Genomic DNA, 72,089 nt, shown 5'->3' on the forward strand with positions numbered 1-72,089 from the left:
TCTCAAACAATACATCAGTCCCACACTGCAGACCCATGACTATCTCAAACAATACATCAGTCCCACACTGCAGACCCATGACTATTTCAAACAATACATCAGTCCCACACTGCAGACCCATGACTATCTCAAACAATACATCAGTCCCACAGTGCAGACCCATGACTATCTCAAACAATACATCAGTCCCACACTGCAGATGGTGGCAAATTCAAAACAGCTAAGTCCATCCCCTGTGAGAAAACTACCTTTTCAAAATAATCCAGCCTGACTAGAGACACAAAGAGAAACAAAACACTCAATAACCTAGTAAAAGACAATGATGGCAGTACATCTTCACAATGGTCCCATGTAATCTAATAATTCACATACCTTCTCTTGCTTCCCTATCCCACTGATGTATCTTGCTGTATCCCATTAGATTAAATATCCATCCATTCATCCATTCAAATATTCATGCATTGAAATCCACGTGATCTGTAAATAACACAATATTCCATTTTCCATGACTCTTCTCTCCAAACACTAACCACATCACACATGCAGAAAAGCAAGAATGAGACCTTCCTTTTTGACCTGTTTGTGACTATATGGGACGTTGGCACATTAGAGTTAGTCAGTCAGAGTAATCGCTGTAAGTCGGACTAGTGGTGCTGGTGGCCCTGCGGCCTTAGGGAGAGATGTTCCTAGCGGTACCAGGGAGCCCAAGGCCATAACAGTGGCCTTACAGTACTGAAACCCCCCCTGAGCTGCCACAGGATAATGGGATCAGGGAAATCATCTATTACTATGTTTCTATGTAGACTTGTCAAGTAATGTACTCAGGTCTAGAGAATTCCAATCATAGGCTATGAAGAACGCATCATGAGCAATACTAGCAAAAGGGTCTTGTCTTATACTCAAAATAAATAACTAACAACCCAAACTTGACCATAGGTAATACTTATAACTACAAAATAAAACTCTTTAAACATGTATTAACTTTTGGACACACAGAATATAAAAAGTATGGTTTATACATGTATATATTTAGACAACAACAAAACATTTTTCCAACATGTGAACTTCAGCCCATCCGATGGAAGATTCCTTATAATAATTCACACTCCGATACCTCCGATCAAGTCAGAGAAGTCATTCTAGAACCATCTTCTATTGTTACTGATCAAAGACTGAATTTGCATTCAACAGACATCCCAATAACACATAATGAATGGATAGTGCGGAGGAATGTCTTGTCTTCTTCAGTCAAACAACATCTTCCACAGCCGGTGTGAGAGAGTGAGTGGTGTGATTCACACAGTGGTCTGGCTATAGACTAAAGGCTTAAACAGGTCTGGACTATAGAGTACGTGAGGCACATGGTAAAGACTAGAACCACTCCACTGTGTGGCTCTGAGGCAGAACGGCACATCGTGGAGGGAGGCTTGACTTCGGACTTCACCACTGGTGGTGACACTATGGTCCCTTGAATCTGGAGGGGAAACAAAAAGAGGGACAAATGTACAACTATGAAATACAGTGAGGAAGATTACTATTTAAAACACATTCAATCATATATTATACAGTTTTAAACGAATAAGTGACCAACATTTATATAAATCAATATCCCAGAAGAATGAAAGGACACAGATTCATTGGTTCCCTAGTCAGTGACTAATTGAAAGCACTACATCAACTCCAGCCCTGACTGAACACTCACCGACCACTCGTCCTGCCCCCACTTGGAGCAGCGCACATTCATGGGCAGCTGTAGAACCATCTGGTTGAAGGACTTCCCTCTGTTCTTCGACCACCTGTACTTGTCCATGGCCTCTGTGAAGGAGAGGCTGCTGTACTTCTTTGGGCTCTTGATCATGAAAGGCCAGGTCCTATGACAGAAGAAGAATATACAGTAAGTGAAAGGTAGAATGTAAAATGAAGAATGTAAAAGGTAGAATATTTACCATACACATGCTGATGCACAATATATCAGCCACTGTATGCAAGTTCAGTGCATTGTAAAGTATTCAGACCCCTTCACTTTTCCCACATTTTGTTACGTTACAGATTTATTCTCAAATTGATTCAATAATTTTAAAAAACGAATCTACACAAAATACCCTATAACGGCGAGGCGAAAACAGGATATTTTTTTTTACAGTTGTTAAAAATAAAAAACAGAAATACCTTATTTACATAAGTATTCAGACTCTTTGCTATGAGACTCGAAATTGATCTCAGGTGCATCCTGTTCCATTGATCATCCTTGAGATTTTTCTACATCTTGATTGGAGCCCACCTGTGGTAAATTCAATTGATTGGACATGGCACCTACAGATTGGACATGGCACCAATTGATTGGACATGGCACCTACAGTACCTGTCTACAGTATATAAGGTCCCACAGTTGACAAAACCAAGCCAAGAGGTCGAAGGAATTGTCCGTAGAGCTCAGAGACAGGATTGTGTCGAGGCAAGGGCACCAATCTGGGGAAGGGCACCAAAATATTTCTGCAGCATTGAAGGTCCCCAAGAACACAGTAGCCTCCATCATTCTTAAATGGAAGAACCAATACTCTTCCACCAAGACTCTTCCTAGAGTTCCTCCTAGAGTTCCTCTGTGGAGATGGGAGAACTTTCCAGAAGGACAATCATCTCTGCAGCACTCCACCAATCAGGCCGTTATGGTAAAGTGGCCAGACATAAGCCACTCCCCAGTAAAAGGCACATGACGAACCTAAACACACAGCCAAGACAAGGCAGGAGTGGCTTCGGGACAAGTCTCTGAATGTCCTTGAGTGGCCCGGCCAGAGACCGGACTTCTATCCGATCGAACATCTCTGGAGAGATCTGAAAATAGCTGTTCAGCGACGCTCCCCATCCAACCTGACAGAGATTGAGAGGATCTGCAGAGAATAATATGAGAAACTCCCCAAATACAGGTGTGCCAAGCTTGTAGTGTCATACCCAAGAAGACTCAAGGCTGTAATCGCTACCAAAGGTGTTTCAACAAAGTACTGAGTAACGGGTCTGAATACTTATATAAATGTGATATTTCAATTCAGATTTTTAAAAATAAATATGCAAACATTTCTAAAAACCTGTTTTTGTTTTGTCATTATGGGTTATTGTGTGTAGATTGAGGAGGGGAAAAAATAATAGAATCATTATTAGAATAAGGCTGTAATGTAACAAAATGTGGAAAAAGTGAAGGGGTCTGAATACTTTCCGAATACACTCTACATTGTTAAACATTTTTACAATTTATGGTCAGAAGGAAAAACAGCAGCTGCTAACTAAATCCTTCCAAAAGCATTTCCATGAGGAAGACATTAGGGAAAGTGGGACTGCTGTTTCCTGCTAAGGCCTGTTTTTGTTTATAGATGGTTGGTGTTCCTCTTCATGACAAGGCTTCTTGGAATAAAAGGAGTGTAGCCATGCATTAATAGCAGGAACAGAAAACGCACTCCAGCAGACCAACCAATCAAATAGACTCACTTACAGGCCTTTTTTACAAACTCTTCTCAGGTCTAAGGTCTCGCTTACACAACTTACCACTCAGGGGCATATGGACAGGAAACACCATGGACACATTACCATTACCTGCAGTAGCATCAGTTAAGGAATAGGTTGCACTATGTTTATTTAATTTACTGACATACTGACAATGAACTGACTTGTAGGTCATCTAATGATTACATGAAGTAGATTGATGTTATGTTTCAGGATTTCACATCTACTTTTGATGCCATTGTCATTTTATTTGCATAAAAGCAAAGGTGTAAAAACTTAATGGTAAAATGATTTGTTTCACTAAGCATGCTATCATCCAGATTTCATGCAAGTAAAGTCATACAGTATAAAAAACAGGACAGATGTGATAGAAACAGGTTTCTGTACAATTTGATAAATACCTACAGGTACTATGTTAATTCGACAGTGGTGGGTGTCGGTAAAATGTATTATGCGAGAAATAGCAGTGGAAACGCCTGTAAGCGCAAATACTGATATAATAACCATCACATGAAAGCAAACTTGGAGTCACGTGATGATATCAACGATTTCTATAAGATGATATGGTATGTGATCCTCCAACTACGACTCAGGAAACCACACAGTTTATTAGGCTCCAGATGAAGTGGGTGTTGAAAGTGCACGCTAAGAGCTTGATGCTCCCTTCCAATAAATACCGAGGGTCTTATCTGGTGACATGATGATCGATGCTTGACTGCTGTTTGACAAATACAAAAATTCTCCTGCATCCATAATAAGGTCATAATGTAGACTAGCCTACCCTCAGTTTGTATGTGAGCTGTTGCCTAGAGTGCAGGTGCTAAAACCAGACGAGGCACATTTGCTATTTAACGCAACAGTTTTTGTGACAAAAATATCAGTTGACCTTTAGATTTTTTATTCGGTAATGAAAACTTAAGCAAACATGTACATTTTGTGTGCACTGTCATCATGCACAGATTTTTCTCTACAACACGTTAGTTTGGTGGAAACACCACTAGGGGGAAAATGCGCATATTTTCTTTATTCAGATTTGAGAATATTCCTATGAAAAATTGTCACCAATTGAATGGGAATCTAGCTACAGAGACAAATATTGTGCATTTTCTAATTTAAATGGATGAACAGTATGTTATTTTGAACAAAATGAATGGAATGCAAGAGCAAAAACATATTAAGGAAAACAATAAACTTTTGATTTGTATATCTTGCTGTCAAAGTCCAGCATGCTAACTGGTAAAACAAAACAGAACCATCTAAAACAGGAAAAAGAGTACCACTGTGCTCAACTTCAGATGTGCTCCACATGTTGACCCCACTGGGCTAGTGTGACTATGAGCTCTTTGGGACGATACCCCATATTCCTCAGTCCTTTCCTCCTTCCTATGACATGCAATCTCTTTGTACCATAAACCTCTTCCAGTCGTTCCCCTATTCTCTCTCCCAGGCCTGGGGGGACGTATTTAATCTCTCTCTATATCATGCAGTAACTCATTTGGAACATAACTTCTCCATGATAATGCATTGTGTATGACCTTTGACATTTGTAAGGTGCTCCAGGCAGAGAAAACACTTCACATAAAAATGATCTTCCCCAATTGGTATTACAGGTTCCAACTTGAACAGCTACATGGGTATTGCAGTCACAGTACAGAGCCTCTTACTTACGTGACAGGCACCTGGATCTCTTTGACTCCGATGAACTTAAGCTGCCCGATGATCTCAGGGAGGCTCTCACACCTGGCCAGATTCACTCTGGGATAGTAGAGCAGGTAGGACAGACACATCTCATCCCTGGTGGTCAAACCACCCTGAGAGAATAGCCAGAGGGAAAATCATCTATAAATCAAGTGGTTAAGAGCATTGGGCCAGTAACCAAAACATCACTGGTTCGAATCCCCAAGCCGGCAAGGTAGAACATTCTGCCGTTTTGCCCTTGAGCAAGGCAGATAACCCCCAACATCAACTACTCCCTGGGTGCCGATGATGTCGATTAAGGCAGCCCCCACACCTCTCTGATTCAGAGGGGTTGGGTTAAATGCGGAAGACACATTTCGGTTCAATGCATTCAGTTGTGCAACTAACTAGATAACCCCCTTTCCCTATTCTGTATACTAAATACCAATACAACAGGTACATTAAAGGTTACATAGCCTTTTGCGGGCCCTTTAGCCTTTTGCGGGCCCTTTAGCCTTTTGCGGGCCCTAAGTGAGATTTGGTTGTCCTCCCCCCACCTCGCAGGCATTTTAGTGGCCTCCCTCTTGGCAGAGGATTGAACATTTTGCAGTTTTAATGCCATTTTCCAACAATTCTACAAAATGTTATATGGGGTGGAGAGAAAATGTTGCTGTTCTAAAGAAACTTTTCTGATATTGTACAACATTTTGCCTTGGCTTATGCCATGTTCATACAACATCTGGATGACTAACAAAATCAATGGGGGCCCCTGGAGGTCAGGGCCCCTGGGCATGTGCCCTTCCTAATTCAGCGATGAAGGTTTAGATAGCTGGCTAGACTTATAATCCTTGCAGTCTTATAAAATGTTAGCTGATATGGGATAATTGAGTGACTGTCAGTGACATGACAAGAGAAAATCTGCTGATGCACAACCAAATGACAAAATTGCACATTGTGTATTCTAGTATGCTATCTCTCAACAATAAATTGAGACCTTGACTCAGTTCCTAAAATGTTGTTTACAATAGCATTTACAAAATGATGGTGGGGGGCCGCTGGGGTCCTACGCACAGCGTGTAATCTGCACCACTGCCTTTACTCTACTTTACTGTTATCAAATTACACTTCTATTCTATTCTATTTAGCCCCACAACAACATGGATATCTAACAATCATGAACAATCATGAACTTCAACAAACACTAAGATTTGGCACCAGGGTCCTTGTAAACCACTAAGAAATCATGAAAATCTGTTTCTGAAAACATGTGACTGATATAGATTAAGTACCACTTCAGGCTGTATTATGTCTAACACGAAGCTGACACAATAACAGTGCCTTGTGGTGACAAAGTTGTAACAGAATACAATTCTGTTTTATATTGTTCCAGAATAACAATTGGTTGGCATGTTTACTCCTGAACAGTAGAGAGTAACTCTAGAAGAGAAGGAGCCACGTTTTACGACTGTAAGTCATCAGTCGTTTGATGTCTCTGTAAAAAACAATGCCAGTAGCTGCAAACAACTATATAACCAAGATCCCATCTGTGGTCCTGGGGGGTATCTGCAGACAGATTGTTCAGCCAAGAACAGACAGCCTGTAACACATACAGTACTGAGCCCTGAAAAAGTATTTGTTCAGCCAAGAACAGACAGCCTGTAACACATACAGTACTGTGCCCTGAAAAAGTATTTGTTCAGCCAAGAACAGACAGCCTGTAACACATACAGTACTGAGCCCTGAAAAAGTATTTGTTCAGCCAAGAACAGACAGCCTGTAACACATACAGTACTGTGCCCTGAAAAAGTATTTGTTCAGCCAAGAACAGACAGCCTGTAACACATACAGTACTGAGCCCTGAAAAAGTATTTGTTCAGCCAAGAACAGACAGCCTGTAACACATACAGTACTGTGCCCTGAAAAAGTATTTGTTCAGCCAAGAACAGACAGCCTGTAACACATACAGTACTGAGCCCTGAAAAAGGATTTGTTCAGCCAACAACAGACAGCCTGTAACACATACAGTACTGTGCCCTGAAAAAGTATTTGTTCAGCCAACAACAGACAGCCTGTAACACATACAGTACTGTGCCCTGAAAAAGTATTTGCCCCCTTTCTAATTTTCTCTACTTTTGCACATTTTTGATACTGAATGTTATCAGATCTTCAACCAAATCCTAATATTAGATAAAGGGAACCTGAGTGAACAAATAACACAACAATTACATGCATATTTCATTTATTTAATAAACAAAGTTATGCAACACCCAATGCCCCTTTGTGAAAAAGTAATTGCCCCATTACACTCTATAACTGGTTGTGCCACCTTTAGCTACAATGACTGCAACCAAATGCTTCCTGTAGTTGTTGATCCGTCTCTCACGTATCTGTGGAGGAATATTTGGCCCACCTTTGCATGCAGAACTGCTTAAACTCAGTGACATTTGTGGGTTTTCAAGCATGAACTGTTCATTTCAAGTCCTGCCACAACATCTCAAATGGGATTAGGTCTGGACTTGGACTAGGCCATTCCAAAACTTAAAATGTGTTGCTTTTTAGCCATTTTCATGTAGATTTGATTGTGTGTTTTGGATCATTGTCTTGCTGCATGACCCAGCAGCACTTCAGCTTCAGCTCACAGACGGATTGCCTGACATTCTCCTGTAGAATTCTCTGATACAGAGCAGAATTCACGGTTCCTTCTATTAAGGTAAGTCGTCCAGTCAGCAAAGCATCCCCGAACCATCACACTACCACCACCATGCTTGACCGTTGGTATAAGGTTCTTACTGTGGAATGTAGTGTTTGGTTTGACTTTTGTCCATAGAACATTCTTCCAAGAGTCTTGATGATCATCCAGGTGCTTCCTTCCAAGTGCTTTTTTGGATGAGATAGGTTCCATTATGCCTGGCAAAAACCAAACACTGCATTCCACAGTAAGAACCTCATACCAATGGTCAAGCATGGTGGTGGTAGTATGATGGTTTTGGGATGCTTTGCTGCCTCAGGAACCAGGTCAACTTATCTTAATAGAAGGAACCATGAATTATGCTCTGTATCAGAGAATTCTACAGGAGACTGTCAGGCCATGTGTGGTTATGCAGAAGACAATGATCCAAAACACAAAATCACATGAAAATGGCTAAAAAGCAACAAAATCAAAGTTTTGTAATAGCTTAGTCAAAGTCCAGAACTAATCCCAATTGAGACTTGAAATGAGCAGTTCATGCTTGAAAACCCACAAATGTCACTGAGTTTAAGAAGTTCTGCATGCAAAGGTGGGCCAAATATTCCTCCACAGTGATGTGAGAGACTGATCAACAACTACAGGTAACATTTGGTTGCTGTCATTGCAGCTGAATGTGGCACAACTAGTTATTGGGTGTAATGGGGCAATTACCTTTTCACACAGGGGCATTGGGTGTTGCATAACTTTGTTAATTAAATAAATGAAATAAGTATGTATATGTTGTGTTATTTGTTCACTCAGGTTCCCTTAATCTAATAGTCGGTTTTGGTTGAAGATCTGATAACAGTCAGTATCAAAAATATGCAAAAGTAAGAGAAAATCAGAAAGGAGGCAAATACTTTTTGACGGCACTTTATGTCTGAAAGTATCAACCAAGAGGTTCATGCAGGGGAAACACAACTCATTTCTATACCGGTAAGTACAGAACACTAAATTCCATTCCATTTAAGTATACTAATTCTACTGATCTATTCATTTGTAATTGTGTAATAGGAATGATGACATCCTTCTGTGTAATTTTTCTTCAAAGGTAAGAATGGTTCAAAAACAATATGGGCTTTGTGTCCATCTTATGTTACATCTGAAGTCAAAGCAATAACCCCATAGCTCTACCCTGAAGGGTTGTGTAATGTTGTCACGAACATGATGATTTTTGTTCCGTACTGCAATCAACCAAATCATCAAATCATAGAAACACAGAGACGGATTTGAAACATAAGCTCAAATAGGCTCCGTCTGAGGAACAATAGAACACATGTAAAAAATGAGGTGATCTCTGTAAACTCTAAACATAAAACAGATCATTAGGAAGAAGCCACATCTTAAGGATGAGCTGGATTCACCATGTCAGAGCTGACAGCTCAGTTTCAAAGGCCCCATAAAAGCAAAAGGAAGAAAATAATAGAGAAAGGTGGCAAAATAAGTATTCATTTATCCATGTGGATTCTGAGTAGTGCATTCTTACCCAGGTCATGTTTTGTCTGTCTTTTGTGGTGTACTTGCATTCTGTGATCAAATTGTCACCCTGAAAAGAAAGATTAAAATCAAGGCTCTTCTGTGGTTGTGAATTTAGAACCTGTCACACCCTGACCTTAGTTATCTTTGTTTTCTTTTTTATTTGGTTAGGTCAGGGCGTGACAAGGGTGGTGTGTTTGGTTTTTGTATTGTCTAGGGGTTTTTATAGTCTAGGGGTTTATATGTCTATGGTTGCCTGGATTGGTTCTCAATCAGAGGCAGCTGTTTATCGTTGTCTCTGATTGGGAACCATATTTAGGTAGCCATATTCCTTGGTTTATCTGTGGGTTATTGTCTATGTGTAGTTGCCTGTTTCAGAACTCGTGGTATATAGCGTTACGTTCGTTTTGTTTACGTGTTCTTCGTTATTAAAAGAAGAATGTATTCAAATCACGTGGTGCCTTGGTCTCCTCACTATGACGAACGTGACAGAACCCCACATCAAACAAAAGTACATAATTACAATAACACTAAAGCAGTAATATACAGTACAAGGAGGTGTGATTTCCTGTGGTTTTAGCATGGCTATGCTGCGGTCGACGGTACGAGGCAACAGCCAAAAGATGAACCTCTAATTATGTCCTTTATCTATGTAGGTGGATCAAAGTCATGCAATCATCAATCATTACTGTTCATCACAGGGAGAGGGGAACATGCTTCAACCTGCATGGCAAGCTCAAGCGGTAAATTTATAATCCCATATTTCCTACACTATATAAAGGTAGACTCAGCAAAATTATGTTGCCACGAGCAGCACCACAGATATTGCGGTGAGCGAGATGCAAGAATTCTCTCTCACGGTCACACACAGTGCCTGCGCATATGCATGTGTTCGCTTCACGTTGTTAGAGCGTGGTAGGTACGGGACGAAAACAGTGGAGAAGTTTATCCTTACTCTTCAACGCTCTTAGTTGTTGTGGAAATTGACCCACTATGCTGTTTACTTTGTGCACCTACATCATATCACTGAGTCTACCTTTAATGTGTCAGCTAAACAGTATTTCAGAGTACCAACAGGTAACAGCAGCCTCTCGTCCTTCAGCAGCTGGAACTCCTGGAAGTTGAAGTCAAACTCCTCATCATGTGACAGGGGCTGCAGCTCGTCCTGGCCCCGGAAGTGTCTGGTTCTGATGGCGCGGCCAGCTAGGTGAGCATGCATCAGAACAGCAAACACCCTAACTCCGCTGGGCATCTCCTGGCCTAGGGACTGATGGAGGAGCAAATAGATATTCTCTCACAGATGCAGAAAGTGCTTTTTAGTTTTATTGCACTTTTGGATGATCACTATTTTGTGCACGTAGCAAGACTAAAATGGAGGCTTGTCACTGTTGGTGGTATAGCATAACAGTAATTTAACAGTGGATGTTTGACTCCTGTTGTTCCCTAGTGAAATGGGAATGTCAGGCATCGCTCCAGTTTGAAAGACTCCGCCATAGCTGGCTTTCTTACCTCCTGCAAACACTCGCGGGTACAGTGTCCCTCTGAGATGTACTCCTGCATGCCTGGAGGCAGCATGTGGTACAGACTCACCCACACACCTGTCTCTATCACTCCTGCGTCATACTGACGCAACTCTGGGGTGTAGAACAGACGCAGGCCAGAGCTGTCCACCACTCCTGACAATGAAACAGTAACATTACAATGAACAGGGTAACTGACTGTTGAACTGTAAAGTGCTGTAGATATCACTTGACCACACAAGTGTGAATGGGTGAAACGGGAAAATTACAATAGAGTCAAGGCAGACAAGTCACATTCATAGTTAGTAATGCAACATGACGTGTCCTTGTGGGTGTACTATACCTTGTTGAAAGGCTGGGTTGTCATAGTGGACCTCCATCAGGACATAGACAGGGTCTATTGGTGTGCCAATGGACAGCCCAACATGGGGTGGATAGGTGAACCCCTGTAAGGGTAGATTGAGAGGCATACTGAACATGTTAATAAGGAAGCTTACATGATCACTCTGATACATGGAAATACAAGTGGCTAATGAAAAGTTTTATAACACTGAATTAAAAATGACTACAAATTTAAACCAATTGCCCACCTCGCCACCAATGGCCCAGGCGAAGACTATCGTCTCACACGTGAGAAAGGAGTCAGGCATATTTGGATGGTAACATTCATGGCCAGCCTTGAGCTCACTCTCATTCAAGGTGCTATCACATTGATACAACAAAATGTGATGAACCAGGTTTTCATGGCCCCTTTGAATCAAAGGCTCAATCTGTAAACAAAAAGAAGAAAGTAGTAAATGTTACTGTATTCTAACCCCAGTTGGCTTCTTTTGAATTGCCTACACTTGCCTTAACATTTACTGCAGTGGGCTAAATCAGGGTCACACAGATTATTTACATTTACATTTACATTTACATTTAAGTCATTTAGCAGACATTTCTTGGTAGTCTTAAAACAAATCTACTTTGAAACAAAAGAATACACACATGGTTATGGGCTTTAAAAAAAGAAGACACCTGTACCATGTCAGATATTAGTATTTTGAAATGTATTCCATTTTGAATGTGCATCCCAATATTACACTTGATATACATCACAGAAGACTGAAATATAACAAAACCGCTTGACATTGAAACACCACATTTTTGCAGTTTATTAATTATAAAATAATGACATTTTTTTTCACAACATTCCACCCATGAGGCCACTAGAAGTCTATTTAGTCATTTGACTGCAGGAAAGGGTTAGACCTCAATTATATTGCTCTCAACAGTAGGTTTCACACAAGAGGGGAAAACAGGATTGGGTAGGCCCTGCTCACTTCAGGATGAAAGTAGTGAAAAGTAAATGTAAAGAAATACGTTTTTCCTCAATGGGCCTGGGGGCCTCTAGGTTGGACTTAGAATCTGGGAAAAGCAGCTTGCTGCCTGCTGGGCAAACCTTGACATCATACTGTGAGGCCTCCTTTAAAACCAACAGGACACAAGACCAAAGCTTGGCCCATGAACACCGTATTAATATTTAGACATTCTTCCTACTTTTTCTCAAATATATTTATTCATGGTGGAAGCAGCCGTGGTAGTCTAAGTTTGAGGTTGAGATTGTGCCATGAGAGAGGAAGGATAGCGCCTCTCTTGTTAGACGATTTGGTACACTGTGTAACAAACTCTGCCTTCATAGAACACTTTATATGCCACTTTCTCTGAATAAAGAACTTCATTGAATAGAATACATCTATCAAACTAAAATAAGCATGTCATGTAGACAGTTTTCAGGAAGTCTTGAAAGTCATAGAGTCATCTAAACAGGAGGTGAGGTTGCGGTGCCCAAGATAATAGAGTTGTGGAGTGAGGTGGTGAAAGACCAAATCCCCCAGAGGGACGAAGGAGGTGGAACAGAGGGTAGGGACAGAAACCGTGACTGAGAAAATATCATGGGAATGGGCTCTTTTTGAAGTGTCAAGATAGGATTATTGGTATAACGTGCACAGGGAAAATGAGATGGGCCTTTTAAACTTCTGTATAAATGCCATAAAACCCCAAAAGAACAATAGTAGCGTCTCTTTATAGACCACAGATGAATTGGAGGAGACAGTCCCATTCATATCACGCATAATAACAGATGTCTTACATACTGCCTCTCACTCACTGACTCACACATCATGCACACGCACATGAAAACATCTGGGATGGAAAAATAACAATGTTTTATCCCAACAGTCCGACTCCCACGTGGCATTTGGATACTGAAATGATTTCCAATTTACTCTACTAATTCTATAAAAGGCAACACTTTAATCATCTTACAATATTTCGTCACGCAAAGAGCTCCCTCCAAAATAAGAGTTCACAACAATATGTGGGATATCACAACAGTCTGTGTTATGTATAGTGGAATCACAGATCCTCTGAGCCCTGCAGCTGTTAATAAGGGTAGGATTTTCCAGACCTTTTTTTAATAAGGGTAGGATTTTCCAGACCTTTTCTGAAACCTTTACACAACTCCTCTGACAAATTGAATAAGGACAGTGGAGCATATTTTTCTGATAGAATGGTTCTGGTGTTTCTCATTCTATGATCTAATTGTCATCATCAGAGTGGCAGAATGCAGAACAGAAGAGCCAGATTAATGTATAGTACAGTAAGCTGTGTGCTGGAGGGGGAGTAAGAGAAAAGAGAGCTAGCTAGCTATATTTATATCTTTCTGGCTCTGGTTCACTTAATGACTGAAGACTTTGTTTTGAGCTCAAGGATTCTAAAGTCAGAGGTCATAGCCATGGCAACTTTAAAAGCAACTCTCATGTTTTCTACTTGGCAGAAAAGTCCTACTGTAAGTGATCTGACCAATGATAACATGATACAGTACAGAACTACTATTCCTTACTATGTTAATATAACTAAGGCCCTTTAGTAAAACATCAACATCTAGTTTAAAAAAAGCACATTTGGTCTTTATGACAAATCCCACTAAGGATTAGAACAAGACATGGATAAGGAATGTGTCATCGTACCATTCTTTTGAATCTAAATTGTATGTGCTACCTCCTTTAATCAAGTGTGTTTTAAAGCTTTTTGGTTTCATACTAGTTCAACTATGTTTGGAATATATAATTTATATAATGGCTCATTTAATACACAATAGCAATTTGGAGCAGCAAACAAGCAGCAGGTGTGCCTCAGAAGTGGGAGAAATATCTACAGATTTCTCTACGGAACACACTACAGATGACTGCAATGAAAGAGGAACCCACTTCAGACGACAGCAATGAAAGAGGGAGGCAGGCAGACAAATAAAAACTCAGAAATTATCCAGGTGAGATGCCTTTAAAAAAAGGTAAACAAGATGACTGCATGCTGACTGAACTATAGGCTACTCCTTCCTCAAGGGAAAGCCTGAGGTCGATTTGCTATCATTTTTCTGCTGTGTTGTTAATATAGCTCAATGAATTCCAAGTGTGTACTTACTCTAATGATATGGTGCTTCTTCTGAACCTCCTGCATCTTAAATATCTGACACCAGTAGGTAGTGTCCTTGAATGGCACTGGCACCTATCTTGAGAGGAACAAACAGACAGAGAGACTGATACTGTATTTACTCTCCATAAAATTGGGACTGATCATAAATCTCACACAGTGCAAATGCAGTCTCAGAGTACAAAAGGTCCTGTGAAGTAATAAAAGGTAGAAGTGGTATCAAGTTTGTTTAAGAGATGGATAGTGGGTGAGAGAAGTAACCTTTTCTTCTCCAGCTGTCACACTTACGTTTATGTTTTGCAAGTGGAAAAAGTCCATCTCAGAGGAAATATTAGCTTTACTTCCTGGGTCGAGTAGCCGCATACTCTTCCTCCCCCTGTTCACTCCATGATACATCGGTCCTGACGGTCCCACATCCTCACTGTGGTAGGCCCATATCACCCTCACTGTGCTTTCCTGGGCAGACAATACACATACACATCTTCTATCTAGAAGTGAGTTTCGATTTTAAAAATGTGGTAAGAAGTACTATAACACACCGGGCATGAACTGACATTTAAACTAAAACGTTCACACAAGCACACATTCAAACACGCAAACATCAACCTCCACATTTCCCATTGATAAAACATTTCCACCACCCACGTACCGTGATGTCCTTGTCACTTGTGTCACAGGTCAGGAGGTGCCTGCTGAAAGCCAGGACTGTGTGTGTACTGTTCTCGCTGCCATACTGCAGCCTGTAGTTCTGCTGCACATCTCTGTGCACTTTTCTGTTGGCGTCTGCAAAGTAATCCTGTTGAAAGCATGCCGGATATAATACAACTGTCCTGTCTGCAATAACACTGTCCTGAACGAGGGGACAAGAGAGCCTTCAATGTAAAAATACATTCATAGATGTAAATCACAAAACTTTGGGAGAACCAGTGTTCCAATGACACAATTGAAAGAGCACGGTAGATAATTACATTACTTTGCTTAATTACTGATCTATTACTGTATTATTACATTAGCTAGGATGACGACTAGCTAAATGACTATTACCACAGGACTATGCTGCATTTGTGGTTAACCAACTGCCTTGAGCCCCGTTTATACCTGGTACCAACATGCTTCCGTTGTCCTGATCTTCTCCACACTCTGATTGTACCCACATCATTAGACAGGTGTAGATGATTAAAATACGCATTGTGATCAGATCTTCCTGACCACCTCCGGAGGTAGTCAGGCACGCTTTGTGGACAAACGCATGTGGACAGTGAAACCATTTAAATCATCATTATCCTACACTTTAAAATCATTGACAAGGTGGCCAATTGACTTATGCCATACTTTTGTGTGTGTAATATATAGTGTATATATTTGCAAACGGAAGAATCTAAAAAGCTAGTTTTCCTATTAAAGCTTCAGAAAATGTGTCTTATGCTCCGTATCTGAAATATAAATGACTGTCTATCAATATAAGTCTTAAAATAAATACAAATTATTTTGAAAGAATAGCTGTGAAATGATTTGCATACAAGGATGGACCAGGAAATCTGGTCACAATGCAGACACAGTGGACGGGTAACAGACACATTTTAATACCATGTGTAGACACATTTCAGAAAACGTGGGCACAATCAGAATGCGGACAAGATCAGGACACAGGACACTTTAGCACCAGGTATATACAGGGCTTTGTTGTGGCAAGTGTCTGGCTGTTATGTCTTTGTCGGTATCACTGCCAAGCATTGCTTGTAAATACATGACAACAAACAACAACATTGGCACAAAACTACAGCTGCTGTCTCCTCATAGACCCTGACCCTCTGGTAACACAATAAGAGGGACTGTGTTAGATTGTGTGGCATCATTGCCAGATCCCAGAGGCACAGTGAGCTTCCTGTGATGTGTAGCAATATCCAGACCCTTTACCCTGTTGGCTGTGCCCCACAAAAGTTTACCATAAGGCAGTGGGTCGGACTAACAGTAACAGGTATGGCCAATAGCTTGTTACACCGAACCAATAACCATAAATTCAATTTGGAAACTCTCAATTATTATTTAATCTACTTTTAGATCCAAAGCCATGTATTTAGGAATACATGTCTCATCTAAATACATGGCTCTGGATAATACTATTTCATCAGGTAAACACCCCAAATATACCCAAGTGCCCTGTGAAAATAGCTAAACATAAATGTAATATAAATCATAATTTTCATATAGCTGCACAATTGAAATATGTATGTAATGTTAAATTACAGTGAAAGTAGCCCACCTCTCATGTGATAAAACTGCAAGGATACCGTGCGTCACTTTCATTCTATAAAACCCAGGTGAGTAACATACCTGTAGATACGGTGTCCCATCCGTGACTCCACCAATGACAATGTCGGACGACGCCATGGCACCGTTGGGAGATAGACCAAATCCTATATATCCTCTAGTTTCCACTTCTATTTCAAAAGTAATAGTTCTCCGGTCAAACCTCCACTTTAGATTATACTTCCCATGAGGGTCCAAAATAGTTGAATGACTAAATCCACTCCCGTGTGTCAAAGTTGCGTAAAACCAAAAAGTTGTGAAGAAAACTATAACACTACTATATTTCGCGGGTAACATCGTGAACATTGACGAAAAAACGACTACAAACAAAATAATAGAATGTCGTTGTTTAGACACAAATTACGTTTCTTTAGAAGTGTTTGGTTTGCAAATTGTACGCGGGCGACCAAGCACGCACACTCATCTGCGAGGAAGCAGCTTCTCTCATCCTCTCACTAGAACTGTCGAAACTTGTGCTGGCCCCTTTGATCTTCATAGAGACACGTCCCACACTGCTACTCCTGTGGTCAGGCCTTACCATACAGGTGGCTGTGACTTTAGGCAGATAAAAAATAAGAGTATTAAAGTGACGCTAGATGTTTTGTATAATTTTTGCCAGTCGTTTTTAAACAGCATACAGAAGGCCTGGTTCTCATATTTCACCCTGTCAAATTTGGTTTGAAAATGTAAACATCTTTCTTAAATTGAACTTTTCCTAAATGTATCTGTGCCATCCAGTCTGTACATGCAGCCTCATCTGTCAAGAGATCAACTGCAGGGAGAAAAACTGGCAAAACTTCCAGGAACTGCTCCTCCTCCAGAAACACACATACATGCAAGATGAGGTGAGGAAATCAAATCACCCACTGCATAAAATGGTAAATGTCTTGGAATATGCTCATTTTCACTAAAATCCTTGTTCAACAAGAAAAATGCAATTAAGCATTTGAGATTGAGTACACAAATCAGGGTTTTATTGATTCAGCTCATTTATCATGTTTCAGGAGTATATTGTACAGTAAAGCTTCCTCCCTCAGAAAAACTGGACAAGACCAAGATTCAAAAAGAAAAAGTATATATTAAAAAAAATAGTAAACTTTTGATATGTAACATTTCCATTGAAAACACAAAGCAGATACGCTACACAACTTTCTAAAGTACGACCAAATCACACTGAATTAAAGAAGAATGATGATTAGTAGGCAAAGGTCAGAATGGGGGAAAAAGGGAAGCCAGCAATTAAGAGCTCATTGCATCTAGTGCTGCACTGCTTTTTATTGAAGAAAGTGAAAACGGAAAGAGCTGTATAAAACAGATAACATTTGAGGCAGCAAAAACATTCACAGTTCCACAATAATTGTATAACCCTTACTGTGCCTTCAAAGTATTCAAACCCCTCGACTTTTCCCACCTTGTGTTACAGCCTGAAATCTAACATGTATTACATTTTAAAATGAAATGTCTTGAGTCAATAAGTATTCATCCCCATTCTTATGGGGAGCCTAACAATTCACATACTAAGTTGCATGGACTCTGTGTGCAATAATAGTGTTTAACATTTTTGAATCTCATCTCTGTTTCCCCACACATACAGATAATTGTAAGTTCCCTCAGACGAGCAGTGAATTTCATATAATATAATAATAATAATATCAAACACAGATTCAACCGCAAAGACCAGGGGGGTTTTCCAATGTCTCACAAAGGGCACCTATCAAATCAAATTTTATTTGTCACATACGTGTTAAGCAGATGTTATTGCGGGTGTAGCAAAAAGCCTTTATAGAACTTCGGTAACGTTTTACTCAAATTTGCTCAGTTAAAGTCCCCAGCTACAATAAATGCAGCCTCAGGATATGTGGTTTCGAGTTTGCATAAAGTCCAATGAAGTTCTTTGTCATGGTGTTGGCTTGAGGAGGAATATACACGGCTGTGACTATAACCGAAGAGAATTCTCTTGGGAGGTAATACGGTCAGCATTTGATGGAGAGGTATTCTAGGTCAGGTCAACAAAATGACTTGAGTTCCTGTACGTTATCACAATAACACCATGAGTAGTTAATCATGAAACATACACCCTCGCCCTTCTTCCTGGAGAGATATACATTCCCGTCTGCGTGATGAACTGAGAACCCAACTGGCTGAATGGACTCAGTTTATCCCAAGAGCCATGTTACCGTGAAACAGAGTATGTTACAATCCCTGATGTCTCTCTGGAAGGAAATCCTTGCCCTGAGCTCGTCAACCTTAATATCCAGAGACTGAACATTAGCGGGTAATATACTCGGAAGAGGTGAGTGGTGTGCACGCCTCCTGAGTTGGACTAAAAGTCCACTCTGACTTTTTGGTAGATGGGTAAAAATAAAAAGCAGACATTGAATATCTCTGAGCATGGTGATGTTATTATACTTTGGGATGGTGTTGCAATACACCCAGTCACTACAAAGATACAGGTGTCAGAGAGGAAAGAAACCACTCAGAGATTTCACCATGGAGCCAATGGTGACTTTAAAACTGTTATAGAGTTTAATGGCTGTGGTAGGAGAAAACTGAAGACGGATCAACAACATTGTAGTTGCTCCAAAATACTAACCTCGATGAAGGAAGCCTGTACAGAATACAAATATTCCATGTTTGCAATAAGGAACTAAAGTAAAACTGCAGAAAACGTTGCATCATGTTATGCTCATCATCGGCAAGGAATACGGAGTTAAGGATAAAAATACATCAGAATGGAGCTAAGCACAGGCAAAATCCTAGAGGAAACCTGGTTCAGTCTGCTTTCCAACAGACACTAGGACATTGAATGTTCCTGAGTGGCCTAGTTACAGTTGTCAATTAAGTTGTCTATGGCAAGAAAATGGCTGTCTAGCAATGATCACCAACCAACTTGACAGAGCTTGAAGAATTGTAAAAATAATAATTTGCAAATATTGTACAATCCAGGTGTGCAAAGCTCTTAGAGACTTACCCATAAAGACTCACAGCTGTAATCGCTGCCAAAGGTCATTCAAAATATGTATTGACTAAGGGGTGTGAATACTTGTTAAAATGTGATATTTCAGCATTTCATTTTCAATACATTTGCAAATATGTCAAAAACATGTTTTCACTTTGTCATTACGAGATATGGTGTGTAGGTGGGTGAGGGAAAAAAGCAGTTTAAGTCATTTTGAATTCAGACTAACAACAAAATATGGAATAAGTCAAGCAGTATGAATACTTTCTGAAGGCACTGTACATATTTATTTCTACAGTGAGAATCTTTGTGAGATTAAATAAAAATGCATAAATTGCTTCATATAAAATAAAGGCTTGAAGAGAGAAATAAGCCAGCACTGAGGAACTTGACAGCAAAAGTGATGCAAGATATTACTTAGCATTGCACAATTCTTGGCCTCTGGTGCATAGACTAGGCTACAGTCCATAATAATTAGCAGGTACTGTATCACACAAGCCTATTCCAAGTCTATGCTGTGTGTATTCTTCTTAGTATTATGGCCATGAGATTTGTAACTCAAACTTAGTCCTAAATAATCAATAAAATGCCAGGACCAAGGAGTATATGAAAAGCATCATCATCCTTTGACTGATGCCCAGATGATTAAACCAATGACAACAGCAAGAACCGCCAGAACGACAATGAGAATGCAGATCTTCTTCCTAGATTTGCGCTGAAAGGGGCAAAAGAAACACTTAACGTTATAAGAAAATTGTATTGTAAAATATAAAGAAAAAGCATTATGATTTATTCACCCTCAAAATAATGATTCTTATGTTACCTACCTGATAGTCTGCAGCCTGTGATAACTGCTGGGTGGCATTCTGTACATGAAGGTCAGCAGTTTCGACATTGGCCTCTATACTGTCTAGGGGCATAAATGCACAGTGAAAGGGTCATTCTCTCCCAGAGGTTCAGTTTTGGTTGAATATTTTCTTGAAAATGTTGCTGAAAAAGTTAGAGCATTTGACTTACACCATGACGATGACTAGCCTCTCAAATAATGTCATTATCACGTTAACATCCCTTCAGTTTTAACTGTGGGACATAATCGTGTGTGTTTAGCTAGCATAGCTGTTTGTCATCCTCTTTTCCCAGAACACTCATTAGACTGTTCTCCATAAAGACTCCTAAACATGCAGTATTTGATCCCTGTAGGGGTATGCTGTCAATGTTTTGAAAGTGGAAACGTTTCTAACAGTCAGAAGTTTAGAGGAGTAAATGACTGAATGTATGCTTACCGATCACATCCCCTTGCTCATGGACCATCATTCCCAAGTCCTTAAATATTTCATTTATATCTGTAATATCAGACTGAAAAAAAGAGAAAACAAGCATTGAATAAACAGACATCACAAATTAAATGGACTGGATATAAATCCATTATGTAAGTGTGATTTGCAGGATAGCATAAGGCAGTGATCATCAACTAGATTCAGCCGCGGCCCAATTTTTTCTTGAGAGGATGATCGGGGGGCCAGAACATAATTACAAGTAATTTATAAACTGCAAATTGACAGCAAGAAGCCCAATATTTTACTAAAACAATCATTTCAAAACCTCGCTTGCATTGGTATAAGTTCACGTGTCTCTCTATTATGCGTGGGAATACTTGGGAACAGATTTGGAAATGCTAATCCTCAACACTGGGGCCCCTCAGGGATGCATGCTTAGTCCCTTCCTGTTCACCCACGACTGCGTGATCAAGCACGACTCCAACCCAATCATTAAATTTGCTGATGACACAACAGTGATAGGCCTGATCAACGACAACGATGGGCCTATAGGGAGGTCAGAGACCTGGCAGTGTGGTGAAAGGACAACAACTTCTCCCTCAAAGTGAGCAAGACAAATGAGCTGTTCGTGGACTATTGGAAAAGGAGGGCCAAACAGGCCCCCATTAACATCAACAGGGCTGTAGTGGAGCAGGTCGAGAGGTTTAAGTTCCTTGGTGTCCACATCACCAACAAACTATCATGGTCCAAACACACCAAGACAGTTGTGAAGAGGGCATAACAACACCTTTCCCCCTCAGGAGATTGAAAAGATTTGGCATGGGTCCCCAGATTCTCGAAAGTTCTACAGCTGCACCATCAAGAGCATCCTGACCATTTGCATCAATGCCTGGTATGGCAACTGCTTGGCATCTGACCGTAAGGCACTAGAGTGTAGTGCGTACAGCCCAGTACAACACTGGGGCCAAGCTTCATGACATCCAGGACCTATATACAAGGCGGTGTCAGAGGAAGGCCCATAAAATGGTCAAAGACTCCAGTCACCCAATTCAGAGATTGTTCTCTATGCTACCGCAAGGCAAGAGGTCCCAGAGCGCCAAGTCTAGGATCAAAAGGCTCCTTAACACCTGCTACCCCCAAGCCATAAGACTGCTGAACAATTAATAAAATGGCCACCTGGAATATTTATATTGACCCCATGCCCTTTGTTTTTAAACTGCTGCTACTCGCTGTTTATCATCTATGCATAGTCACTATTTTTATTTTATTTTATTTTATTTCACCTTTATTTAACCAGGTAGGCTAGTTGAGAACAGGTTCTCATTTACAAATTACAAATTACCTCAACTAACCTGTACCGGTACCCCCTGTATATAGCCTCCTAATGTAATTTTCTTGTGCTACTTTTTTCTTTTATTTAAAAAATTTATTTTAGTAAATATTTTCTTAACTCTAGAGCTTGTAAGTAAACATTCCACGGTAAGGTTTACACCTGTTGTATTCGGAGCATGTGACAAATAATGTTTGATTTGATTTCTGAAATTAAAATCACTTGGAGCTGATTTTAGGGTGTTTTTACAGTCCATTATGTCAAAAAATAATTATCTGAAAACATAGGGGGGCAAATAAAATAGCCTTTGGACCAAATAAGTTATGATTACTGTATGGCTTATGGTATAAGATCATTTAAAGGAATGAAAGACATCCAGCAAAATCAGAATTTAACCCTGAATCTTGTTCACTAATGGTGAGTAATAGGAGTGCTGTCACCTCTAGCTGTCTGATGGAAGTCTCTCTCTCCTGGATGAGCTGCAGGTCCTCTTCAGTGATGGCCACCTCCTGGGACTGTGACTGGACCTGGGCCTGCCCCCCACTGTAGAGTCAGACATGGGGAAGACGTGGTGAACCACCCAAAGTAAACACTCAACTCCCACTATGTCTGTCTGGGCTAGAGAGAGATGGGCCTGATGGGCCTATAAAAAGACGGACATGTTAACACTAAAGTGGATGTTTAGATAAACTAGCAGTTAGAGAATAGTCAACTGTGGGTTTTTTATGTGAATATTCATTTAATGGTTAAGCGATTCATAGAACAAAAAGGTCAGGACATTAAAAAAAAGAGCTAAACAGAAAAAAAGAGCTAAATAGACCAAATAAAAAATATTATCTTAACTGTAAAAGAGGATGTTTACATTCTCCACAATTGTAGGCAATAATAGAGGAATCAGGATTATGAACTCTGGGTAAATTAATTAAATATGAGTGTCTACAGTGGTTCCTTCCTCTGTTGTCGGCATGCAGTTTTATGCGGCAACAGACAGTGGGATGTATTTAAACAGCTTGCACAGTATGTTTAGTGCAGCATGTCTGTGTACTATCTCACTCAAAAAGCACGAGACCACTGAAATGCTGAACTCTGACCTTTCAAAGACGTTTCCATTTCCTCCAAAGCTGTCGTCAGGATAGCCACCCTGAGGATGGACAGAACAGTCAGTCTGATGCTCTCTAATTTATGGCTTTATATGTAAAGTGACTACAGTTTGGGAGGAAAGACTACACTTGAAACATTTACATTTCCTCCCCTCTCGACAACCAAATAACTGACTACTCCTCCTATCACCAATCAACGGCTGTATATACACTACATGACCAAATGTATGTGGACACCTGCTCATCGAACAGCGAATTCCAAAATCATGGGCATTAATATGGAGTTGGTCCCCCCTTTACTGCTATAACAGACTTTCCACTAGATGTTGGAGTATTGTTGTGGGTATTTGCTTCCATTCAGCCACAAGAGCATTAGTGAGGTAGGGCACTGATGTTGGGCGTTTAGGCTTGGCTAACAGTCGCTGTTCCAATTGATCCCAAAGGTGTTCGATGGGGTTGAGGTCAGGGCTCTGTGCAGGACAGTCAAGTTCTTCAACACATAGAAAAAACATTTCTGTATGGACCTCGCTTTGTGCATGGGGGCATTGTCACGTGAGAAACAGGAAAGGGTCTTCCCCAAATTTGAAATCACGGAATCATCTAGAATGTCAGTATGCTGTAGCGTTAAAATTTCTCTTCACTAGAACTAAGGGGACTAGCCCGAACCATGAAAAACAGCCCCAGGCCATTATTCCTCCTCCGCCAAACTTTACAGTTGGCACTATGCATTCTGGTAGGTAGCGTTCTCCTGGCATCCGCCAAACCCAGATTCCTCCATCGGACTGCCAGATGGTGAATCGTGATTCATCACTCCAGAGAACTAGTTTCCACCGCTCCAGAGTCCAATGTCGGCAAGCTTTACACCACTCCAGCTGGCGCTTGGCATTGCGCATGGTGATCTTAGGCTTATGTGCGGCTACTCGGCCATGGAAACCCATTTCATGAAGCTCCCGCCGAACAATTCTTGTGCTGATGTTGCTCCAGAGGCAGTTTGTAACTCGGAAGTGAGTGTTGCAACCGAGAACAGATGATTTAAAACTCTGCGGTCCCATTCTGTGAGCTTGTGTGGCCTACCACTTTGCGGCTGAGCTCGTTGCTCCTAGACGATTCCACTTCACAATAACAGCACTTACAGTTAACCGGGGCAGCTCTAGCAGGGCAAAAATTTGACAAACTGATTAGTTGGAAAGCTTGCATCCTATGACGGTGCCATGTTGAAAATTACTGAGCTCTTCAGTAAGGCCATTCTACTGCCAATGCTTGTCTATGTAGATTGCATGGCTGTGTGCTTGATTATACACACCTGTCAGCAACTGGTGTGGCTGAAACAGCTGAATCTACTAATTTGAAGGGGTGTCCACATATATATATATTAAATAGGTATGAATGTGTGTGTGTGTGTGTGTGTGTGTGTGTGTGTGTGTGTGTGTGTGTGTGTGTATATATATATACACAATCCTCAATATCCACACAATACCTCACAATGACAAAGCAAAGACAGCTTTTTAGACATTTTAGGAAATGTATTAAAAATATAAACTGAAATATCACATTTATATTGATGAAGAAAAAAAACAATATAATACATTTTAGAATAAGGCTGTAATGTAACTAAATGTGTATATACACAGTGTATATACACTCATGGCTTGGTTTCTGCTCTGACATGTAATGTCAATTGTGGGACCTTATATAGACAGGTATGTGCCTTTCCAAAAAATGCCCAATCAATTGAATTTACCACAGGTGGACTCCAATCACATTGTAGAAACATTTAAGGATGATCAATGGAAACAGGATGCACAGAAGCTCAATTTTGAGTCTCATTGGAAAGGGTCTGAATACTTATGTAAATAAGGTATCAGTTTTTCATTTTCAATACACTTGCAAAAATGTAAAAAAACTGTTTTCGCTTTGTCATTATGGGGTATTTATTGTGCGTAGATTGACAAAGATTTTTTTTCGTATCCATTTTCGATTAAGGCTGTAACGTAACATATACACACACACACCCCCATCCAGTACCTTTAAACCTTTTCCTGCATTAAACAAAAACGTTAATGTTGAAGGTGTGGTCTGTACCAGTGGAGGCTGGTGGGAGGAGCTATATGAGGATGGGCTCATTCTAATGGCCGGAATAGAATTTGTGGAACAGTATGAAACGTTTCAAACACATGGAAAACACGTTTGAATCAGTTCCATTAATTCCATTCCAGCCATTAAAATTAGCTTGTCTTCCTATAGTTCCTCCAACCAGCCTCCTCTGGTCTGTACCTAGTAAAGATTGTGTACATTTTTGATGATTACTAACCGACACTCTGGACTCGGCACGGACTCTGGCAACAAACGCCTTCTCTTTCTGAGCAGCCTGCCTCTGTGTCTTTTGGAAATTGGCCAGTGCATTGGAGAAGTCATTGATAAATCGGTCTTTCTGGATCTTTCTCTGGCGCTAGAAGAGAGGTATATGTAAACAAATGAGTTAACATCACATAGTGTTCATGATACTGTGCCATAGCATCACTCTAATCTCAACCGATAGAGAATTATTCTTATGACTTCCGTCTCAGGCCCTCATGTCCTCCTTTACATAAGCAGAAGTGAAATACTAACAACTCTTTGTGAGACTTATATGAAAAATATTTAGATATATTTTCGTTAGCAAGTAATACAACTGGAATGTGTTTGCAATTAAACCCATCATTTGTCTTTCCATTGTCTAAATTAAACATCCAGGACAGTATTGAAAAACAGAAAATGTGGATGTTTGTAAGAATTGTTTTATTCCTGCCATGGCGTGCATTCCAACCTTTCCTTGTGAGCTCTACAAGAATGCAATAATTGCTTTCTTTACCTCACACAAAAAGAAATGACTTCAAAACTGTTGGATTTCTGCTGTCAGGAAAAATGTTCATGCAGTGTGCCTTGGGCCTTCCTTGAACGAGAAGGCACAACTACCAAAACAGGAAATAAAGTCTTAATGCGTTTAAGAATAGTATATATATAAATAAATAAAGGCGGATCCAAAAGTAACCACCCTGAAAGTACCCCCCCGGCCCCCTGGAACCTTCTTCCGCAGAGCTAAAGACTTGAAACACGTTCTGCGCAAGCTTTTCTTTATCTGTACTTTACGCACACATTTGAGGTCACCCTCTCTTCACATTTCTCACTGTCAATCGTGAATGATAATTCTTCAAGTTTTACCGGTGAAACGACCAAGTAGCATCTGCATGCCAAACATTTGATCTCAATCACAATTTCATGGGAATATGAAGTGTTGCACAGTACAGTGTTATTTTGAATTATATACAGCAGTGGTCACCAACCTTTTCAGAGTCAAGATCACTTTCCCAGTCAAAAAGCAAGCAGAGACCTACCGCTCAGATTGATTTTTAAAACGCGACTAAAAACATTTGACATTAACCTAATATAAAACAGTTCTAGACCTAATTCATTTCCTAGTACATTATCACAGCATTTTGGCTATATGCCTGTCCTGCCAATATTGTTATTCTCAGACCATATTAGATTTCAAAACTCAAGCTTTTATAACAAAATAGATGTTCTAATGTAGCACTTCCAAGGCACTGTGGACCATAAATTGAAATAATTTGCTCTTTTATTTTACCAGACTGATGGTAGCTGCATCCGGGAACTCATGATATCAGTGATCTTCAGGTCGGAAAGTTTGAGCTTTAGAAAGATGCCCGAGTGTCCGACTTGGAATTCGGAGTTGGATTGTTCCCAGTGAGATATCGTTTTCTATCCCCCCCCCCCTTCTTTTGAAAATAAATTCTTATCCAATTTATATTCTCATAAAAGTAAAACATTGAGAATGCAGGGTAAGTTTGTTGAAAGTTAGCTAAGATAAAAGACGCAAATACAAAGCAGCAATCAGCAGTTAAAACAAAAACAAAGTATACTCCCCAACACTGTTTGGGCATAACGCGGGGGATGGGACTGGGGAAATGGAACCACTCTCAAATTAAACGACAGAGCTATGGCTGCAAGGACTGACCATCCATGATATAAAAATGTGTTTTAACCATGTTTAAAAAAAAATGCTATACAGTGTTTGTTTACAAACACTGGAATAAAACAAGCTTATATTTTGGAGTTTAGTTCAACGACCGTTGAACTAAACTCATGGAGGCATGTATAAGTAATATTATTCAAGAACCAATGGATACATTAAGTCCAAAAATGGATGTAGCAACTGCTGATTGCATTTGTCATTAAAGGGACATTCATAAAAGGTGAACGGAGGGCACTACTACAAGTGCAATTATTTTTTATTGACAAGTTGTGTTGAGACTTGAGACTCGGGAACAGGTCATCCTAGGACCAGCTTGGACAACACAGGCCAGCCCACCTAACATGTGACCAATGAGCACTGAGGTGCTGTTCACCTAGCTGTTTTCACATTACTGTGTGAATAATGTTCTGTCTGCTATTGCACATGACAGTTGTTACTATACGTTTTGTTGCTTGTTGTACAAAAAAAGGTGTTGAGTACCTGTTCAGTTGTGACAGGCAAAGAGCCAAATTGCTTCACACTTCGGTCTGTTTCTTTGGCAAGGTGGTTGACATTCTGCTGTTTCTGCTGCCTACATTTGAAAAGTGAAAAGCCTCATTTAGATAATATTCCATTATAACACATATACCTGCATGTAAAAACATCTTTAAAAGTTACAGATAAGAGACTTATTCTGATAAAAACAGAACTCACAGATGCTGTCTGAGCTCAGTTGTGTCTTGTGGGGTTCCCAACTTATCCACAATACTCTGTATTTCAGATGCTGGCAGAAACAAAGGCACACATATTGTGACACAAAACAATATGTGTGTTCATTCAACAGGAAAAGCATTACATTTGAAAATGCATTCAAAATAAAAAATAAAATGTAGCTATGTTAATACATTTGAGTCTACCCCCAGGCCTCATAGGATATGTATAGTAGTAGCCTATTGGCCTATGAAAGTCTGAGGATATAACAAAACTTGTTTGTACTGATTTACAGGTTGTGGTTGTGTGCACAGTTTGTCCATGTGTATCAATTACTTTGTTGTGCGATCTTTTGGATGTTGGAGATTATCGTCTGAGTAAGCACATTTGGATCCTGCACTTTTCCGTACTGGTAGGCCATCGTTGACACATTGGGAGTCTCCCCAAGACCTTGAAATATAAAATGTTGCAAGCATTGTTGTCAGTCACTCACATGGCTTGCCTCAGTTCACTTCTATTCACTCCCACCTGCTTTATGTACTATGAACACTCATTCCCATAGACATACATACGTGCTGTCGCCAAAGTGGGAAAAATCCCCCATGCTTGTATAAAATAGTTTTAAAGTGAATAAACCATGAATGTTGAGGAACATAATAGGCCATCAGTAAGAGAAACACATGAATGCACACAAGAGTACAGTCTGCAAAAGGTTAGTTGAAGTTCATCAGCCAGCCGTCCAATCAGATACAGGCATTGGAAGAGAGCACAGGCAGGGCAAGCTAACGCCCTCAACCTGAAAAACTAGACCAGAAAAATGCGGAAATACGAACGCCTGAATAACTGGGCATGGATGAATGTCAAACACGCCCCCTCCCCACTGTGTCTATTTACTACTCGTATGGCATAATATACATTTCATCAAACGCTAAAAACATGAATGGTAAAGTAGCCATGTTCATTTAGATCAAGGAAATACTGCAGCGTAAAGAGAGAGATTGTTGCACAAATGCTGACAACTTTCAGTAAACATTAAAATCCCTTTCAGGTCGCATGAATTACATCTTAATTGTCGCTTGTCGACATTTACTAATCATTTGCATATCCAAACATTGCTGATGGAAAATTTCGGGGAACACTAAATATTCGTTTACCTTAATGAGTTCTGTCTTGACAGTCTGCTCGGCCTACACTCTGCTTCCTGATCGGTGTGTCATGTTTTTCTAGTCACATGATCTACTCTAAGCCGCTTTACAGCAAAGATCAAATCATAGTGCAAGAGGTGAAGTGAGAGGATTTAGTTCGCCCAAAATCTTTCCACGAAAATAAGACCACGAAGTGAGGAATTTGTGCATGTAGGTCAATGAGAATGTCGAATTTGGTCAACACAAATGTAATTGATTGCTAATTTGTTACGTCTTGCTTATTTGAACGAATATAAGTTTCATAAATGATTTGGCTGTTACAAATGCACATATATATAAAATTGGACGCACATGGCATTACGGTAACTTTAAACAAAAACTTTATAACCTAACGCAGCAAGCATAAAAAACTCCTGAAACTAGATCCCCCACATTCTGGTCTTGATGAAATTTGTTTTTAAATGTTAGGAGGTTCTCTTCAGCACTGTTCAACCAATCCAGAAAATGTGGACGAGGAGTTAAGACGTAGAGTGTCGCCTTGTTAACGTCCAAAAACGGAGGTGACGTCACGCGCTCGCACTTCCTTTTCCACTAACAACCGGAATATCCTTTTATAATCAGCCTCGGCGGGGCAAAAGCTAAATTGTGCCTGTTGTTTATATGAGTATTTGCCCTCTCAATGGCTTGATCTCGCTTCCTCCTTCCATCTTCGAGGACATGCTTTTCCATCGTTAGAGTAGCTGTCTTCTCACTATAATAGATCATCTTTGATAAAAATGTCTAGCTCAGACAATGGGACTGGAAGCCGGGTACCTGTGGTTGTTTAGTTCAACTCTAGCCATAATATGATTAGACACAAGATGATTGAGGTACAAAAATAATAATATCCAAAGACACATTTTATGTACTTTATACGCTTTATTCTAAGGTAGGCCTATGCTACATTCAAAATACAATAAGAAGGGATTTATAAATTAAACAAGATTACATGAAGAAGACCAGGCAATTATCGACAGCAGTATAATGTTCAGAAGAGGTTTCTCAAATGCTTCTCTTCATTTTCCTCATTGAACACACTATCCAAGGTGGACAGGTCATAGCTTATGTTTTAAAAAAAACTGCCACTAAGCCACATACTGTACATGTATTGACATGAATCATTTTGTGAGAAGTAAATGACAGTAACTGGACAATTCATCTGCCGCCCAAAAAAGGGCTATTATGAAACATTTACATTTTTTTTGCATGAAGTTAGTTACATACTGTTCACACATAGTTGTATATTATATTGATGTAGCTTTACAATAGATCACGTAGTAGCAAATACATTTATATAGGAATAATTTCTATTGAATATTTTTAATGTGACAATGAGATTAAGACATTTTCGAAACCATGGATAAAACAGTGCATAGATGATTGGATTTGCAGTAGAATTAAAGTAACCCAGCCAGATAAACACTTCAAAGAGAATAGGTGGTGTGCTAAAGTTTGTGTATGGATCAACTATGGAATTAACAAAGAAAGGTAGCCAGCAAAAGATGAAAACACCCACCACAATGCCTAAAGTTTTAGCTGCTTTCCGCTCTGACCGTTGAGACACCACACCTCTACCTCCCTCATTGGAATTCTTTTGGCTGTCTTCAATCTTCCTTAGATGTTCTTTTGCCACCAAAAATATTTTGGTATACAAACCCACCATTACAGAGCACGGAAAGAAAAAGGCTATCAATGTGTCTAGGGCGCCCCACAAAGCATTAAGGAAAAGATTACAACTTCCCAGGCAGTATATGGATGCAATGAATTCATCTAGTCCTCTAACATTTGCTTTGGAATATAGTAGGCCATAGGAGTACAATGCAGCAACGGCCCAACTGGCAAAAACCATGAGCCATGCAATTGGTATAGTAATCTTGGTGGAATAGCGAAGTGGACTGCACACAGACTCATATCGATCTATGGCTATGAATACCAGGTGGAAAATTGAAACAGATGTGAGGAACATATCAGAATGCAGGAAACAAAAAGCATCTCCAAAGTACCAGCAGCCCTCCACAGCCTTAATTGTACTAAAAGGCATCACAGCTACTCCAACTAGCAGGTCTGCAACTGCCAAAGACATTATAAGCATGTTAGTTGGCGTGTGGAGCTGTTTTATGTGAGCAATGGAGATAATGACCACACCGTTCCCTAGAATAGTGACCAGAATAACAGAAACAAAAAAGATATATAAAGCCATTTGAACCCCTTCACTGAAAATTTCTCTGGTGCAGGAGGCATTTGATTCTGGGTAACAGAACATCTTAGGATCCAGATGTTGATGAGATGAGATATCCATTGCCAAAAACAAAAAGACATTCAAGTTAGAGCTGATCACTTGCTACTGTAGTCACAGGTGCAGGTATGTGAGTGGTGCTGAATTCAGCACAGTCTTCTTAGAAGAATGACAGAGTTTATATACCCTATTGGACATATTTTGGGCACACCCCTTTCCCAGCTACCAGCCAGTTATAATAGGTTACATGATTTACATCTGTTTATATTATATGTGTATATTCAAGTAATGTACAGCATGACAGTATGATAGTTTCGTAAAATAGTGATGTCATGAGCACTAAGCTCAAAATTACTGTTCCAGCGGTGTGTACCTCAAGTAGGCACTAGGAGGAGACAAAGAACACTATTAAACAAGGTGACAGGCACAGGCATTGAAATACATTTATTTCAGGCAAACAGCTTTATATGAAACAGGTTAAAAGCAGCTTCTGTTACATTTTCACTCAAGCTTTATCTTTTAGTTGCATAACTGTTACATGTTACATCCCAAAATAATTCATATATTTATTTGAACACACATCATACAATGTCAACTGAAACTTTACTCAGAATACAATTTAAATCTACAAGAACCTCTGCGAAAGATGTGACCACTGATGATGATTCTCAAAGCCCTCCTGAACCAAGTGTAAAAGAAAGCATAGACAATAGGGTTAAAAGCAGAGTTCAAATATCCAAACCAAACCAGGGTATCCCCCAACAGCGGGGGGATGGAGTACTGTATGAAAGGGTCAATGATGAGGCACAAGGAAAAGGGACTCCAGCAGATTAGAAACACTCCCACTACTATTGCCAGAATATTTGCCCCTCGTCTCTCTCTACGTCCAGAGTCTGCCTCTTTAAACTGACGAGATAAATCTTTAATGGACCTGGCCTGAGCCCTGGCAACCCAATATATCTTGGAATATATACAAATCAAGATCATGCCTGGGATGTAAAAACTGAAGGAGGATGCTACTAAAGCTGCCACTGGACTAAAGAACACCTGACAGCCTCCAATGCACTTGACATGTGTTTCATAGAAATCCTCCTTGCCTTTCAGATTGATCTCAGGGAAGATCATTCCATAAGAAAAAATGGCAGGGACCAGCCAACTGGTGGTGATCATGATCAATACAGTGTTATTGGTGATGATCAGTCTGTACGACAGTGGCCTGCAGACAGCAAAGTAACGATCAATGGAGATGAAGGATAGATGGAAGATGGAGGATGTGCTCAGCATAATATCAGTGCTGGTGTGGAGCTTACACAGAAACCCTCCTAGGTACCAACAGCCCTGGACAGAGCGCACAGCACTGCACGGCATTACAAACACTCCCAGAAGGAGGTCACACACAGCCAAGGAGACGAGCAGTTGGTTTACGGAGGTTTGAAGCTGCTTGAAGTGTGCAATGGAGGTGATGACCAGAAGGTTCCCAATAACAGTCACCAGTATGGCCAACACCATCGATGTGAACATCGGAACCTGAACGCTCAGGGGTCGAGCAAACCTCACACATGATCCACTCAAAGACTCATAGCAGAAAAGAGTCTGTGATTTCACAGTGCTGTTGAGGTTCGAAGTATTTGAGAAGTCCATTCCACCTGGTGTTTTAGGCCTAGAGACAAGGAACAATTTGATCACATCTTTAAATGTGTTTTTCAACATTTTTCATGTTTTCATCGGTTATCTACATTTATGTTTGCAAAATTAACTGGACTTACTTTCAACTAAAGTTTTGCAAGAATAGTGTTACTGTAACAGACGGAACACCAAACTGCTGGTCCAAAACGTTGTTCTGAGTCAGATTATTGGGCTTCTGAAAATACAACACATCCTGCTGATAATGCTTCCCATCGGAATCCAGTTTATTTCTAAAAATAACACAAGTGAGGGCAATGCACTATGGCTATGGTAACACATTCCCATATAAATAGTAAGCTATTACTATCTTCATGAAATAGTTACACATTTAATAAACACAGTTTTTATCAAACTTTTATACTATATATTCATAGTATGTAAATGTAATCATGCAACTTGAACCACTACTTCTGTAAATGACTAGTATCAACAACAATTTCACATCACAGAAGTTAATGAAGCATAATTTGGGTAGCATCAACTAGTCATTCTGTATGTGGTTCTTGATTGAAAGGTCACAAAGAAAGAAAATAGTGTTGGAATGTCATCTTTCTTATTCTTGCTCCTTTGAAAATATGAAAAGTGGTATGAATAGACAGACTCCATGCAATCAACCTAAAACTTATACTCACCTTAACATCTACAAATATTGCGTGTTTCTTTAATTCGTTCTCAGCAATCAATACCTTAATCCCAATTATTTCATTGGAAACACTAAGCACTGATGTTGAGCTCTGGTCAGGATCCTTTCAGCGGAGGGAAACAAAGAGACAAGTAAACACTGTAGTCATGTTGACTTGTTGAACAATTGGTTATGAAATGATGGTGTGTAATATAGATCATGCATATGAAAAGTTTAATCTCACCTAATCATAGTCAGCAAACCATGCACCCCCTCCTTCAGCCTCAGGCTCTACGAGCACCTAGACTTTCCTCTGAGTATTATATAAATGGACGGATGCTGCTTCACAGCCAATGAAATTAGAGTTTTGGTCAGTGGAGACTCCTATTGTATGTTGTTTACTGTGTCTGATGAGTTCACATGACTCAGTTGACAACATATAGTCGTCAATTATGGGCCCATTTGCAATAAACAATTAGCATTGTAATAATGCAGGATTATCTGTCATAATCAAAATAGCAATCAAGCACAAGCAAAGATCACACATTTAAGTATTCAAGAATCAATAGGTATACACTGGGCGACGAATGCATAACTTTGAGTTGCATATTGGGGAGGTCAGACTCAATGGGTTCTGAGGTCAACACCCTTGTAGGTGTTAAGGAAATTACTGTGAAATAGTTGTTTCTGGTGAATTTTGAAGGGGAAAATAGATCAAATCAAATGCTATTAGTCACACGCTCCAAATACAACAAGTGTATGATTACTTATGAGCCCCTGACCAACAATGCAGTTTAAAAAATAAATATATATCTATATACAAATAAAAAAATAAATAGGAATAAGAGTAAGAAATAAAAGTAACAAGTGATTTATGAGCAGCAGTAAAATAACAATAGCGAGACTATATACAGGGGGGTACCGGTACAGAGTCAATGTGCGGGGGCACCAGTTAGTTGAGGTGCTATGTACATGTAGGTAGAGTTATTAAAGTGACTATGCATAGATGTGTGTGTGGGGGGGGGGGGGGGGGTGCAAATAGTCTGGGTGGCCATTTGATCAGGAGTCCACCCTATAGGCTGTCTCGTCGTTGTCGGTGATCAAGCCTACCATTGTTGTGTCATCGGAAAATGTAATGATGGTGTTGGAGTCATGCCTGTCCGTGCAGTCATGAGTGATCAGGGAGTACAGGAGGGGACAGAGCACACACCCCTGAGGGGCCACTGTGTTGAGGATCAGCGTGGCGGATGTGTTGCTCCCTACCCTTGCCACCTGGGGGCGGCCCATCAGGAAGTCAAGGATCCAGCTGCAGAGGGAAGGCAGGGTAGCCTAGTGGTTAGAGTGTTGGACTAGTAACTGGAAGGTTGGAAGTTCAAACCCCCGAGCTGACAAGCTACAAATCTGTCATTCTGCCCCTGAACAGGCAGTTAACCCACTGTTCCTAGGCTGTCATTGAAAATAAGAATTGGTTCTTAACTGACTTGCCTAGTTAAATAAAGGTTAAAAAAAAGGGAGGTGTTTAGGCCCAGGGTCTGAGCGTTGAGGGCACAACGGTGTTGAACACTGAGCATTAGTCAATGAATAGCATTCTCACATAGGTGTTCCTTTTGTCCAGGGTGGAAAGGGCAGTGTGGAGTGCAATAGAGATTGCATCATCTGTGGATCTGTTAGGGTGGTACTCAAATTGGAGTGGGTCTAGGGTTTCTGGGACAATGGTGTTGATGTGAGCCATGACCAGCCTTTCAAAGCATTTCATGGTTAAAGACGTGAGTGCTACGGATCGGTAGTCATTTAGGCAGGTTACCTTAGTGTTCTTGGGCACGGCACTGTGGTGGTCTGCTTGAAACATGTTGGTATTACAGACTCAGACAGGGAGAGGTTGAAAATGTCAGTGAAGACAGTTGGTCAGCACATGCGTGCACTCCGAGCACGTCCTGGTAATCCGTCCGGCCCAGCGGCCTGTGACCTGTTTACAGGTCTCAGTCGTCTGGAAAGGCTGATGCTCTCATGCATGTTACAGTGTTTCTTTCCTTGAAGCGAGCATAGAAGTAATTTAGCTCATCTGGTAGGTTTGTGTCACTGGGCAGCTCTCGGCTGTGCTTCCCCTTGTTGTCTGTAGTAGTTTGCAAGCCCTGCCACATCCGACAAGATTCGGAGCAGATGTAGTACGATTTGATCGTATTCCTGTATTGACGCTTTGCCTGTTTGATGGTTCATCGGAGGGCATAGCAGGATTTCTTATAAGTGTCCGGTTTAGAGTCCCGCACCTTGAAAGTGGCAGCTCTATCCTTTAGCTCAGTGCGAATGTTACCTGTAATCCATGGCTTCTGGTTGGGGTGGGGACGACGTCCTCGATGCACTTATTGATAAAGCCAGTGACTGATGTGGGGTACTCACCAATGCCAGGATTGGACGAATCCCGGAGCTTATTCCAGTCTGTGCTAACAAAACAGTCCTGTAGTTTAGCATCTGCTTTATCTGACCACTTTTTATAGACTGAGTCACTTGTGCTTCATGCTTTCATTTTTGCTTGTAAGCAGGAATCAGGAGGATAGAGTTATGGTCAGATTTGCCAAATGGAGGGCGTGGGAGAGCTTTATACACGTCTCTGTGTGTGGAGTAAAGGTGATATAGAATTTTTTCCCCCTCTGGTTGCACTTTTAACATGATGATAGAAATGAAGTAAAACTGATTTAAGGTCCCCGGCCACTAGGAGCGCTGCCTCTGTATGAGCGTTTCCTGTTTGCTCATGGAGGAATACAGCTCATTGTGTGCGGTTTTAGTGTCAGCCTCGGTCTGTGGTGTATGTGGACAGCTACAAAAATTACAGCTTATCATGAGATACTCTACCTCGGGCGAGCAAAATCTTGAGACTTCCTTAGATATCGTGCACCAGCTGTTTTTTACATACATTACTGTTAAAAAGTTTTGGGTCACTTAGAAATGTCCTTGTTTTTGAAAGAAAAGCACATTTTTTGTCCATTAAAATAACATCAAATTGATCAGAAATACAGTGTAGACATTGTTAATGTTGTAAATGACTATTGTAGCTGGAAACAGCTGTTTTTTAATGGAATATCTACATAGGCGTATAGAGGCCCATTATCAGCAACCATCACTCCTGTGTTCCAATGGCACGTTGTGTTAGCTAATCCAAGTTTATCATTTTAAAAGGCTAACTGATCATTAGAAAACTATTTTGCAATTATGTTAGCACAGCTGAAAACTTTTGTTCTAATTAAAGAAGCAATAAAACTGGCCTTCTTTAGACTAGTTGAGTATCTGGAGCATCAGCATTTGTGGGTTCAATTACAGGCTGTAACGGCTTTCCTATTCCTCTTCTAAGGAGGAGTAGCAAGGATCAGAAACAGTTCTGTAAGGTGACAAAACACATTAGACAGAAAATAAACACCCACAAAACACAAGTGGGAAAAGGCTACCTAAGTATGATTCTCAATCAGAGACAACTAACAACACCTGCCTCTGATTGAGAACCATAGCAGGCCAAACGCAAAAACACAACATAGAAAACAGAACATAGACAACCCACCCAACTCACGCCCTGACCATACTAAAACAAAGACATAACAAAGGAACTAAGGTCAGAATGTGACACAAGCTCAAAATGGCCAGAAACAAATAACCTTCTTGTGAAACTCGGCAGCCTTCTGTGAAAATAAGGCTATTCCATGCAATAATTGCCAAGAAGCTGAAGATCTCGTACAACACTGTGTACTACTACCTTCACAGAACAGCGCAAACTGGCTTTAACCAGAATAGAAAGAGTGGAAGGCCCCAGTTTTACTACCAGTCACTGTCTTCCACTATTGTAGTGGCGGTAGGTATGAAGAAGTATACTTCATAGCTATGTTATCCACAGAGGAGCTAACCTGATGACGGAAGTACTCTAAGTATTAGACCAGTCGTACATGGTGTGATTGTGGTTCATGACTTCTAATAACTTTTCTCCTGAACGGAGGGTTCTATTTATTAGTGGCGTGTGTAACTATTGGAAGAGTGCAATGGAGATTCCCTTCCCCGTTTTGCACTCTGAGTGACTCCTATGTCGCTATTATCATTAGCAATTTAACTTGTGAGGTTACTAATCCTCTTACTGAGTGTTCTGAAATGTTATCCTACAGGAATACATGATTAGAGCATTTTACTAGTTGTCTTGTAGTACTACTACACTTGGCAAGGAATGATTATTGTTGCCACTTGTTTTGGAGGTGGACAAGTCCACTGGACTTCATTTACTACCAGTGTGGTACACCTCAGTACTATCTTAGATGTGTTCAAAGATAATCCCCGTCTAGGGGCCTGTCTGCTCCTCACTGTTCTCAAAGGGGAGTTTACAACTAGATTTGATTTATGCTCTGGTGGCCTCGTACGGTGTTGTCCGTAGTCTCGACCCCCCCATCAGCCTCGGTAAGGCTCATCATGGGTCTGGGCTATTATTCCCCTCCTTTGTGTCTCGGGATCCCCCCACCAGCTGGTGGTGTTGGTATCCGAGGCGCAAACGAAAATTTCGGACCCTATGTTCGAGTTGTAAGTGGCCGCGTTATTATGAGAGTGGCTGTAACCATTCAACCAAATCTCCTGGTGTTTGTGCTTCAACACCCTCAGTGGCTGTAGAGGCATGTCAGTCACCACTGTGTCCGCGTGTGGCAACCTCTTCAGTACCTGCGAACTGAGACGAGGATATCGGTTTGTGATATCGCAAAGTGTTTCACCAGTGGGAGTCATCGGGTCAGTTGCTGGACTGACGCCATTAGTGTCATTGTAAGGGTTGACAGTCCCCCACAAAGTGTAAAGTGTGTCGTTGGAAGCAGAGTATACTCTGCGCATCAATGTTTTTCTTGCTGAGACAGCCGCAGTGCTTGCTGAAGTGTCCGAAGTGCAAAATAAATTCATCTCAACTATGTATTGCATGACTGCAAGGAGGAGGGAAGTTGCTCATTCACAGAGACAGCCGGCTTGAAATCATGACAAGAATGGTCAATTAGATTGGCTGATGGAATGTGTCTATTCGACTTTCGCTTCAACATGTGAACCCTGTCAGAACCCGTAGCGTTCGGGTAGCCATCCACCGCGTCCTCTATGTCAGCTAAGAACGTCTCAGTATCGTTTGGCTGACTGGAACGGGGTCAAAGGTGGGGAAATTCTTGATGAGTTTGTCAAGGTATTCCGCGTCAAGCAGGCGGAGAGGGTTGGCTTCATCCTGTGGGGAAAGTGGGGCCGAAAGGCCAAGATGAGAAGCCAAGCTTTGGCTTTGTTGGCCAAGAGGCGCTATATTACTCAGTGCCGAATGGCCAAGAGGAGAAGACTGAGGGACACATGTTGGAGGCAATGTCTGAAACCTATCGTCTTCACTCCTTTGAGTCCCGGGCTCCGGTTGCTTGGATGGATAGTAGAGCGTGACCATTCTGGATTTCTTCCAGATGGTACCTAACGGTGGTATTCTGCTGCATTGCAGAGTCCACTTGAACGCTTAGAGGACTGATTTTGGAGACGTGAGTGTTGCACTTGCTCCTTTCGGTCTCAAGCTTATCTGTCATGGTTTGCAAATAGAGGTCTTGAGTACTGAGCGAGAGATTCAGTGATGAGATTTCTTCCGCTTGCTTAGCAATCAAGATTTCCATCTTCATCACCCGAGTTCTCTCATCATTCATTTGGTCAGCGACTTCAGTGAGTTCTGCTGATTTGTCATCCAACTTTGTCATCTTGTTCATCAATTGATTGTCTTTGGTCTGCAGAATTTTGAGTAGAACCGTGTTACTCTGAGTAACGTTCAACAAAACTGCCTGCATGTTATCAAATTGCGTGCTCCTGTTTGTAGATAACTCAACAGATGTATCTAGTTTGGAGTGGACTACCTCTTATTTAGTTTTGGCTAAATCGAGTTGTTCCTGGAGACAATGATTTTGTTGAAGAGTTTGTGCTCGTTCATCGTCATAAGTATTTGCAATTACTTTTAATTGTTCAGATTTCAAACGCAGTTTCTCGATTAGCAGAATGTTTTCATTTCCTGCTTTTGTCAATAGTTGCTCATTTCTCGCCACCTGTCCCCTCATGTTAGCCATTTCTGGCACGTGTTTCAGCTGTGCACTGTTGTATTGGACCGATGTCACATTTTTATGGCGATACATCTGTGCAAAGGTGGGGAGAACCGTCACAAAGCCTGTGTTTGATGGTTGATTTTGGTGAGCATTCGCAATTTCGGATGTTTTTTCGCTAATGGCATAATTAGGGTTGGTATCGCTGCTGAGGTCAGAGATCAATCCTTTTATGGGTGGAGGTTCACTAACTAGCGGAGGAGTGGTGACCACCTCCTTTGATAGCTTGCACATTATTAGAAAAATTTAGAGGAAAAATGTTCCTATATTTTTTTAGAACATTTGGGTTTGGAATTCATTGGAAGCTGTAAAGACAAGTTTAATCTATTTATAGATGTTGATGAACCATCGGTACCGTATGTAATGCTCCGGGTGTCGTGGGTGTGGAGTCAAATGCAGGAGACAGAGTTCAATGCTGTGCGTCTTTACTAGCACCAACGCACCACAGGGTGCTCACAAAAGTAACGTTCCCAAACACAGGGGAAAAAGTACAATAGAAAAAAATCACGACTAGGCACTAAGCACGTACCTCTACAACAGAGCCGAAGGTTTACAATGAAATAATCCCGCACAACAACCAGGCGGGCCGGCTGTCTAATAAAGACAAACTAATTAAACATGAACAGGTGCTACCACTAAACATACAAGGAGGGGGAGGAAAAACAATCAGTGGCAGCTAATAGGCCGGTGATGACGACCGCCGAGCGCCACCCGCCCGGGAAGGGGAAACACCCTCGGTCGGACTCGTGACAGTACCCCCCCCTCTGACGCGCGGCTCCCGCAGCGCGCCGACACCGGCCTCGAGGTCGCCCCGGAGGACGAGGTGCAGGGCGATCCGGATGGAGGCGATGGAAATCCCTCAACATGGATGGATCCAAGATGTCCCCCACCGGTACCCAGCACCTCTCCTCCGGACCGTACCCCTCCCAGTCCACAAGGTACTGCAGGCCCCTCACCCGGCGTCTTGAGTCCAGAATGGCCCGGATCGTGTACGCCGGGGTCCCCTCGATGTCCAGAGGGGGGGGGGGACCTCCGGTACCTCACTGTCCTGCAGGGGACCAGCTACCACCGGCCTGAGGAGAGACACATGAAACGAGGGGTTAATACGATAATAGGAAGGGAGTTGTAATCGATAACACACCTTGTTTATTCTCCTCAGGACTTTAAAGGGCCCTACACACTGCGGACTCAGCTTCCGGCAGGGCAAGCGGAGAGGTAGGTTTCGGGTTGAGAGCCAGACCCTGTCCCCCGGTACAAACACGGGGGCCTCACTGCGGTGGCGGTCAGCACTCCTCTTCTGCCGTCCACTCGCTTGTCGTAGAGATTCCTGGACGGCCCTCCAGGTCTCCTTGGAGCGCTGTACCCATTCCTCCACCGCAGGAGCCTCGGTCTGGCTCGGATGCCATGGTGCCAGGACCGGCTGGTACCCCAACACACACTGAAAAGGGGACACGTTAGTAGAGGAGTGGCGTAGTGAGTTCTGAGCCATTTCAGCCCAGGGAATGTATCGTGCCCACTCCCCTGGCCGATCCTGGCAATACGACCGCAGAAACCTACCCACCTCCTGGTTCATTCTCTCCACCTGCCCATTACTCTCGGGGTGATCACCAGAGGTCAGGCTGACAGAGACCCCCAAATGTTCCATACCCGAGACGTGAATTGGGGGCCCCGATCAGAAACGATGTCCTCCGGCACCCCGTAGTGCCGAAAGACATGGGTAAATAATGCCTCCGCAGTCTGCAGGGCTGTAGGGATACCGGGCAACGGGAGGAGACTGCAGGACTTAGAAAACCGATCCACAATCACTAGAACCGCGGTGCTCCCCTGAGACGGCGGGAGATCGGTCAGGAAATCTATGGACAGATGTGACCATGGCCGCTGTGGAACGGGGAGGGGTTGTAGCTTCCCTCTAGGAAGGTGCCTAGGAGCCTTCCTCTGAGCGCACACTGAGCAAGAGGAGACATAACCCTTAACGTCCTTAACCAACGTAGGCCACCAATACCTCCCCTGAAGGCTCCCCACTGTCCTCGTCACCCCAGCGTGACCCGAGGAGGGTAGGACGTGAGCCCACCGAATCAGTTTGTCCCGAACACCAAGCGGCACGTACCTTCGCCCCGCTGGACACTGAGGAGGCGCGGGTTCAGCCCGTAACGCCCGCTCGATGTCCAAGTCCACCTCCCATACCACTGGGGCTACCAGCTTTGAGGCGGGAAGGATGGGAGTAGGTTCGGTGGACCCATCCTCTGTGTCATAAAGGCGGGACAGTGCGTCTGCCTTCACATTCTGGGAGCCCGGTCTATAAGACAAAGTAAACCGGAACCGGGTGAAGAATATGGCCCACCTTGCCTGACGTGGGTTAAGTCTCCTAGCTGCCCGAATATACTCCAGATTCTGGTGGTCGGTCCAGATGAGAAAAGGGTGCTTAGCCCCCTCAAGCCAGTGTCTCCACACCTTCAGAGCTCTAACCACCGCTAGCAACTCCCGGTCCCCCACATCATAGTTACGCTCCGCTGGGCTGAGCTTCCTTGAGAAGAAAGCGCAGGGGCGGAGTTTTGGTGGCGTACCCGAGCGCTGTGATAGCACGGCACCCACCCCAGCCTCGGACGCGTCCACCTCCACTATGAATGCTAGAGAGGGGTCCGGATGCGCCAACACGGGCGCATCAGTGAACAGCGCCTTCAACTTGTTGAATGCTCTGTCCGCCTCTGCTGACCACTGCAACCGCACTGGGCCCCCCTTCAGCAGTGAGGTAATGGGAGCCGCTATCTGGCCAAAACCCCGGATAAACCTCCGGTAGTAGTTGGCAAAACCCAAAAACCGCTGCACCTCCTTTACCGTGGTTGGAGTCGGCCAATTACGCACGGCCCTAATGCGGTCACCCTCCATCACCACCCCCGAGGTGGAAATGCGATATCCCAGAAAAGAGACGGCTCGTTTAGAGAACACGCATTTCTCAGCCTTGACGTATAGGTCATGCTCCAGCAGTCTACCAAGCACTTTGCGCACCAGAGACACATGCGCGGTGTGAGTGGCCGAGTAGATCAGAATGTCATCGATATAAACAACCACTCCCTGCCCGCACAGGTCCCTGAGAATCTCGTCTACAAAGGATTGGAAAACGGCTGGAGCATTCTTTAACCCATACGGCATGACGAGGTACTCATAGTGGCCGGATGTAGTACTAAATGCGGTTTTCCACTCGTCTCCCTTCCGAATACGCACCAGACTATACGCGCTCCTGAGATCCAGTTTTGTGAAGAACTGCGCTCCGTGGAACGATTCCACCGCCGTAGCGATGAGAGGTAGAGGGTAACTATACCCCACTGTGATGGCGTTTAGACCTCTATAATCGATACACGGACGCAAACCTCCCTCCTTTTTCCTCACAAAAAAAGAAACTCGAGGAGACGGGTGAAATGGAGGGCCGAATGTACCCCTGTCCCAGCGACTCCGTGACATATGTCTCCATTGCCAACGTTTCCTCCTGGGACAGCGGGTACACGTGACTCTTGGGAAGCGCAGCGTCCACCTGGAGATCTATCGTACAATCCCTTCCCGGTCGATAAGGTGGTAATTTAGTCGCTTTCACTTTACTGAAAGCGATTGCCAAATCGGCATACTCGGGGGGGAATGCACACCGTGGAACCCTGGTCTGGACTCTCCACCGACGTGGCACCGATGGAAACTCCCAAACACCTTCCAGAACACTCCTCTGACCACCCCTGGAGAACCCCCTGTCTCCATGAAATTTTAGGATTGTGCCGGGCCAACCAGGGAGTCCCCAGCACCACTGGAAACGCAGGCAAATCAATAATAAAAAAAACTGATACGCTCCCTATGATTCCCCTGCGTCACCATGTCCAGTGGGACCGTGGTCTCCCTGACCATCCCTGACCCTAATGGCCGGCTATCTAGGGAGTGCACGGGGAAAGGAGAATCTATCGGCACCAGCGGAACCCCTAACTTAAGGGTGAGTCCGCGATCCATAAAGTTCCCAGCTGCGCCTGAATAGACTAGCGCCCTATGCTGGGAAGAGGGAAAAAAGTGAAGGAAAGAGATTAAGACAAACATATGGCCAACAAGGGGTTCTGGGTGAGTTTGATGCTGACTCACCTGGGGTGACCGAGAAGCGTTCCGCCTGCCATCTCTACTCCCAGACGGACCCCCCCAGCACCGATCAGACGTGTGCCCTCTCCGACCACAGTTGGTGCAGGGAAGGCCACCTCCTCTGGTACCCCTCGGCGTAGCCCCTCCCAACTCCATGGGAATGGGAGCGGAGGGGCTGGGTGGTGGAACGCACAGAATCCTCTCTGAACGCCCGCGGGCAGCCAGCAGATTATCCAGTCGAATGGACATGTCGATCAGCTGATCCAGTGACAGAGTGGTGTCCCGACACGCTAACTCCCGGCGGACGTCTTCTCGGAGACTACAGCTGTAGTGGTCCATAAGGGCCCTGTCGTTCCACCCAGATCCGGCTGCCAAGGTCTGGAACTCCAGCGCGTAATCCTGGGCGCTCCTCTTCTCCTGCCTGAGATGAAATAGTCAAACACGGCACGGAAGTGGCAGGAAAACTCTGTGTAGTGCTCCCGCTCTGAGTCTGTGCCATTCCAGACTGCGTTCGCCCACTCCAGAGCACGACCCGTGAGGCTGGAGATGAGGACACTCACCCTCTCTGCTCCTGAGGGAGTGGGTCTGATGGTGGCCAGGTATAGCTCCAGCTGAAGCAGAAACCCCTGGCAACCCGCCGCCGCTCCATCATAAGCCCTCGGTAGCGTCAGACGGAGGGTGCTGGAGTCGGGAGATGGGGAGTCCGGAACCGTGGGTGCCGAAGGTGGAGAGAGGAGACCACTCCTCTCCCATCTTTCCATTCTCTCCATCACTTGATCCATCGCGGATCCGATCCGATGGAGGACGGTGGTGTGGTGGAGAACCCGTTCCTCCATCGATGGGAGAGGGTTGGCTGCTGCTCCTGCTGACTCCATCAATCTGATAGGTGCGGGATTCTGTAATGCTCCGGGTGTCGTGGGTGTGGAGTCAAATGCAGGAGACAGAGTTCAATGCTGTGCGTCTTTACTAGCACCAACGCACCACAGGGTGCTCACAAAAGTAACGTTCCCAAACACAGGTTAAAAAGTACAATAGAAAAATCACGACTAGGCACTAAGCACGTACCTCTACAACAGAGCCGAAGGTTTACAATGAAATAATCCCGCACAACAACCAGGCGGGCCGGCTGTCTAATAAAGACAAACTAATTAAACATGAACAGGTGCTACCACTAAACATACAAGGAGGGGGAGGAAAAACAATCAGTGGCAGCTAATAGGCCGGTGATGACGACCGCCGAGCGCCACCCGCCCGGGAAGGGGAAACACCCTCGGTCGGACTCGTGACACCGTACCAGTAATGTGGAAGTTGGACGTGAATAATAATGCAAAAGCAAATGTAATTAATTCATCAATGCCAATGATTAATCCTACCTGGGTAGGCTATCTGGGTATTAAAATTAAATAACCTGAGAAGTTGCTTCATCTAGGTTAATATGAGAAGTTTAAAAGTGTCTCATTTGATTGGAAGATCATTAAGTTATGTTCAACAATTTAGTTTATTAAATTGAATGAGACGATAATCCATACAATCTCCATTGATTGGATATCATAACTGTAAACAGTAAATCAAATGTTGGAAATATTCAACACTGGTGCACTTCTCCAAGGCCGTTACCACATGGGCTTCCCGCTGGGGCGGGGCTTCTGTCAGTACTGGATTTTACTGATTTATTAATTTAATGATAAATCAGACCTGTATAGGCTATTTGGGAATTCAACTTGAATTAACCTGAGAAGTTGCTTCATCTACATTAGTTTGGAAAAAGTTTACAATGTCTTATGTAGAAAACTCAACAATTTGGATACTTTAAAAAAATATCTATTTCAGATTGTAAATTGCCAGATTTACACTTATTAGTTCAATTAGACAAGACATTGATATCCGTCTGGATATCATAAGAAAGTGTGACATCAATAATTCTTCATGAACGAATATACTGGGCACATGTCAGTGGTCAATGATTTCACACGCTGAAATCAAACTGAACTATCCGGAGCGGAACTTCCTTTCATCGCGGCGTTTTTTGACAATGTTTTAACTGGAACACGTGGCAAAAAACGTGCCTTGGTCTATTAGCGAGAGAGACAGAGATATATATCGCTGGTCAAGCTTATCTCCTGAATTTCAATCGGCTGGCACTTTGTCCTAGCTCGAGAAATTAACAATGTCCGAGCCGACCCGCGTCTGAAACGCGCCAGGTAGAAATAGCCCTGCATTTGGCCAAACACTTTATTTCTCAGATTTCTTTAAGTAGCTTTCTCGGCCCTCCTACAGATATGTACAGTATTTGCTTACGTTCCCCACTGACTACTTCAGAGAACAACACTGAGGTGGGGAATATTCAGCGCACACACACACACAATAATGGTTGTCTACCACTCCAATGTGTAAAAAAAATGTGTACAATAACTTGGTATATTATGTCATCTGTTTTTCAATTTTATACAGGCTGATTCAAAATGAAAGCCTCATTCTATTTTAGATTCCACGCAGGGGGCTCCAATTATGTCGTGTCTTTGGCTATGCCGGATTAATTGATAAGACATGCTATTCTATACAATAATTTCTCCGTAATTAATATCACCTGATTGAGCTAATCATGTAAATGTGATTAACTGGAGAGTCGGGCACCACGAAAGAGTATTTATAGAGCTGTTATCTTCCGAATAAACTCTTAAAGAACTAGTAATATTTTACATCAATAGTCGTCAATATCAATTATAGTCTTAATTCAGTCTCATCTGAAAGTTGTAAGTTGTTTTATCTGCAAGAACCCTGGCTAACAATTTGAATCAGCAATACAAAATTGGGTTTAATTATTTATTTACTAAATATCTAACTAATCACACAGAATTCACATACACACAATTAATCATAACTTGATTACAAATGACGTCATAAAGGAAAACATCCCTAGCGGGCGGAACAGATATGACGGCTTGTTACACAAAGGAAAAGGGGCTGGGTTTGAGTGAAAGAGTGGGAAGACTGAGGAACAAAGGAAAAAAGCTGTGCTATCGTAAATACAGTATCTCATGCATTCAAAATTACCGCCCATTTGGAAATGGAAAATGCAATAAATATTTACTCTGAGCTGCGCTTCAATAGGTTAGTGGTAGATGGAAGGCCGTGTTGCCAAACCGAGTCCCCTGTCCTTTGAAGAATGTCTCTGGTTGTCAATTGGATATGTTGTAGTAACGTCGTTGTGTGATAGACGGGATACTCTGTCTGTTCCTACCTAACCTGCTCTTGCAGCTACGGTCGCTAACTCAACAGCTAGGAGGTATCACTTCTGTAGTGAATAAGAGTTCAAAAGTTCATACCATTCGCAACCAAAGCTCATGCTGATGTTGGCTTCGTTCTGTAGTTATTATCTGAAACATTCTGACATAGGACCGTCGCCCTCATATCCTCGGAACAGGAAATTCTGTTGTCGTCAAGGCTTTATATAGGAAGGGAGAAGAGGGCGCGTTTGAAAAGTTTTATAGCCCATGTCCCTTCACAGAGGCGGGCCACTGAGTGAGCAACAATATCTTATGAAAACCCACATCTCACATTTTAGAAGCTAAAATCACATTTCATCCCATCACAAATAATTTAATATTCAAACATTTAAATTGAACAACAATTCCATGTGAATCTGATAACTCTGATGTGTAGACTTTCCACTGTAGAGTTTATGTCATCTTATCATTGATGAGAATGTCTCAGATGACAACCGGACTTACATCATATTCATTGAGTACCACCGCATATGTTCAATTGTTCGAATTGCCAGAATATAGTTAATTTCCCCCCACATTCTGATGTTCCCAGAATCTCTATGTTAACCAAGTATTTTTTTAAATGTAACCTCAGTAGGTTAGAGAGAGGAAAAAGGGGGAAGAGGTATTTATGACTGTCATCCCCCAGGCCAAAGTCATGACAGGGCTCATAAGTAAGAATTTCAAAGTAAAGTTTACCTACACCTTTAATATTCGGTGCATGTTACAAATATGATTTGATTTTGATATTGATTTTATAACCAGTGCCCGTTTCCCCCCCTGCCCTTTCTTCACCTGACAGTTGGATGCACATCTGACACTGGCCCATTGAAACAACACCTAAACTATATCCAAACTAACTCACACATATGATAATATTGGTAGCTTAAAGACAAGATTACATGTACAATTGTCTGATGGGTGATTATATTATCAATTGGCTTGTGAATGACGAAACATGACGAACAGCGCAGTGTGTAATTAACAAATAAGGGAACGGAGCTTACCAAAAAGCAACTTTTTCAAATCAACCTACAGTGGTTAATGCAGGTCAGATGTTTTGATTTGTAAAACCTATGGGAAAGAGCAGATTGTAAGGTTTCTAAAACACCTACATTTCTTAAACTATTCCATTTCAAATGTATTTTTTGTTGTTGTTGCTGAATAACAGCAATTCCATGCGTCCATGTTAGTTAGTAGGCCCAATGATTCTGGTATACAGGAGGGCCAATGGAGGAACCACAGTGCCATGGTAGCACCTATTATCTGATGCCATTCCCACAGGTGTCTCGCCACTCAGAAGGTGTTGATAAACAATAGCGGTGATGTCATGTTTGGCAGTTTGTACTCATTTAGATTAGGCTCTGATCATGCATCTTTAAAGGTGAAATCTTTGATTAAAAAAACAACACCCCGCCACTTGTTTTGGAAAACTGAGGGATGAGGCTGTAAAAATGTAACCACTCTTCAATTTATAAACTAAGCTATGAATGCAAGTTCTGAGCATCAATGAGATATAAATGATAGTTTGAAATTGAATTGAGCTGAAACCCTTCTTGATATGCCACACCTGTCAGGTGGATGGATTATCTTGGCAAAGGAGATATGCTCAAATAACAGGGATGTAATTGTAACATCGTTCTTCGTTTGTCGAAAGAGAGTCGGAACGAAATGCAGCGTGGTGGTTACTCATGACTTTATTGGAAAAAGCGACACATGAAATAACTATTACAAAATACAAAACAACAAACGGAACGTGAAACCTATTACAGCCTATCTGGTGAAACTACACATAGACAGGAACAATCACCCACGAAATACACAATGAAACCCCGGCTACCTAAATACAGTTCCCAATCAGAGACAACGAGAATCACCTGACTCTGATTGAGAACCGCCTCAGGCAGCCAAACCTATACAACACCCCTACTCAGCCGCAATCCCAAATACTACAAACCCCAATACGAAAATACAATATATAAACCCATGTCACACCCTGGCCTGACCAAATATATAACGAAAACACAAAATACAATGACCAAGACGTGACAGAACACCCCCCTAAGGTGCGGACTCCCGGACGCACCTCAAAACCATAGGGAGGGTCCGGGTGGGCGTCTGTCCATGGTGGCGGTTCCGGCTCGGGACGTGGACCCCACTCCATTAAAGTCATAGTTCCACCCCTTCGCTTCCTGGGATAATCCACCCTCACCGCCGACCATGGCCTAATAGTCCTCACCCAGACTGAGGGGCAGCTCGAGACTGAGGCAGCTCGGGACTGAGGGGCAGCTCGGGACTGAGGGGCAGCTCGGGACTGAGGGGCAGCTTGGGACTGAAGGGCAGCTCGAGACTGAGGGGCAGCTCGGGACTGAGGGGCAGCTCAAGACTGAGGCAGCTCGGGACTGAGGGGCAGCCCGGAACTGAAGGGCAGCCCGGAACTGAGGGGAAGCCCAGTACTGAGAGAAAGCCCAGTACTGAGAGGAAGCCCAGTACTGAGATGAAGCTCAGGCAGGTATTAGGCTCCGGTAGATCCTGGCTGGCTGGCGGATCTGGAAGATTCTGGTTGACTAGCAGATCTGGAAGAGACTGGTTGACTGGCAGATCTGGAAGAGACTGGTTGACTGGCAGATCTGGAAGAGACTGTTTGACTGGCAGATCTGGAAGAGACTGGTTGACGGGCAGATCTGGAAGAGACTGGTTGACTGGCAGATCTGGAAGAGACTGGTTGACTGGCAGATCTGGAAGAATCTGGTTGACTGGCAGATCTAGAAGATCATGGCTGACTGGCGGATCTAGCTGCTCTATGCAGACTGACAGCTCCTTGCAGACTGACAGCTCTGGCTGCTCCAGGCAGGCTGACAGCTCCTTGCAGACTGACAGCTCCTTGCAGACTGGCAGCTCTTTGCAGACTGACAGCTCTTTGCAGACTGACAGCTCTGGCTCCTTCATGCAGACTGACAGCTCTGGCTGCTTTGAACAGACTGACAGCTTTGACTGCTCCATGCAGGCTGACAGCACCCTGCAGACTGGCAGCTCCTTTCAGACTGACAGCTCCTTGCAGACTGGCAGCTCCTTGCAGACTGGCAGCTCCTTGCAGACTGGCAGCTCCTTGCAGACTGGCAGCTTGCAGACTGGCAGCTCTTGCTGCGTCATGCAGACTGACAGCTCTGACTGCTCCATGCAGGCTGACAGCACCCTGCAGACTGGCAGCTCTTTGCAGACTGACAGCTCTGGCTGCTTCATGCAGACTGACAGCACCTTGCAGACTGACAGCTCCCTGCAGACTGACAGCTCAGGCTGCTCCGAACAGGCAGGAGGCTCCGGCAGCGCTGTAGAGGAGGAAGGCTCTGATAGCGCTGAACAGGCGGGAGACCCCGACAGCGCAAGAGGGAAGGAAGGCTCTGATAGCGCTGAACACAGGAGACTCCAGTAGCGCAGGAGGGAAGGAAGGCTCTGGCTGTGCTGAACAGGCGAGGCGCACTGACGGCCTGGTGCGTGGTGCCATCCGACTGTTAAACAGCCACCATTAACATTGAGTGGCTGCTGCCAACACACCGACTCAACTCCAGCCACTTTAATAATGTAAATTGATGTAAATTGATGTAAAAATATATCACAAGCCCCTTTAAACAATGCTACTTAATATAATGTTTACATACCCTACATTACTCATCTGATATGTATATGTTTATAGTGTACTCTATATCATCTACTGCATCTTTATGTAATACATGTATCACTAGCCACTTTAAACTATGCCACTTTGTTTACATACCCTACATTACTCATCTCATATGTATATACTGTACTCGATACAATCTACTGCATCTTGCCTATGCCGTTCTGTAGCATCACTCAATCATATATCTTTATGTACATATTCTTTATCCCTTTACACTTGTGTGTATAAGGTAGTAGTTGTGGAATTGTTAGGTTAGATTACTCGTTGGTTATTACTGTTGGAACTAGAAGCACAAGCATTTTGCTACACTCACATTAACATCTGCTAACCATGTGTATGTGACAAATCAAATTTGATTTGATTTGAGATAAACCATCAAACAAGAAACAGGAGTCGCTGGTGCGCGATGAGACAAGGATATCCCTACCGGCCAATCCCTCCCTAACCCGGACGACGCTATGCCAATTGTGCATCGCCTGACGGACCTCCCGGTCACGGCCGGTTACGACAGAGCCTGGGCGCGAACCAGCCCTTAACCACTGCGCCACCCGGGAGGCCTGAACGAAACCTTTAAATAGGTCAACATTCGCAAAGCCGCTGGGCCAGACGGATTACCAGGACGTGTATGCAAAGCATGCGCAACCAACTGGCAAGTGTCTTCACTGACAACCTCCCCCTGACCGAGTCTGTAATACCAACATGTTTCAAGCAGACCACCATAGTCCCTGTGCCCAAGGAAGCGACGAAGGTAACCTGCCTAAATGATTACCGCCCCATGGCACTCACGTCAGTAGCCATGATGTGCTTTGAAAGGCTGGTCATGGCTCACATCAACAGCATCTTCCTGGACACCCTAGACCCACTCCCATTCGCATACCGCCCCAACAGATCCACAGATGATGCAATCTCAATTGCACTCCACACTGCACTTTCTCACCTGGACAAAAGGAACACCTATGTGAGAATGCTGTTCATTGACTACAGCTCAGCATTCAACACTATAGTGCCCATGAAGCTCATCACTAAGCTAAGGACTCTGGGACTAAACACCTCCCTCTTCAACTGGATCCTGGACTTCCTGATGGCTCGCCCCCAGGTGGTAAGAGTAGGCAACAACACATCTGCCACGCTGATCCTCAACACTGGGGCCCCTCAGGGGTATGTACTTATTCCCCTCCTGTACTCCCTGTTCACCCATGACTTTGTTGCCAAACACGACTCCAACACCATCATTAAGTTTGCTGATGACACAACAGTGGTAGGCCTGATCACCGACAACAATGAGACGGTCTACAGGGAGGAGGTCAGAGAACTGGCAGTGTGGTGCCAGGACAACAACCTCTCCCTCAATGTGAGCTAGACAAAGGAGCTGATCGTGGACTACAGGAAAAGGCAGGCCGAACAGACCCCCATTAACATTGATGGAGCTGTAGTAGAGCGGGTCGAGAGTTTCAAGTTCATTGGTGTCCACATCACCAACGTCCAAACATACCAAGACAGTCGTGAAGAGGGCACGACAAAACCTTTTCCCCCTCAGGAGACTGAAAAGATTTGACATCCCCAGATCCTCAAAAGGTTCTACAGATGCACCATCAAGAGCATCCTGACCAGTTGCATCCTCGCCTGGTATAACAACTGCTCGGCATCTGACCGTAAGGTGTTACAGAGTGTGGTACGAATGGCCCAGTAAATCACTGAGGCCAAGCTTCCTGCCATCCAGGACCTATATAATAGACACTGTCAGAGGAAAGCCCATAAACTGGAGACTCCAGTCACCCAAGTTAAAGACTGTTTTCCTGCTACTACACGGCAAGCGTTACCGGATCGCCAAGATTAGGACCAAAAGGCTCCTTAACAGCTTCTACCCCCAAGCCATAAGACTGCTGAATAAACTCACCACTGGACAATTTACATTGACCCCCCTCCCTTTTCTACACTGCTGCTACTCGCTGTTGATTATCTATGCATTGTCACTTCCCCCTACCTACATTTACAAATGACCTCAACTAACCTATACCCCAGAAAACTGACTCAGTACCGTCACCCCCTGTATATAGCCTCGTCATTGTTTTTCTTATTGTGTTACTTTTTTATTATATATTTTTTTACTTTAGTCTACTTGAGTGAAGGGCGTTTGCCAGCAGTAGGTTAGACAGCAGCTAGAAGGCCGGAGACGCTGAACGTCTGAGCTGGACAGGAGGGGGAGCCAAAGCAGGGGCGCCGCCGACCTCGGGGACAACCCTGGAGATGCAGTGCGGGTCAGTCGGGACGATGCCTGTGGAAGTCCCGAATGAGAGAAACATCTAGGACGTCCCGCTCCAGAACCCAGCACCACTCTTCGGGACCGTACCCCTGCCAGTCATCCAGGTATTGGAGAAGCCCCCCACTATGCCGTCAGCCCAACAGGCTGCAGATGGAGTATGCCAGGGCCCCCCCGACATCAAAGGGAGCGGGAGATGCATTATGGGGTCCAGCACTAGCCAAGGGACCAACTGCCACCGCCCTGAGGAGAGATACATGAAATGAGGGTGAGATACGGTAAGTGACGGGGAGCTGTAATCTGTAAGTCACCTCATTGTCTCTACTCAGGACTTTCAACGGCCCCACAAACCGCGGACTCAGCTTCCGGCAGGGCAATCGGAGATGCTGGTCCTTCGTAGAAAGACAGACACTGTCACCGGGGTGAAAGACCGGGGCCACACTGCAATGACGATCGGCCTGCGCCGGAGGACGACGCGCTGGAGACGGGTGTGCACAGTGTTCCATACCTCATTGGCGCGCCAGAACCAATCGTTTACCGCAGGAACCTCGATCTGACTCCGGTGCCAGGGCCGGCTGAGTGCCTAGAACACACTGAAAAGGTTTGAGGTTAGTGGAGGAGTGACGGAGGGAGTTTTGTGCGGCCCACTCCCCCGGCCAGTCCTGACAGTAACTACGAAGGTACCTTCCCAGTTCCTGATTTACCTTTCCACCTGCCCATTTGATTGGGGATGGTACCCGGAGGTGAAGCTGACCGTGACCCCCAGTCGTTCCATGAAGGCCTTCCAGATACAGGAGATGAACTGAGGACCATGGTCAGACACGATGTCCTCCGGGATCCTGTAGTGCCAGAAGACGTGAGAGAAGAGAGCCTCCATGGTCTGCAGGGCCAGATGGAGACCAGGCAGAGGAATCAAATGACAGGCGTTTGGAAAACCGGTCCACAATGACCAGGATGGTGGTGCCCCTCCGAGGGGCAAAGGTCTGTGACAAAATCCATGGAGAGATGGGACCAAGGTCATTGTGGAACTGGCTGTGGGTGGAGTTTGCCATAGGGGAGGTGTCTAGCTCTGTGTGCAGGTGGAGCAGGAAGAGACATCCTGGGCCAAGGTAGCGGAGAGACAGTCGATAGTACTGGCTATACTTGGGTGCAGTACAGCACATCAGAGGGCACGTTGATACACCCCTCAGGACAGTGGGCAGGTGAGGGCTCAATGCGGGACAGGGGAATAATGGGTGTCACTTTCTCCATCCGATCCTCTGTGTCATGCACCCGGGACAACACATCAGCCTTAACATTCTTTGATCCTGGCCGGTAATGGAAGGTAATGTCAAACCTGGCGAAGAATAGGGCCCACCTGGCCTGACACGGGTTCAGCCTTGTCCCTGCTCAAATATACTCCAAGTTCCTGTGGTCTGTCCAGACAAGGAATGGGTGTTTAGCACCCTCCTGCCAGTGCCACCATGCTTTCAGCGCCTTCTTGACGGCCAACAACTCACGATAGACTGAAGAGTTTCAGAAGAAAGTTCTTTGTTTCTGGCAGTTTTCAACTGTGCTAACATAATTGCAAAAGGCTTTTCTAATGATCAATTAGCCTTTTAAAATGATAAACTTGGATTAGCTAACACAACATGTCATTGGAACACAGGAGTGATGTTTGCTGATAATGGGCTTCTGCACGCCTATGTAGATATTCCATTAAAATAAAATGCGGTTTCCAGCTACAATAGTCATTTACAACATTAACAATGTCTACACTGTATGTCTGATCAATTTGATGTTACTTTAATGGATGAAAAATGTGCTTTTCTTTCAGAAACAAAGACATTTCTAAGTGACCGGTAAAAACAGCATGGCTATTTAATTTAACACATAATTACTATTTAGTTCAAAACACCATGACTATTTATTTAACACAGCATTTTTTTGTGTGACCAACTTTTAATTCAGTTTCGTAAAAAAAATTCTGAGAGGGGGTTACAGGTACAAAAACAATCAAAGAAATGCGCACAAAGATAACCCCAACCTATTCCCCCCTTCAGTCCCACTAGGGAAACATGTTTCCCACCCGCCTAATCGAAAAGTTGCTGGTTTGAACCCCGAGCTGACTCGGCAAAAAGTCTATTGATGTGGCCTTGAGCAAGGCATTTAATCATAATTGCTCCTCTAACTCACTCTCTAGTTAAGAGTGTCTGCTAAATTACTAAAAGGTACATTTTGTATTGGTCTTCACAGAGTCAAGTATATTTGTTCAGGCTTCAATTGTTCCTTGACTAGCGCCATTCATTCTCGTTGTTTATAATTCTAATGTTATAACTTCTGACAGTAACTATATCCACTGGATAGGAGAGAGTGAGGTAGTTGCCATCTGAGAGCCAAAACATTTTTCACAGCAGTGCTGCCTGCCAGCAGTAATCTTCTCTGTTTGAGATTCAAGGGGCTATATTCGCTAAATAACATAGATGCAAAGCACTGAATATTTAAATTCATGCACTTCAAAATGAATTGTATAACTTTACCCCAGAAGCATTTAACTACAGGGCACTCCCACATCACATGAAGGAATGTGCATATCTGATTTAGGGGACACGGTGATCAGTTGGGAGTTGGGGTCCATTTCATCATAAAACGTTTAGTTGGTGCTAAATACAGTCTGTGAACAAACTTAAATAGTATAAATTGACGGATCGGGTTAAGGGATGCCGAGGTCATATTTTTCCATACTCTCTTCCAGTTTGAAGGGTTGTTCAGATTCAATTAGATCTGTGGACAATACTTTTAAAATGGCCAGCTCAGAATATGTTGTTTATATATTATAGAGATCAGTCCTTTCGGGAACCCAGATATTGTCTTTATAAATCCCATCATTGGATGGTTTGGTAGTTGGGTTTCACAAGGGAATCCACAGGCCAGCATACCTGACCTAAGTTGTAAACATAGTGTAGTGGATTTTTACTGTGTCTCTTTCTGCTTACAGTGTCTCACACTTGTCATACATGTTTGACCTGTTGCATACTTAGAAATGCACCTGTTGTAGACAGACAGGGTGCCTGAGGTTTGCTCTCACAAGGTTGGCTCGGCAGACGTGGAACATAGGCTGAACGCCCAGACTCTGTGGTTGCATGTATTCTTCTGGGCAACCACTCTCTGGGAGCAAACACTTTGCTGACAATGAACGCACTTGGCTATCTTTGTGTAACCCTTTGTGTAATACCTCCTCAGAGCTTCTGACTAACTTGTACTGTGAAGTGCTGTTTGTAATCTCACCGCTGGCGTGAATAAACATAAATTAATTTAATCTTGACTTTGGGGTCCTTAGTGGAAATTTTCACGACAACAGAAAAAAGGAGTAATGTTTATGTATTTTTCAAATCTTGGAATAGTCTCATACCATTACTGTCCATGATGTCAGTAAGGGTACGGATTCCACATTTGGACCATTCGGTGGATACCAAAGGCCGCCCTCCAGAGTGCAAGGTATTATTGTGTAATATTGTATGTAGTATTGGTATGACATTTTTATCAGGTTTCAGGTAAGACCCAAGTGCAGAATGTGTTGAAGTAACAATGTTTATTGTAACCACTGGGGCAGGCATACAACAGGTCAAGGCAGGCAAGGGTCGATAATCCAGAGTAGTGGGGTCAATTTACAGGATGGCAGGCAGGCTCAGAGTCAGGACAGGGTCAAAACCAGGAGTTGAGAAAAACCACTGGCTGACTTGAACAAGCAAGACAAATTGGCAGCAGACATACACAGGGGATAATCGGGAAAATGGGCGACATCTGGAGGGGGGGTGGAGACAAGCACAAAGACAGGTTGAAACAGATCAGGGCGTGACAATTTTGATTCCCAGTTACATTGTTTTTCAAATAAAAAATGTGTGAGCAAAAATAGGACCAAAGCGTAGTTTACATTATTTATTCTCTTGGCGCATCGATGCCTTTAGTGGGATAATTTTTACTACAAATATTTCATTTTCATTTTAAATCACAAGTGCAATATACCAAAACACATCTTAGCTTTTTGTTAATCCACCTGGCATGTCAGATTTCAAAAAAGCTTTACGGTGAAAGCAAACAATGCAATTATGTGAGGAGAGTTCTCAGCAGACAAAACATTACAAACAGCTAAGCAGCAAAGTAGATTGGTCACGAAAGTCAGAAAAGCAATCAAATTAATCACTTACCTTTGATGATCTTCATATGTTTGGACTCGGGAGACTCCCAGTTACACAATAAATGCTTGTTTTGTTCCATAAAGATTCTCTTTATATCCAAAAACCTCCATTTGGTTGGCGAGTTGTGTTTAGTAATCCACAGGCTCGTGCGGTCACGACGGGAAGACAAAAATTCCAAATAGTATCCGTAAAGTTCGTAGAAACATGTCAAATGTTTTTTATAATCAATCCTCAGGTTGTTTTAAACAATAAAGAATCGATTATATTTCAACCGGACGGTAGCCTTTTCAATAGGGGAGAGAGAGAAAAGGTCTTGCTCCAGGTGCTTGTTCATGCACAAATCTGGGGACACCTAGCTATCCACTGACGCGATGTGATCATTCTCGCTAATTTTTCAGTATAAAAGTCTCTAACTATGTCTAAAGACTGTTCACACCCTGTGGAAGCCATATTGAAAGGAATCTGGTTGACATCCATTTAAATGGAGGATAGGCTTGCAATGGAACAGAGTAGTTTCAGAAAAACAGCACTTCCTGGTTGGAATTTCCTCAGGTTTTTGCCTGCAATATCAGTTATGTTATACTCACAGACAATATTTTGACAGTTCTGGAAACTTTAGAGTGTTTTCCATCCTAATCTGCCAATTATATGCATATTCTAGCTTCTGGGCCTGAGAAATAGGCAGTTTACTTTGGTAATGTTTTTTATCCAAACATCAAAATACTGCCCCCTTGCTTCAAGAGGTTTTAAGGGATATATCAGTGAAGACCATCTCTTCCAGGACAATAGGAGACACCATATTTCTCTCTATACTGTCAATAAACGACTTCATTGAAATATACAGAGAAAAGAGTTGGCCCGAGAATTGAACCCTGTGGCACCCCCATAGAGACTACTAGACGTCCGGACAACAGGCCCTCAGATTTGACACACTGAACTCTATCTGAGAAGTAGTTGGTGAACCAGGCAAGGCAGTCATTTGAGAAACCAAGACCATTGAGTCTGCCATTAAGAATGCGGTGATTGACAGAGTCAAAAGCCTTGGCCAGGTCGATGAAGACGGATGCACAGTACTGTCTTTTATCGGTTATGATATTGTTTAGGACCGTGAGCGTGGCTTAGGTGCACCCATGACAGCTTGGGGATTCAATCCAGCAATCTTTCGGTTACTGGCCCAATGCTTTAACCATTATCAATCAATCAAATGTATTCATAAAGCCCTTCTTTCATCAGCTGATGTCACAAAGTGCTGTACAGAAACCCAGCCTAAAACCCCAAACAGCAAGCAATGCAGGTGTAGAAGCATTGAACCTATTTGGTTAACTATAGCTAGCTATGACAATCGGTTTATATTGATAGTACTCTATGGATTGGGATTATGGTTCATTGTTTAGCTAGCTAGCTAATGTTACATGTCTAAACAAAAGACCTCAAGTTAAAGCTTACTGTTAGCTAGCTAGCTGATAACCCATCAAGTTAGCCAGGTGTGTCTGATGCTGATTACGGTTCTCTATTGTATAATAATGCTAAAATATTTGTATCTGGAATTTGTCTTTCACCATCAGTAGAACACGCCTGACTCTCCTCCACCAGTCATACAAGGAGAATGGTCTAATACCTCCCATCAAAAAGAGAGCTGGCCCAAGCAAGCTGAGGACTTGCAGCGAGTGGTGAATTTGATCAACATCTACGCAGAGGATAATGCAATAGTATTACCAGGACACCACCAATGACACAAACACTTTGGTGGTAAGCTGCTGCCATCCCATGTGACAAAAGCAGCAGTGTGGCGTCTGTACAAGGAATCAATGACAACACTTGGTATACAAAGCATAAACACGTTTTGAACATTTATTTGACCTCCAACATGATTGGCACTACTTGAATTGATCTCACATTATTTCTGTATTTTCCAGAGGTACATGTAGTCAGGCTGTCTTCCTTCAGGAATCTGTTAAGAAAATTGCTGCCCAACATCTCAATTACTAAGCCGAGGACAGACATGTGCTGAACAAGCAGGAACAACTATCAGGCCTTCAGATCTGCCAGAAGCTGTTAAGTCAGCCAAGCAGAAGAACCAAGAGCAGCATCTCCTGCTTGTTCAGAGTGAGCAGTCTGTCTACCAGAAGATGGTTGCTGACTGTGAGACCAGCTGTCAAGACTTGCAATTGTCTCAGGGGGCCCCTACTGAACCAGCAAACAAAGACATCAGGATACATTACAGCTTTGATTTTGCTCAACAAGTAAGCAACATTTCTCCTTTTTCCTGATTAAGGACATAGATAGATATACAAAAAATTATATACTGTCACGGCCGTCGTAAGAAGTGGACCAAGTTGCTGCGTAGTGAGCGTACATTTTCCTTTTATTTTAAAATGACGCCAACAAACAAGAAACAAAATGAACAACCATGAAGCTTACAGGGCTTTAGTGCCACAAACAAAGTTAACTACCCACCAAGACAGGTGGGAAAAAGGGCTGCCTAAGTATGGTTCCCAATCAGAGACAACGATAGACAGCTGTCCCTGATTGAGAACCATACCCTGCCGAAACAAAGAAATACAAAACATAGAAAATAGAACATAGAATGCCCACCCCACATCACACCCTGACCTACGCAAATAGAGAAATAAAACGGCTCTCTACGGTCAGGGCGTGACATATACAGTGCTGTGCAAAATTTTTAGGCAGGTGTGAAAATATGGTGTAATGTAAGAATGCTTTCAAAAGTAGAGATGCTAATAGATTATGTTTATCAATTAACAAAATGCAAAGTGAGTGAACAGAAGAAAAATCTACGACCACCCTTTGCCTTCAGAACAGCATCAATTATTCTAGGTACACTTGAACATAGTTTTTGAAGGAACTCGGTAGGTAGGTTGGCACAAATATCTTGCAGAACTAACCACAGCTGTGGATTTAGGCAGCGTCAGGTGCTTCTCTCTCTTCATGTAATCCCAGACAGACTCGATGATGTTGAGATCAGGGCTCTATGGCTGCCATACCATCACTTCCAGGACTCCTTGTTCTTCTTTATGCTGATAGTTCTTAATGACTTTCGCTGTATGTTTGGGGTCGTTGTCATGCTGCAGAATAAATTCGGGGCCAATCAGATGCCTCCCTGATGATATTGCATGATGGATAAGTATCTGCCTGTAATTCTCAGCATTGAGGAGACCATTAATTCTGACCAAATTCCAAACTCCATTTGCAGAAATGCAGCCCCGAACTTGCAAGGAACCTCCACCATGCTTCACTGTTGCCTGCAAACACTCATTCGTGTACCGCTGTCCAGCCCTTCAGCAAACAAACAGCCTTCTGTTACAGCCAAATATTTCACATTTTGACTCATCGGTCCAGAGCACCTGCTGCCATTTGTTTGCACCCCAGTTCCTGTGTTTTCATGCATAGTTGAGTCCACGGTAAAACAAACAAATGTAGAAAGTTCAGCACTGTTGCTACTCACCCTAGGAGTGGCGGTCCTGCAAAGAGGACTGCAAGACCACAGCGCAGAATGCTCAATGAGGTTAAGAAGAATTCTAGATTGTCAGCTAAAGACTTACGGAAATCTCTGGAACATGCTAACATCTCTGTTGATGAGTCTACGTTACGGAAAACACTAAACAAGAATGGTGTTCATGGGAGGACACCACAGAAGAAGCCACTGCTGTCCAAAAAAAAAACATTTCTGCATGTCTGAAGTTTGCAAAAGTGGGATGTCCAGTAGGTCAGGTGCTGCTGGGTAAATCGGACGACGGCCGACCCCGCCATTCAGTTTCTGCAGATAGCGTCTTACTGTACTTGCCGTGGTGGGCAAGGGCCCACGGGTCGGCCCAGCATTGGTTTAGTGGGATTTCCCTCTCTTGGTCACCCTGGGTGGGCCCTGGCGAACAACGCCGGACACTGGTAAATTGTTTGTGAAAACTAGGCCCTCAACTCTGGCTAGCCGCATTTCCCTCACCTTCACAGGCAGGATGGGGCAGTTAACGCAGGAGTCAGAAAAGGCCTCACGTAGGTGGCCATCACCTAGTCAGGCAGGGCACAGATCATGAACATCTTCTACTTGTAGTTCAGCTCCACGAGAGGAGCAGCCATGCATGCCCAGCATCATGATGATGCATTGTTCTCTCAGCTCAGACTGTGAAGAAAATAAATTATAAAATTATTATTATTCAATTGTTATGGGGTTTTTATGAATAATTACTAAATTATGTATACATTTAACTTAGAAATATAACTAAACAGAATACTACTATGTTACTGTATCGATGTATGAATCTTATTATAATCATAATACTGAATATAATGCGTGTAGTTTTAGTCAAGAATTAGAACAAGGACTTTCTGTTCCTTGTTAGAAATGAATGGAGCTATCGTCAGACCGGCTGGAATGCTGTGTTCCTTACAGGACATTCTGTCCCTACCCAGGGAGGGGAGAGACCTTGGGCTTGTAGTAGATTGTTTAACAGGTGGCAGACAATGTGGGAAGGCTTGTGAACTATATTGCCATTGTATCTGAGAGGAGGAGAGACATTTATGACGAAATGTGAGCTATATAAACCAATGTACATTGTATTATGACCAGGGCTCTCGAGAATAAATGCTATTGGCTAATCTTGGTGGACTGGTCTCTGTCCATTTTATGCAAATAAGGATCTTACAAATTCTTAGAAACAGACAGTGATTTAAATTGAATTGGTTAATGAACACATACAGGAATTATGAAATTCCTTTAACAGCAATACACTGATTCATCAAATTAACTAATAATAATAGTAACCGAAGACTATATACAACAGCTACCACAATACACAGTAAGGGTAGAGAGCTACAATAATCTGTCAGGAGCTGTACAGCACCCGCAATAATTATTTTGAGTGAGCCTAGCTATGACCACAGGGCTGGAGCAGAAGAGGTAACATGTTTAAATGTATGCTTATTTATGAGAAACATGCACAAATGGCAGTCGTTTGGTAAGCCAAGCTGACAACACACAGTGGCAGCTATGTGGAGTTGGTAAGCTAGTTGACGACACAAAGTGGCATCCAGGTTGAGTTAGTAGCATGCTAGTAATGCCAAGGGAGAGAGATGCCTAAGGGAGGCAATCCGAATCTCACGTCATATAGCTGCCTAGGCTAACAATCTTCCTAGATGTGGTTATGTCGGGAAGTGACCCATTCGAGTTTTAAGTAGTTGAGGGACGAGTTGTGCCCGGTTGCTTTAATAACGAATAGAGGAGTGGAGGATATCTTGACAAGGTTATCACTGGAGTACGGTGGCCAACACACTCACTTACTGGTGGGCTAAGTCAGCACAAGACAAGAAAGCCCGATATCCTCCGATAAAATGTATAGGTAGGGAAGAGCTGTCACATAGCCTTGGAGGACGAATTTCACACTCTGACCCACAGTTCACAGGCTGTTGGTGACAGACTGACAGTACACACAACTCACACAGAGTTTGGCTTACCCTACCGTGACCTGGGAAGATGCAATCCCCAAAAATATGATTCATACTTTCAACCGTACTGACGGTCTGAAAGGTATAAAGTAGAACCGCACTACACACAGCTTAATGGAACAGCGATGGGATAGAAGTTCGCTCTGGCCTATTGGAAAGGGGATACCTAGTCAGTTGTACAACTGAATGTACTCAAATCAAATCAATTATTTGTCACATTCGCCAAATACAACAAGTGTCGACCTTACCGTGAAATGCTTACTTACAAGCCGTTAACCAACAGTGCAGTTCAAGAAGAGTTAAGAAAATAAAAAATGAGGAAAATGAACATAACAATAACGATCTATATACAGGGGGTACCGGTACCGAGTCAGTGTGCGGGGGTGCAGGTTAGTTGAGGTAATTTGTACATAATTTGTAGGAGGGTTAAAGTGACAATGCAAAGATAATAAACAGCGAGTAGCAGGCGTCAATGTAAATAGCCCGGGTGGCCATTTGATTAATTGTTCAGAAGTTATATGTTTGGGGATAGAAGCTGTTAAGGAGGCTTTGGTCCTAGACTTGACGCTCCGGTACTGCTTGCCGTGTGGAAGCAGAGAAAACAGTCTATGACTTGGGTGACCTGAGTCTCTGACAATTTTAATGGCTTTTCTCTGACACCGCCTAGTATATAGGTTCTGGATGGCAGGACGCTTGGCTCCAGTGATGTACTGGGCCGTATGCACTACCCTCTGTAGTGCCTTACGGTCAGATGTTGTTTTCAAGCTAGCTAACAAACGGTTTCACATTTTTGTTAAATTTCTAGGAGTGTGAGAGAAGCCATAAGTAAACTAACACTTCTGTGTGTGTTATTGTCTGTCCCAGAAAAAATATTGCATGAACTCCAGTACCATCAAGTCCATGCCTGCTGATTGGTTGCCATGGAAAGGAGTTAGAACAGGAAGGTTACACAATGTATTGACTTCTATGCATCAATATCCAGTCTGTGGAGGTGGGAGAGAGGAGGTGGAGGGAGGAGGCATGGAGAGAGAGGGAAAGAGAGAAAGAAGGAGGGAGAGAGGAAGGAGAGAGGAGGGAGAGGGTGGAAGTGGTGAAAGAAGGGGTATGGAGAGAGGAGGGAGAGAGAGAGACAGTGAGAGGAAAAGGGGGGAAAGAAGAAGGGAGAGAGGGAATGGAGGAAGGAGGAGGGAGAGAGAGGGGGTGAGAGTGAAGGAAGGAAGGAAGAAAGAAGGAAGGAAGGAAGGAAGGAAGGAAGGAAGGAAGGAAGGAAGGAAGGAAGGAAGGAAGGAAGGAAGGAAGGAAGGAAGGGGAGAGAGAAAGGAGGGAGAGAAAGAGAGAGAGTCTGGGATAGGGAAAGAGGAAAGAGAGGAAATAATGAATAGGAGAGAGAGGGGGTTGAAAGAAGAAGGGAGAGAGAGAGAGAGAGAGAGGAGGGATAAAGTGAGAGAGAGGGAGGGCGAGAGAGAAACAAGAGATGGAGAGGTAGAGAGAGGGAGAGAGGAGGGATAAAGAGAGAGAGAGAGAGAGAGAGAGAGAGAGAGAGAGAGAGAGAGAGAGAGAGAGAGAGAGAGAGAGAGAGAGAAGAAGAGGGGGAGAAGGTGGAGGGGTGAAAGAAGGGGGAGGGAGAGAGAAGACGAGGGGGCATAAAGAAGCAGTATAGAGAGACACAGAGAGAGACAGAGAGAGGGACAGGCGAGGAGGGAGGGAGATAAGAGAGAGGGAGAGTGGGGTTAAGGTACAGCTATATAGTTAGAAAACAAACAAACCAATGCAACTGACCTATGCATGCATTACTTGAGGCTTATCTATCTAGTGTGTGACCTTCATGACCTGTGCTTTGAGGTACCCATGGCAACCACTTTATGGTATGGCCAGCAGATGTCTCTTCTACCATAGTAATGATTCTGGTAAACAGGAGGACAAACCACAGGGCCCTGCTAGCACCTTTAATGACTTTCCCTTCAATGATGATCTCATTCCCACAGGTGTCTCGCCACTCAGAAGGTGTTGATAAACAATGAGGATGATGTCATGTTTGGCCGTTTGTACTCATTTAGATTAGACTATGATCATGCAACTGTTTTTGAAAACAACTGAGGGATGGGGCTGTAAAAATGTAACCACTCTTCCATTTATAGAACAAGCTATGAATGCAAGAACTGACCATCAATGAGATTAAAATTATAGTTTGAAATTAAATTGAGTCCCCTAACTCCCTTATCCCCAAACCCTAGCTTCATGTCCAGCCTAACTCTGGCATAACCCTAACACCAACTCTAGAATGGTTTTACAGTACATTGTCCCTACAGTGGTAATGGTAACAACAACTCTAACCATAACTCTAACCATAACCCTAGAATTGTCAGATCCTGATCTGTTTCACCTGTCTTGTGCTTGTCTCCTCCAGGTGTCGCCCATTTTCCACATTATCCTCTGTGCATTTATACCTGTGTTTTCTGTTTGTCTGTTGCCAGTTCGTCTTGTCTCGTTCAAACCTACCAGCATTTTTCCTGTTCTCCTGTTTCTCGTTACTTCCTGTTTTGTAGTTCTCCCGGTTTTTGACCATTCTGCCTGCCATGACCCTGAGCCTGCTGCCGTTCTGTACCTCTTGACACTGCCTTGGATTATTGACCCTACCTGCCCTGCCCATGAGCCTGCCTGCCTTTCTGTACTTTTCAGACTCTGCCCTGGATTACTTTACCTCTGTCTGCCCTTGACCTGCCGTTTGCCTGCCCCTTGTTTTGTAAATACACTTATGTTATTTCGAACTGTCTGCATCTGGGTCTTATCCTGAGGTCTGATAAGAATGGTATACAATGTCCCTACATTCTGTTGGTAAATTGTTATGAGACGGATGAAATGAAATCAAGTGAAGTATTAAGTACAATCTGCAACAAAAGTATCTCTGAAAACATTACACATTATCTCCTAAATGCAAACATGTTTTTACCATGTAATTTATACATTTGTATTTATTATGGATCCCCATTAGCTACTCTTGCTGGAGTTCAGCAAAACTAAGGCAGTTATACATTTTGTAAAACATTAAAATACATTCACAACAGATTTCACAACATATTAAGTGTGTGCCCTCAGGCCCCTACTCTACTACCTACAACACAAAATCCATGTGGAAGTGTGTGTTTAGTGCATATGTAATTGTGTGTTTGTATGCATGTGTAACTGGTGTGAAATGGCTGGCTAGTTAGTGGGTGCGTGCTAATAGCGTTTCAATCAGTGACTTCACTCTCTCTGAGACCTTGAATTAGTTTCCCTTGCTCTGTAAGGGCTGCTGATTTTATGGAGTGATAGAACGATGCTTCGTGGGAGGCAGTTGTCGATGTGTGCAGAGGGTCTCTGGTTTGAGCCCAGGTAGGGGCGAGGAGAAGGGAAGAAGCAATACTGTTACATTGGTGCTGTTGACCCGGATCGCTGGTTGCTGCGGAAAATGAGGAGGTCAAAGAGGGGTGAGTGTAACTGGTGTGAAATGCTAGCTAGTTAGCGGGGTGTGCTCCAATAGTGTTTAAATCGGTGACGTCAATTGCTCTGAGACTTTGAAGTAGTTGTTTCCCTTGCTCTGCAAGGGCTGTGGCTTTTGTGGAGCGATAGGTAACCATGCTTTGTGGGAGGCAGTTGTTGATGTGTGCAGATGGTCCCTGGTTTGAGCCCAGGTAGGGGCGAGGAGAGGGAAGGAAGCAATACTGTTACACATGTGTCTGTGCCTATGTGTGTGTTGCTTCACAGTCCCCGCTGTTCCATAAGGTGTACTTTTATCAGTTTTTTTAAATCAAATTTTAGTGCTTGCATGAGTTACTTGATGTGGAGTTGCATGTAGTCATGGCTCTGCATAATACTGTGTGCATCCAATAGTCTGTTCTGGACTTGGGGACTGTGAAGAGTTCTCTGGTGGTATATCTTGTGGGGTATGCATGGGTGTCCGCTCATCTCGGCTCATTCAACATGTCAATACCTCTCAAAATACAAATAGTGAAGTCAATCTCTCCTCCACTTTGAGCCAGGAGAGATTGACATGCATATTATTAATTAGCTCTCTGTGTACATCCAAGGGCCAGCCGTGCTGCCCTGTTCTGAGACAATTGCAATTTTCTTAAGATCCTCTGTGACACCTGACCACATGACTGAACAGTAGTCCAGGTGCGACAAACTAGGACCCCGTAGGACCTTTCTTGTTTATAGTGCTGTTGAGAAGGCATAGCAGCGCTTTATTATGGACAGACTTCTCCCAATCCTAGCTACTGCTGTCCTGACAAACGTATTGTATGACCTACACTATATTAGGCCCAGCCTTTTGAACTTTAGTTCTTAGATATGGCTACTATATTTTGATCACTACATCCGATGGATTTGGATACTGCTTTCAAACAAAATTCTGCAGCATTAGTAAACATGTGATCAATACATGTTGATGATTTCATTCCTGTGCTGTCTGTAACTGCCCTGGTAGGATGATTGATAATCTGAACCAGATTTCCAGCATTTTTACAGTTTCAAACTTTCTCTTGAGTGGGCAGCCTGATTAAAGCCAGTCAATATTTAAATGACCCAGAAAATATACCCCTCTGTTGACATCACATACATTATCAAGCATTTCACACATGTTATCTAGATTCTGACTGTTAGCACTTAGTGGTCTATAGCGGCTTCCCACCAGAATGGGCTTTAGCCATATTACTTCAACAGTGTTTAACATGAGATCCTCCCTAAGCTTTACAGAAATGTGGTTCTGAATATAAACATACACACCTCCACCTTTGGCATTTCTGTATTTTCTGTAGATGTTATAACCATGTATTGCTACAACTGTATCATCAAAGGTATTATCTAAGTGAGTTTCAGAGATTGCCAGAATATGAATGTCATCTGTACCTAGCATATTATTGATTTCACAAACCTTTTTTCTTATAGCTATATATCTTAACATGGGCTATTTAAAAAAAAATTTGGGAAGCTTGATTGTTTTTCTTGCTTTACTGTACAGTTTAGCAGATATTATGACATGCTCGGGTTATTTATGTTTGTGCAGGGTGACAACATAATTCCTGCTGCTTGAGTTGCAAAACATTTTTATTTATTTAACCCTTATTTCAGCATTTAAATTGACTGAGAACATATTATTTTTTACAACAACGGCCTGGGGAATAGTTACAAGGGGTAGGCGAGGGGATGAATGAGCCAATTGGATGCTAGGGATGATTAGTCATGAATCACAAACTGGAATATTATTTATTTATTCACTACACAAAGCATAGTCAAACACATTAAAACATATTAAAGATTACAGAAGGATACAGATTAACCAAAATAACAATCATGAATAATACAGTACATACTGTAAGTCCATTTACAGCAAGAACATGCACAGTTATCCATCTTGAAAATCTTCATATTATTTTAGGCAGATTATATTTATTGAATAAAAATCTCTGCTCATATTATATAGTCAATTGAAGAAGGTTAAGGATGGGAAAACAAACAGGAACATCAAACATCTGAGGTATAAAATGTGATCAAACGTACTGCTGCATCTCAGATACAGATGGAAATCCCAATGTAGAGACATGAACCAAAAACAGAAAAGCATGTATATGTGACTCATTTGTAAAAGAGAAAGTATAATTATCACATTCTATTCTACATTATTGGACAGTTTCACAGACCCAGATTAAATAAATCCAGGTGTATGTTTAATTATGGTTTATAAACCTTAAACAAAAAATGGGATTTCATGAAAATCCCACATTGCCCCTTTAACCTTGGATTACAGAATATGGTCTGTGATAAAAAAAAATGTAAAAGAAGAATATTAACCAAAGTCCAGGAATAGTTTAGGTCAAATTATCTTTACAGTATTCATTAAATCCAGTATAATCCTGGGATAGGCCTAGACTTAATCTGTGTTCATAAACCGCCCCTATATCATCTCCTAATTTAATTTAACACAGCATTACTATTTTGTTTAACACAGATGACTATTTAGTTAAACACAGATGACTATTTAGTTTACCACGGATACTATTTAGTTTAATGCAACATGACTATTTAATTTAACATAGCATGACTATTTATTTTTACACAGCATGACATTTAAATGCAACAGTGTATAAAGCTCAATGTCATATACAACTGTGAATGTATTGTATAATCAGAACTTCAATGACCTAACAGCCTTGGGCTTTGAGCCAAATATCAGCTGCCCTCTGTCTGAAAACAGACTGACGAATACCCAGGAACACAAAGTTAACAAACACACACAGAGAGATGACTGTGGTGAAAATAATATTATTATAACCAAAGTCAGTACTAGCTGAAAGTTTTAGTCAAATGCCAAATGGACTGGTCCATTGGAAAATGATTGGCCAGTGTGGGGGCTTGGAGGAAAAGAATGGGCCAGTGTATTAGAAATGCCTGGGCCAACTTTTGATAACAGTCCGCCAGTGGCTGCTGCTCCCAGTTATGTACAGTGCACTTGGAAAGTATTCAGACCCCTTGACTTTTCCACATTTTGTTATGCTAAAGCCTTATTTCAAAATGGATAACATCATTTTTTCCCGTCATCAATCTACACACAATACCCCACAATGACAAAGCAAAAAGAGTTTTTGAGAACGTTCTTTCCCAAAAAACAAAAAACAACTGAAATATTACATTTACATAAATATTCACACCCTTTACTCAGTACGTTGTTAAATCACCTTTGACAGCGATTACAGCCTTGAGTCTTCTTGAGTATAACGCTACGAAGTTGGCACACCTGTATTTGGGGAGTTTCTCCCATTCTTCTCTGTAGGTCCTCTCAAGCTCTGTCAGGTTGGATGGAGAGCGTTGATGCACAGCTATTTTCAAGTTTCTCCAGAGACGTTCAATCGGGTTCAAGTCCGGGCTCGGGCTGGGCCCCTCAAGGACATTCAGAGACTTCTCCCGAAGTCACTCGTGCATTGCCTTGGCTGTGTGCTTAGAGTCGTTGTCCAGTTGGATGGTGAACCTTCATCCCAGTCTGAGGTCCTGAGTGCTATGGAGCAGGTTTTCATCAAGAATCTCTGTACTTTGCTGTGTTCCTCTTTTCCTCAATCCTGACCAATCTCCCGGTCCCTGCTGCAGAAAAACATCCCCACAGCATGGTGCTGCCACCACCATGCTTCACCGTAAGGATGGTATTGGCCAGGTGATGAGCTGTGCCTGGTTTGCTCCAGATGTTACGCTTGGAATTCAGGCCAAAGAGTTCAATCTTGGTTTCATCAGACCAGAGAACCTTGTTTCTCATGGTCTGTGAGTCCTTTAGGTGCCTTTAGGCGAACTCCAAGCCGGCTGTCATTTGGTTTTTACTGAGGAGTGGCTTGCGCCTGGCCACTCCACCATATAGGCCTGATTGGTGGAATGCTGCAGAGATGGTTGTCCTTCTGGAAGATTCTCCCATCTCCCATCTCCACAGAGGAGCTCTGTCAAAGTGACCATCAGCTTCTTGGTCACCTCCCTGACCAAGGCCCTTCTCCCCCAATTGCTCAGCTCTAGGAAGAGCCTTGGTGGTTCTAAACTCCAAACCTCCTCCCTTTAAGAAAGATGGAGGCCACTGTGTTCTTGGGGACCTTCAATGCTACAGGTCTGTGCCTCGACACAATCCTGTCTCAGAGCTCTACGGACAAATCCTTCGACCTCATGGCTTGGTTTTTGCTCTGACATCCACTGTCAACTATTGGGATCTTATATAGACAGGTGTGTGCCTTTCCAAATCATGTCCAATAAATTGAAATTACCACAGGTGGACTCCAATCAAGCCGTAGAAACATCTCAATGATGATCAATGGAAACAGGATGCACATGAGCTCAATTTCGAGTCTCATAGCAAAGGGTCTGAATACTTATGTAAATAAGCTATTTCTGTTTTTTTATTTTGTTTAAATTAGCAAACAGTTCTGAAACTTGTTTTCACTTTTTCATTATGGAGAATTGTGTGTAGATGATGAGGATTAAAAAAAATCTATTGTAGAATAAGACTGTAATGTAACAACATTTGGAAAAAGTGTGGGGGGGTCTGAATACTTTCTGAATACACTATGTATGTATGTATGTATGTATGTATGTATGTATGTATGTATGTATGTATGTATGTATGTATGTATGTATGTATGTATGTATGTATGTATGTATGTATGTATGTATGTATGTATGTATGTATGTATGTATGTATGTATGTATGTATGTATGTATGTATGTATGTATGTATGTATGTATGTATGTATGTATGTATGTATGTATGTATGTATGTATGTATGTATGTATGTATGTATGTATGTATGTATGTATGTATGTATGTATGTATGTATGTATGTATGTATGTGTGTGTGTATGTATGTATGTATGTATGTATGTATGTATGTATGTATGTATGTATGTATGTATGTATGTATGTATGTATGTATGTATGTATGTATGTATGTATGTATGTATGTATGTATGTATGTATGTATGTATGTATGTATGTATGTATGTATGTATGTATGTATGGATGTATGTATGTATGTATGTATGTATGTATGTATGTATGTACTAGATATGGGTGTGGAGAGGCTACAGTAACTCATTAGTGAATATTGCTGGATTTGCTGTGGATAGGTCAACTGCAGTCTCCCCCATGTTCAATAAAATGCTATTAAATTGCTTTTCAATCCTATAACCCTGTGGCTGATGGTTTAAAAAAGGACTAACAGCAAGGAAAATATTTGTCACACTTATTTTTCTGTACCGGTTATGGACATATTTATTTTAACAATTGTAATATTGAACAACAGGTTTGAAATACATTTCCAGAAATTTCCAGAAATGATCGTTCTCAACCCCTTCCTGAACCACCTGTAAAATAATGCATACACCATGGGATTCATAGTTCAATTCAAATATCCAATCCATATACATGTTACAGACAAAACTGGTGGGGTAAAGTAACTAATAAAGGGATCAATGCAGTTGGAGACTGTTGGAGATAAAAGGGTGTCCAGAATGATAGAAATACCCTCATAATGATACCAAGTGTTTTGGTGGCCTTTCTCTGTGATTTGCCTACAGAGTTCTGATTGGTTGTACCATGAATTGAATGTGCCTTTCTCTGTGCTTCAAGGACATTTTTTAGGTAGATGCTAATCATCCCTACTCCTGGGATGTAGAATGAGATCACTGAAGACACAGTACTCAATACTTGTGAAACAAA

At 42.6% G+C, this 72,089-nt stretch overlaps 4 protein-coding genes across 4 annotated transcripts; all 4 read right to left on the reverse strand.

Moving 5' to 3' along the window:
- Positions 1-1,000: 1,000 nt before the first annotated feature.
- LOC123990696 (DBH-like monooxygenase protein 1 homolog) lies at positions 1,001-17,400 on the reverse strand. The gene is made up of 12 exons (XM_046291450.1): positions 16,705-17,400; positions 15,020-15,166; positions 14,659-14,826; positions 14,362-14,445; positions 11,487-11,666; positions 11,240-11,342; positions 10,886-11,052; positions 10,452-10,643; positions 9,387-9,446; positions 5,164-5,306; positions 1,703-1,871; positions 1,001-1,474 (listed from the first exon to the last, which is right to left on the reverse strand). Exons 1-12 carry the CDS (start codon positions 16,984-16,986, stop codon positions 1,319-1,321), a joined length of 1,851 nt encoding a protein of 616 aa, XP_046147406.1. The 5' UTR covers positions 16,987-17,400; the 3' UTR covers positions 1,001-1,318.
- Positions 17,401-19,676: 2,276 nt separating this feature from the next.
- Positions 19,677-29,769, reverse strand: LOC123990697 (syntaxin-7-like). The gene is made up of 10 exons (XM_046291451.1): positions 29,224-29,769; positions 28,406-28,519; positions 28,073-28,142; positions 27,860-27,950; positions 25,658-25,795; positions 23,338-23,387; positions 22,687-22,789; positions 20,923-20,995; positions 20,467-20,549; positions 19,677-20,354 (listed from the first exon to the last, which is right to left on the reverse strand). The coding sequence occupies exons 2-10, from the start codon at positions 28,488-28,490 to the stop codon at positions 20,259-20,261; spliced, it is 789 nt and encodes a 262-aa protein (XP_046147407.1). The 5' UTR covers positions 28,491-28,519; positions 29,224-29,769; the 3' UTR covers positions 19,677-20,258.
- Positions 29,770-30,513: 744 nt separating this feature from the next.
- LOC123991680 (trace amine-associated receptor 13c-like) lies at positions 30,514-31,552 on the reverse strand. The gene has a single exon (XM_046293327.1). The coding sequence runs from the start codon at positions 31,550-31,552 to the stop codon at positions 30,524-30,526; it is 1,029 nt and encodes a 342-aa protein (XP_046149283.1). The 3' UTR covers positions 30,514-30,523.
- Positions 31,553-31,978: 426 nt separating this feature from the next.
- LOC123991596 (trace amine-associated receptor 1-like) lies at positions 31,979-34,092 on the reverse strand. Its single transcript, XM_046293224.1, has 4 exons — positions 34,042-34,092; positions 33,808-33,921; positions 33,256-33,350; positions 31,979-33,149 (listed from the first exon to the last, which is right to left on the reverse strand). The coding sequence occupies exon 4, from the start codon at positions 33,128-33,130 to the stop codon at positions 32,093-32,095; it is 1,038 nt and encodes a 345-aa protein (XP_046149180.1). The 5' UTR covers positions 33,131-33,149; positions 33,256-33,350; positions 33,808-33,921; positions 34,042-34,092; the 3' UTR covers positions 31,979-32,092.
- Positions 34,093-72,089: the final 37,997 nt, after the last annotated feature.

Source organism: Oncorhynchus gorbuscha, linkage group LG12 (assembly GCF_021184085.1).
Source record: "Oncorhynchus gorbuscha isolate QuinsamMale2020 ecotype Even-year linkage group LG12, OgorEven_v1.0, whole genome shotgun sequence".
Taxonomy (NCBI): Eukaryota; Metazoa; Chordata; class Actinopteri; order Salmoniformes; family Salmonidae; genus Oncorhynchus; species Oncorhynchus gorbuscha.

What these genes read in the sequence shown, in the direction of transcription:
- LOC123990696 (XM_046291450.1), bottom strand. Translation starts at nt 16,986, where the DNA reads ATGTTCACGATGTTACCCGCGAAATATAGTAGTGTTATAGTTTTCTTC. An exon ending in CAACCCAGCCTTTCAACAAG is followed by an intron (nt 11,053 to 11,239) that starts GTATAGTACACC and finishes TTTCATTGTCAG; the next exon opens with GAGTGGTGGACAGCTCTGGC. An exon ending in ACAGACAAAACATGACCTGG is followed by an intron (nt 5,307 to 9,386) that starts GTAAGAATGCAC and finishes CTATTCTCTCAG; the next exon opens with GGTGGTTTGACCACCAGGGA.
- LOC123990697 (XM_046291451.1), bottom strand. Translation starts at nt 28,490, where the DNA reads ATGGCCTACCAGTACGGAAAAGTGCAGGATCCAAATGTGCTTACTCAG. An exon ending in ACTGAGCTCAGACAGCATCT is followed by an intron (nt 27,951 to 28,072) that starts GTGAGTTCTGTT and finishes TTTCAAATGTAG; the next exon opens with GCAGCAGAAACAGCAGAATG. An exon ending in TGCCTGTCACAACTGAACAG is followed by an intron (nt 25,796 to 27,859) that starts GTACTCAACACC and finishes CCTCTCTTCTAG; the next exon opens with CGCCAGAGAAAGATCCAGAA.
- LOC123991680 (XM_046293327.1), bottom strand. Translation starts at nt 31,552, where the DNA reads ATGGATATCTCATCTCATCAACATCTGGATCCTAAGATGTTCTGTTAC.
- LOC123991596 (XM_046293224.1), bottom strand. Translation starts at nt 33,130, where the DNA reads ATGGACTTCTCAAATACTTCGAACCTCAACAGCACTGTGAAATCACAG.